The following is a 71,138-nucleotide window of genomic DNA, read 5'->3' as shown; positions in this document are numbered from 1 at the left end:
AGTAATGACCAAAAAAGAAGAGGGTGTATTAGGAGTGTGGGTTGTGGGATCTTGCTCGTGGGACTTATTTTGCCTGTAGGTCCTACAGAGGCTCAGTATCATAGGTGTCTTTCCAGCTGATGATGCACGGCTCTTGTGCACACCCAACTTGGTAGTCTGCTGGGTCAGACTACTTCTAATTTATCATGAGTAGGCAAGCCATATATAACTTGGGGGTCCCTGGGCAAGCACTCAGTCTCTACTGGAGCCCCAGAAAAGCTAGACACGGTTCCTCATAGGAGAAAGTAATTTGCAGGGGATGTATAGCTGTGTTTTAAGATCCTAAAGCTGTGTTCTGTGATTCTCCTGGCAGAGGCCCTGCAGAGCACCCCTACCTGCCCTAGACACCTCGGGCACCATTTAATCTGCTGAGTCACCTGGCAAAAGTCCCGGAGCAGCTCGCCTGCAGCTCAGACCGGTTGCAGATCCTTCTCTTTTGCGGGCCCACTCAAAACTGGCAGCCTTTAGGGTAATTCAGAAAATGGGTCAAAAGAGCAGGTGCGAATGAGGTACATGTCGTCTCCAAACTCCAAGGAGCCCTGCTAGGCTCGGTGCCTCTTTCTCCGTGGTCAGGGGGAACACTGGAAACCACTGTCGACATGCCTCAGACACTGGACTCCTAGAAACGTCATTAAGGTGGCAGACCTCTAAAATTTTAAGGGGCTCATTTCCCATCTGCTGATACAGAGGTGTCCTACCCAGGAGTCTAGAATGGTTGCAACTCCTGCTTTCCACGTCCACATCAGCATAGTAGTGCCAACACAGTGGGCCAGCATGATGTCTTGTCAAATGGAAGAATGATTGGTCTCTGCAGGGGCAGTAGTGACAGAGGACTGGAGAATTCTATATCCCTGAGCTTGGGCAGGGAAGGTGGATTTCTTGTCCTACCAGCTCAAAGAATACTGTTTTTGTGGGTGTTTACCAACACAAATAGATAATGCAGCATTGACCAGATACCCAGCTACATAGCACATGACAGAGAGCATGTCGACTTGCTCTAAAAACAAAAAGACATCTGGAACAGCAGCCAAATTGGAGTGGCCACCTGAGTCAGCTGATAACAGACTGTCACCAAAATTCACCTGCCTTTTGTACAGACACAATTGAGCAATTCTTTCAAAAGGAAGACATCGGCATTATGATTGCACAATAGGGGTGCCTGGGTGGCTCAGTTGGTTAAGTATATAACTTCAGCTCAGGTCATGGTGTCATGGTTGGTGATTCTAAGCCACGCATTGGGCTCTGTGCTAACAGCTCAGAGCCTGGAACCTGTTTCGGATTCTGGGTCTCCTCTCTGCTCCTCCCCCCTTGCACTCTGTCTCTCTTTCTCTCAAAAATAAATAAGCATAAAAAAAAGATTGCACAATAAATGACCAGAATTCAAATCCATCTGTCTGGTTCCAAACTTTAAGGCCCGCCCCCACCGCCAACATTAGACCTCAGAGGCTTTCTGGTCACATTCCACCCTCCCCCACAGCCCCCCCCCCCCCCAAGTCTAGACCTGAAGATTCATGACCAGGAATAGTCTCATTTTTTGGTAAACAAATTAAAAAAAAAAAAAGATTCATCTTCTTACAAATATTAAGTAGACTGCGAAGTAGTTACCCCAAATAAGACCCAACCCTTCCGCAAACATTGCATAGTTTCTGATGGACATCCAAATGGTAACTGGCTGTCTTGATGGCCGTTTGGTACCTTTATCCTCAGCGGCCGCGCTGGGCGCGAGCAGTGGGAGCGGGGACCTTCGGGGGCCAAGTGTCCGCCACCCACCGGCCTCGCCCCAGTGACTTCTCCGTCTCCTCTCGCGCCCAGCCCCGGGGCCTGGGCGGCAGCGTTCGCCAAAGCTGCGGGATGCGCGCAAGCCCCAGCGGAGACCCTGCACAACGAAAAATTCATTTTCAAGCTGCCCACCAAGGATAAAAAGACCTTAGGCTCCGTGGCCAACCTGCAAACGGCCATCGCAGACCGTGAAGGGCTTGGAGGAAAAAGCGAAGGGGTTCACGGTGCTGGGGTACAGCCCGGGCGAGAAGCCACGGGCGAGAAGCGCGGGGGGGTGTGCACACAGAGGAGGCCCAGAATGCTGAAACTCACATGTAACGTGCCATGCCTGGTAGGTAACAGCAGGCCTTCTAAAACAGCCTAGCCCAAACAGGATTGCGCACTCCTTCACCAGGGAACAGAGGCTTCCCAGGGGTGAGGGCGGCGCGCGGGGGCGCGGGAGCGCTCCGCACGCACCCGAGGCCGGTGCGCGCCTTCCTCCGCGGCCACTTTGGAGCCCAGCACATTACTCCAGCTCTGACAACCTGCTAACTGATCGTTTGAAAGGATCACAAGGGCACGCGGTTGCAACCGAGGTGAACACCACTCGGAAGAAAATACAAGTACTGTCACCTGACTGGCTTCATGTCGGAAGTCAGCGCGCAGAAGAAGCCTCATCCATGAAAGTGCTAGGGACTCGGTGCCCTCACTGTACCAGTTGAAGACAGAGACATTGGCCTTCCCAACAGAATGATTCATCTTCGGGGGAAGGGGGTCCCGTTTCCCCAGGAGAAAGAGGGCGCAGGGGTAAGAAATGCCTGGATGACATCACAGCAACCAGGCCCCTACCCATTCCCCGTGTGCCTACGCAGCCTTCCCTAGAAAGAGCGCTTCAGGACCGGCGGAAACAGTCATGAGGAGATGCAAAGCAAGCGCACAGAACAAGAATTAGCTCAGAGACGGAGTTCAAACGCAGAAGAGCTACAGTCCAGAGGGGGCAGGACAGAGAAGGGATGGAGAGCATTACCACGTACTGTGAGGACAGGAATTGGGCTCCTCTGACTCCCTCCCTACTGAACTGTGGTCATCCTATGGGCTTTGTAACAGCCTTAAGGTCAGTGTCAGATGATGTTGAGGGCAGGAACTTCAGGAAGTTACACCGAGGAACCTACAAAAAATGCCCAGTTATCTGTCAAAAGATGACTTTCAGGTGTTTGAAAAGTGTAATGTTCGAATATTGTGTTTAATCATACCATATTGAACTTAAAAAATTTTTAAACGTTTATTTATCTTAGAGAGAGGGCGGGGGCACGAGCGGGGGAGGGCCAGAGAGCGAGGACGACACAGAATCTGAAGCAGGCTCCAGGCTCCGAGCTGTCAGCACAGAGCCCCACACAGGCTCCAACCCTCCGACTGGGGGGACATCATGCCCTTAACCGACTGAGCCACTCAGGCACCCCTGCGCTGTGTTGAGCTTTGGTACCATGGCAAGGGTTGCTCTGAGTACCGCTTATGGTAGAGCACTTTCTTTTTTTTCTTTGAGCCAAATGAAAGCAGGTGACTGCTGTTTGCCTTATTCTCATCTTTGTCCTAGTCTTTATTACATTTCTTCCAGTGAAAGACTTCGTTGTGCCAGGTGTTATGTAAAACGAATTAGGAGGACGTAGCTCTTTTTTTTTTCAATAAAGAAGGGAACAGTCTGGAGAATTTTAGGCATATTTTCATAAGGTTATTGAGCTATTGGATGTGAAGAAGCTCATAGAAAATGCTTACAAAAGTTTATTTCCCTCTCTGCCTTCCCTTAGGAAGAATGTTCTCTTTCTTCTGGTTGGACATAAGGGGTATTTCTACTGAAAGCTGGAGCATGAAGGGTCTGTCTAGGTGACTGGATTTTCCTGGAGGACACTGGGATCTGGGAAACGTCTAAGGTGAAGGAAGTACCTGAGTTCATGCTCTTCCTGTGTTGAGTACATTGACGTAACAGATAAGTTCATTTACCCGACGTTAATATTGGGAAAGGAAATCCATATCTTCAAAAGCTAGAGTTGAATTGCTCTTGCCAATACAGCGCTTTAAATTTCCCCCAGAGGGACACACATAACATACAGTAATAATGACATAGTATCTTCCCTGATTTCTCAGTCCCTTCCCCATTAACAGCTGAACTATTTTACAAGTCTGAGCACAACAGACATTTGAGAACTGGCAACTTAAGAGAAGCCAGCAGAAAAGGTTTGTCTATAGTCAAGCACCCAGGTACGTGACCCAGTCACTGGCCCACTCCCTTGGGACACCTACTTTCTTACTTTGTACCAACATGATTTATGGTGATGATGGACAAAAGTCATCTTTTCTTTCTTTCTTTCTTTCTTTCTTTCTTTCTTTCTTTCTTTCTTTCCTTCCTTCCTTCCTTCCTTCCTTCCTTCTTTATTTCTTTCCTTTCCTTTCCTTTCCTTCCTTCCTTTCCTTTTTCTTTTCTTTTCTCTTTCTTTCTTTCTTTCTTTCTTTCCTTCCCTTCCTTCCTTTCTTTTCTCTTTCTTTCTTTCTTTCTTTCTTTCCTTTCCTTTCCTTTCCTTTCCTTCCTTCCTTTCCTTTTTCTTTTCTTTTTCTCTTTCTTTCTTTCTTTCTTTCCTTCCTTCCTTCCTTCCTTCCTCCCTCCCTCCCTCCCTCTTTCTTTCTTCTTTCTTTCTTTCTTTCTTTCTTTCTTTCTTTCTTTCTTTCCTTCCTTCCTTCCTTCCTTCCTTCCTCCCTCCCTCCCTCCCTCCCTCCCTCTTTCTTTCTTCTTTCTTTCTTTCTTTCTTTCTTTCTTTCTTTCTTTCTTTCTTTCCTTCCTTCCTTCCATTTGGACCAGGAAGAGATGCCTCCCCTACTCTCTACAAGTAGTGTTACAAAGTAGTAAGTGTGCAAAAACTATCATGGCATAATGCAAGACCAGAGACAATTCTTTGCCCTGTTCTATTATTGCGTTAATATTTACTTAAATTATGACTCACAAAATGGTACTCTCACAGATGAAGGAAGCATTGGTAAGACTTAAAATTTTTTTTTAATGTTTATTTATTCTTGAGAGGGAGAGACAGAGCATGAGCGGGAGAGGGAGGGATAGAGAAGGAGACACAGAATCCAAAGCAGGCTCCAGGCTCTGAGCTGTCTGCACAGAGCCGGACACAGGGCTTGAACCCACAAATCATGAGATCATGACCTGAGCTGAAGTCAGAGGCTTAACCAACTGAGCCACCCAGGTGCCCCAGTAACACTTTACATGGCAGAGGAAGTACCTTATTGGCTTCTACAGGATTGTGCAGGTATACCCAACACAATGACTCTAGCAGCATCTCATGAAGGGGAGAAGCCATAAGAATCCCCTGAGATTTATACACGGTAGAAACTGAGGCTCCCTGGACCTGCGTTTTTCATGCTCATTAAGAGCATCTTGAGGGAACAAGCCACTGCAGTAATGTGATTTGTTTTATGCTATCAATCCAGTGCTAATCATGAAATGGTCTTTCATTAAAGAGCTTCTAATTTTATCTAAGGGTCAAATATATAAAGCTCTCTGCTCTAAGGACTGGAAACTGCCTGGAAGGTTCAGCTAATTTTATCCCAGCTCTTGCCTTCTCATTAATAGCATTTGGGGAAATAGCAGTCAGTTTCTCTGATCGCACTGCATACACAGCAAAGAGTCAAAATAAGAATATGTGTAACAATTTTGAGAAAAATCAGCCAATTTTGCAAAATATTATCAGTTGTCTATTGTATGTTCTGAGGGACACTGAAGTCATATGCCGTAATGAGTGAGATGCCTAATAAGGTATCGTTTATTTGACCGCTTAATGCTGAGTCCTATATTTTGGCCACAATAATACTAAGCAGCTGTCCATCTGAACGTCAAGTCACATCTGGCAAACTTGCATTGGTGAACACTTTTTATTTTTTATTTTTATTCTTATATATTTTTAATTTTTGACCTTTTTTGCTGTTTACTTTTAATTTTTAAAGTTTTTATTTTAAGTACAGTTAGTCAACATACAGTGTTCTATTAGTTTCAGGTGTACAACATAGTAATTCAACACTTCCGTACGTCACCCAGTACTCATCAGGACAAGTGCATTCCTCAATCCTCATCACCTGTTTCACTCATCCCCCCAGCTACCTCCCCTCTGGTAACCGTCAGTTTGTTCTCTATAGTTAAAAGTTTGTTTCTTGGTTTGCCTCTCTTATTTTTTCCCCTTTGCTTCTTTGTTTTCCTTCTTAAATTCCACATATGAGTGAAATCAGATGTTATTTGTCTTTCTCTGACTTATTTCACTTAGCATAATACTCCCTAGCTCCATCCAGGTCATTGCAAATGGCAAGATTTCTTTCAAAAAAGAATCCTAACCCTAATTTTTTTTGCATTCAACAAATATTTGTTGAGTACCCACTAGGCATACTTAAACAAAACAGAGATCACTGTCTTTGTTTTAATATAACTTATTGTCAAGTTAGCTAACATACAGAGTGTAATGTGTGCTCTTGGCTTCGGGAGTAGAGTCCCATGATTCACTGCTTATGTACATCACCCAGTGCTCTCCCAACAAGTGCCGTCCTCAGTGCCCATCATCCATTTTCCCCTCCCCCCTGCTCCCCATCAACCCTCAGTTTTCTGTATTTAAGAGTGTCTTATGGTTTGCCTCCCGCTGACCCTAACTTTTTATGGCTGAATAATATTCCATTGTGTAACACACACACACACACACACACACACACACACACACACACACACACACACACTCATCTTCTTTATCCATTCGTCAGTCTATGGACGTTTAGGCTGCCTTCATAATTTGGCTATTGTAAATCATGCTGCTATAAACATAGGGGTGCCTGTATCCCATTGAATTGGTGTTCTTGTATTCTTTGGGTAAATACCCAGTAGTGCAATTGCTGAATCATAGGGTAGTTCTATTTTTAACTTTCTAAGGACCCTCCATATTGTTTTCCACAGTGGCTGTGCCAGTTTGCATTCCCACCAACAGTGCACGAGGGTTCCCTTTTCTCTTTCTCTTTCCCTTTCCCTTTCTCTTTCCCTTCTCTTTCCTTTCCCTTTCTCTCCACATCCTCTTCAGCATCTCTTGTTTCTTGTGTTGTTGTAGCCATTCTGACAGGTGTGAGGTGATATCTCATTGTGATTTTGATTTGCATTTCCCTAATGATGAGTGATGTTGAGCATCTTTTCATGTATCTGTTGGCCATCTGGATATTTTCTTTGGAGAAATGCCTGTTCATGTCTTCTGCCCATTTATTAATTGGATTATTTGTTTTTTGGGTGTTGAGTTTTATAAGTTCTTTATATATTTTGGATACTAAATCTTTATCGGATATATCATTTGCAAATATCTTCTCCCATTCTGTAGGTTTCCATTTAGTTTTGTCATTGTTTCCTTCACTATGCAGAAACTTTTCATTTTGATGGAGTCCCAGTAGTTTATTTTTGCTTTTGTTTCCCTTGCCTCAGGAGACGTATCTAGGAAAAAATTTGCCATGGCCAATGTCAAAGAAGTTCCTGCCTCTGTTCTTTTCTAGGATTTTTATTGTTTCAGGTCTTACATTTAGGTCTTTAATCCATTTTGAATTTATTTTTGTGTGTTTTTGGTGTAAGAAAGTGGTTCAGTTTCTTTCTTTTACATGTTGCTGTCCAGTTTTCCCAGCACCATTTGTTGAAGAGAAATTCTTTTTCCCATTGGAAATTCTTTCCTGCTTTGTCCAAGATTAATTGGCCATATAGTTGTCGGTTCATTTCTGAGTTTTCTATTCTGTTCTATTGTCTATGTGTCTATTTTTGTGCCAATACCATACAGTTTTGATTACTACAGCTTTGTGATATAACTTGAGGTCCAGAATTGTGATGCCTCCAGTTTTCTTTTTCTTTAAAAATTTTTTTAAATATTTATTTATTTTTGAGAGAGAGAGAGAGAGACAGAGACACAGTGCGAGTGGGGGAGGAACAGAGCCGGGGGGGGGGGGGGACACAGATTCCAAAGCAGGCTCCAGGCTCCAAGCTGTCAGCACAGAGCCTGATGCAGGGCTCAAACCCACAAATTGTGAGATTATGACCTGAGCTGAAGTCAGACGCTTAACCAACTGAGCCACCCAGGCACCCCTCCAGTTTTGCTTTCCTTTTGGAAGATTGCTTTGGCTATTTGAGGTCTTTTGTGGTTCCGTACAAATTTTAGGATTGTTCATTCTAGCTCTGTGAAAAATGCTGGTGGTATTTTGATAGGGACTGCATTAAATGTATAGATTGCTTTGGGTAGTATAGATGTTTTAACAATACCTATTATTCCAATCCATGGTGAACATTTTTAAGTTGTGACAGCTTGTTGTATTTACCTAGACCTGTAGGCACCATCTTTTGAGTTGGCAAACTTTCCTAATGTTTAACACTAGCCCTTGCATATAATGAATGCTCAATATGTGCTAATTGACTCAGTGAACACTTTTTAAAATGCAAGAGAAATTAAAATAATTCAAGTTCAAATCCTCAGCAACAAAAGTATTCTTTCTGTAGCTCTTGGTTATAAAGTTTAAGGTTACTTACACCTTATTAAAAATGCTTTTTCACAGAGGCACCTGGGTGGCTCCGTCAGTTGTCTGACTTTGGCTCAGGTCATGATCTTGTGGTTCATGAGTTCAAGCCCCATGTCAGGCTCTGTGCTGACACCTCAGAGCCTAGAGCCTACTTCCTATTCTGTCTCCCTCTCTCCCTCCCTCTTCCCCCTCCCGTTTGTGCTCTGTCTCTCTCAAAAACAAATAAACATTTAAAAAAATTAAAATAAGTCTGTGCTCATCAAGTGATTTGTGGTGAATCATAACTTTCTTTCCATGTTTGTTTATTTCCTTTGGAGGGTTGAAGGACAGAAATAACTCCTGCCATGGTGAACAGAAAGAATCTCAGGGATTGGGTTGTTTTCCCGAACATAAAACTAACCAAGGATCCGAGAATATTAAACTTGATATCTCTAGTTATTTGGTAGCAATCCATTCAAAGATCTCTTATACAGTCTCTCACAAAATAGAACAGTGCATGGGTAAAGCCCAACACTGAGATCACAACCTCCTATTGCTTTTATGGTCTTTCTTTCTAAAGTTGGAAGAATATTTGGACACCTGTCAGGTTGGAACAAAAACAATGATCCTTACATGTAAAAAGCTTAATAAGTTTTTGTCAAGGTTTGAGAGTTCACAGGAAAAGTCACACCTGGGACAAGTATGGAGAAGTGGAGGAAAGCAGGTTATGAAACTGGAGTCTCAGACAGAAGAATTACTCCTAATTCAGTGCCCCTGAATGAACTTGGAGGAAGAAGGTGACCATTGGTGACCATGCCCATGAATTTAAAGAAATGCCACAGCTGGCCTCAGTTTCAGTACCCTCACTCTTGCTAGCAGACAGGACTTAGATTCAGAGCTTCAAACTTTATTTTTTTATTTATTGAAAATTTTTTTAACATTTATATATTTTTGAGAGAGCGAGACAGAGCATGAGTGGGGGAGGGGCAGAGAGAGGTGAGTACACAGAATCCAAAGCAGGCTCACAACTGTGCTGACAGCTCAGAGCCTGACGTGGGGCTCGAATCCACAAACCACGAGATCATGACCTGATCCGAAGTCGGACGCCCAACTGACTGAGCCACCCAGGAGCCCCTGGAGCTTCAAACTTCAGATCAGCTTCCGTCTACCATCACGACCTTTCCCACCTTTGATTCTGAGAGAAAACAAGCTGAATTGGACCTCCCTCTTATGGTATGAATTGTTTCTGACAACCTGATCAGGAAAGTTTCTTTGGGGCTTGTCCAAACAATAGCATCATGGGCCAGAATAGGGCCTATTACTTGTCCCTTCCTTCAGTTGTGTGAGGGAGAACTCCTGGAATGGTGGATTTTCAGGCTGTTCACAGCTTGTGTCAAGGCAGAAAATTGGAACAAGATCACCAACCTTGTGGCGAGACTAAGTCTGTGCCATCTAGCACTGGGGACCAGGCTACACCATCACATATCCATGGATTACTGCTGGATCTAATAGGCTTGCTTTTCACTCTGGACACTTGGGCAAGGGAGTCTTAGAGGTGGCGGAGGACAATTAGGTGGAGGAGAAGGGAAAGTGAAAGCCAGATTGGTCCCAATATCCTGACAGTGATCTCGCTTGGGAAGAACAGTTCCAGAAAGAAATGAGATAAGAACTTGTAAAGACCTGTAGGAGTCTCTTGCCTTAGCTGCCAACGGTGACGGGTCAGCCTTCTTCTGTAAAGTGCAAATGTTCTTGGACTTGTCGCTGTCCCCCCGAAAGAGATGGTCATCGGGAAGAGAAGACACACTGGGCAAGAGCCCCCTAGAATTTGTAGTGAAGTGTGAGTCAAGGCTTTGGAATTGTTTTCATGAAATTTACCAGAGTAATATGGAAAGTATTTTTGATATACAAATGAATTTCTGAATTGGAATCTTATAAAGTGTGCTTCTCAAACACTCATCGTATGAGTCACCTGAGAATCTTGTGGGTATACAGATGAATCAGTAGGTCTGGGGTGGGGTCTCAGATTCTGCATTTCTAACACTCCTAGGGGATGTCAGCGTTCTGCCCTTGGGACTGCACTTTGTATGTAACAATGTCATAAAGGTTGGGACAGGCTGGTAACACCAGCAAAATGGAGATAGGAGAAAATCAAGGTGCATTTAGAAAAGGTGGGACTCAGACAGGAAGAAAAGAACTGAGATGCTGCCACGCTTCCATCATCATGGTGCCAGATAGGGGCCTTAGACTCCTGCAGACGGGGACCAGGACAGAGAGCCTGTAGCGGATGCTGAATGGGGAATGGAGGGACCGAAAGAACTGCTGTGAACAGAGTGCAGACCCAGACCGAGGCCACTGAGGAAAGGGCCACCAGAGACCCAGTCCCATTTAATTCACACCTTGTGGCCTGCATGGTGGTATGCATGAATTTTTGTTTTGAAGAGCTCATCCAGTGGTGTGTGCTAAATGAGAGCTCACGACGGAATGCCTGCCCGCGGAGGACACCGAGGGCCTACAAGTCCTCGGCACAGTTGTGTGAAAAAAAAAAAAAATCTCCTCTTTCTGTGATTTCATCTGATTCTAGCTTGGAGGGGCCACAGCAGGGATGGGGGTAAGTGATAGAAAGAGCAGAAGGGGAAAGAGCAGAGCACCGCCCCCTTCCTGAGGCTGGGTTCCATCTCCAGGCAGGTCTGAGATGAAGGAGTGGGGGATTGACATTGGAATTGACATTGGAATTGGACTGGTCGGTCGTGGCAAGGGTCAGCCCAGGGGACTTTTGAGGGACGGGGAGGTGGATTTCAAACCCAGCCCCTTGGAGCGCAGTAATGTGTTTCCCCCTGTCCCCTCCCAGGCTCGGCCCATCAGACATGAACTAGTACCAATGCACAGGTTTGAACAAGGACAACTAAGAACAGACTGGAAAAGGTGAAGGGCGGGGAAGGCAGAGGCCTTTTCTCTGCACTGCAGGGTGGCTGAAATTGAACCCAACCCTGGGGATCTCTTGCAGCTCCAACAGATTTATTCCTTTGCGGTGGAGAGCCAGCTTTCTCCCTGCACTCACTGAAGCCTTAAAGTCCCGAGGGCTTAAATTTTCTGGAAGCGTTACGTTCTGACTCACACAGGAAGGAATGGGTTGCAGGAAGGGGTGGAGGGTAAGGAGAGATTCTAGAACACAAATAAGGAGCAAGCCAGCAGATGTAAAGGTGCAGAACATCTTTTAAAGCTAATGTTGCGTCTGCTGGTTCCATCTGTAGTTGCTTCCTGAACTGTGTGTAGATCTGTGCTCTCTAGAAAAGTGCACATGAATTCTGCAACACCTGCAAAGACATGATCTTATGCAGCATCATTGTGAGTTTGGCCCTGGATCCTGGAACTGGCTGGAATTTCGAATTGGCTCTGCCTTCCATGCTACCAGCGTTCGTAATGTAACCAGGATCCTGTGGGAGAACCTGGCACGACTCGCCACTGGGCCCACTGTGGCCTTTCCTGGGGCTCAGCCTGCCCCTTTCTCTTCTCCTGAAGGTCCCAGGGATTTGGCCTAGTCCTTGCCTTCTCTAGAAGATTCCTTCTCTGTATTGAAATGAATGGTACAGACTAAAAGCCTAATGCTTACCCTTTCTCTAATAGCTCTCCTGAGGTGTTTTTTTTTTTTAATTTGCCTTGTTTTATAACCACAAATCACTTTTTAAATGATAATATATTTTTTGTTTATTTTTTAATATTTTTGAGACAGAGAGAGCAAGTGAGTGTGCAAGCAGGGGAGAATCAGAGAGAGAGAGAGAGAGAGAGAGAGAGAGAGAGAGAGAATCTCAAGCAGACTCCACACTCAGCATGGAACCCCACATAGGGCTTGATCTCACAACCCTGGGATCATGACCTGAGCTGAAATCAAAGTCAGACACCCAACCAAGTGAGACATCCAGGTGCCCCTAAATTACAATATATTATAGAGCTCCAACAGAAATTTGTGGATTATAACGTGACACGGGATAGAAGACCCTTAGACAAATAGGTGAAAGACATAAGCACAATTTTGTTGTTTCAAAATACTGTGTGAGTGTATAATAGAATGACCACCAACTCCTCAATCATAACCAATATTAAAATAAGACAATGAAAACATTTTCTTTTAAGATTTTTTTCTGTTTTTCTTTTTTAATTTTCTTTTTTCTTTTTTAAAATTTACATCCAAATTAGTTAGCATATAGTGAAACAATGATTTCAGGAGTAGATTCCTTAGTGCCCCTTACCCATTTAGCCCATCCCCCCTCCCACAACCCCTCCCGTAACCTTCAGTTTGTCCTCCATATTTATGTGTTGTCCCCCTCCCTGTTTTTATATTATTTTTGTTTCCCTTCCCTTATGTTCATCTGTTTTGTGTCTTAAATTCCTCATATGAGTGAAATCATATGATTTTTGTCTTTCTCTGACTAATTCACTTAGCACAATACCCTCCAGTTCCATCCACGTAGTTGCAAATGGCAAGATTTCATTCTTTTTGATTGCCGAGTAATACTCCATTGTGTGTGTGTGTGTGTGTGTGTGTGTGTGTGTGTGTGTGTGTGTGTATACACATACCACATCTTCTTTATCCATTCATCCATCGATGGATATTTGGGCTCTTTCCATACTTTGGCTATTGTTGATAGTGGTGCAATAAACATGGGGGTGCATGTGTCCCTTCGAAACAGCACACCTGTATCCCATGGAGAAATGCCTAGTTGTGCAATTGCTGGGTTGTAGGGTAGTTCCATTTTTAGTTTTTTGAGTAACCTCCATACTGTTTTCCAGAGTGGCTGCACCAGCTTGCATTCCCACCAACAATGAAAAACAGATCCTCTTTCTCCGCATCCTCGCTAACATCCGTTGTTGCCTGAGTTGTTAATGTGAGCCATTCTTACAGGAGTAAGGTGGTATCTCATTGTGGTTTTGATTTGCATTTCCCTGATGATGAGTGATGTTGAGCATTTTTCATGTGTCGGTTGGACATCTGGATGTCTTCTTTGCAGAAATGTCTATTCATATCTTTTGCCCATGTCTTCACTGGATTATTTGTTTTTTGGGTGTTGAGTTTGATAAGTTCTTTATAGACGTTGGAAACTAACCCTTTATCTGATGTCATTTGCAAATATCTTCTCCCATTCTGTCAGTTGCCTTTTAGTTTTGCTGATTGTTTCCTTTGCTATGCAGAAGCTTTTTATTTTGATGAGGTCCCAGTTGTTCATTTTTGCTTTTGTTTCCCTTGCCTCCAGAGACGTGTTGAGAAGAAGTTGCTGTGGCCAAGATCAAAGAGGTTTTTGCCTGCTTTCTCTGCGAGGATTTTGATGGCTTCCTGTCTTACATTTAGGTCTTTCATCCATTTTGAGTTTATTTTTGTGTGTGGTGTAAGAAAGTGGTCCAGGTTCATTCTTCTGCATGTTGCTGTTCAGTTTTCCCAGCACCACTTGCTGAAGAGACTGTCTTTATTTCATTGGATATTCTTTCCTGCTTTGTCAAAGATGAGTTGGCCATACGTTTGTGGGCCCATTTCTGGGTTCTCTATTCTGTCCCATTGATCTGAGTGTCTGTTCTTGTGCCAGTACCATACTGTCTTGATGGTTACAGCTTTGTAGTATAGCTTGAAGTCTGGGATTGTGATGCCTCCTGCTTTGGTTTTCTTTTTCAAGATCACTTTGGCTATTTGGGGTCTTTTCTGGTTCCATACAAATTTTAGGATTATTTGTTCTAGCTCTGTGAAGAATGCTGGTGTTATTTTGATAGGGATTGCATTGAATATGTAGATTGCTTTGGGTAGTATCAACATTTTAACAATATTTGTTCTTCCTATCCAGGAGCATGGAATCTTTTTCCATTTTTTTTGTGTCTTCAATTTCTTTCATAAGTTTTCTATAGTTTTCAGTGTATAGATTTTTCACCTCTTTGGTTAGATTTATTCCTAGGTATTTTATGGTTTTTTGTGCAACTGTAAATGGGATCGATTCCTTGATTTCTCTTTGTGTTGCTTCATTGTTGGTGTATAGGAATGCAACTGATTTCCGTGTGTTGATTTTATATCCTGAAACTTTGCTGAATTCATGAATCAACGCTAGCAGTTTTTGGTGGAATCTTTTGGGTTTTCCATATAGAGTATCATGTCATCTATGAAGAGGGAAAGTTTGACTTCCTCCTGGGCAATTTGGATGCCTTTTATTTCTTTGTGTTGTCTGATTGCAGAGGCTAAGGCTTCCAATACTATGTTGAATAACAGTGGCGAGAGTGGACATCCCTGTCTTGTTCCTGACCTTAGGGGGAAAGCTGTCAGTTTTTCCCCATTGAGGATGATATTACCGTTGGGTCTTTCTTATATGGCTTTTATGATCTCGAGGTATGCTCCTTCTATCCCTACTTTCTTGAGGGTTTTTTATCAAGAAAGGATGCTGTATTTTGTCAAATGCTTTCTCTGCATCTATTGAGAGGATCATATGGTTCTTGTCCTTTCTTTTATTGGTGTGATGAATCATGTTAATTGTTTTGTGAATATTGAACCAGCCCTGCATCCCAGGTATAAATCCCACTTGGTCGTGGTGAATAATTTTTTTTAATGTATTGTTGGATCCGGTTGGCTAATATCTTGTTGAGGATTTTGCATCCATGTTCATCAGGGAAATTGGTCTATAGTTCTCCTTTTTAGTGGGGTCTCTGTCTGGTTTTGGAATCAAGGTAATGCTGACTTCATAGAAAGAGTTTGGAAGTTTTCCTGCCATTTCTATTTTTTGGAACACCTTGAAGAGAATAGGTGCTAACTCTTCCTTAAATGTTTGGTAGAATTCCCCTGGAAAGCCATCTGGCCCTGGACTCTTGTTTTTTGGCAGATTTTTGATTACTAATTTGAGTTCCTTACTGGTTATGGGTCTGTTAAAATTTTCTATTTCTTCCTGTTTCAGTTTTGGTAGTGTATATGTTTCTAGGAATTTGTCTATTTCTTCCAGATTGCCCACTTTATTGGCATATAATTGCTCATAATAGTCTCTTATTGTTTTTATTTGTGCTGTGTTAGTTGTGATCTCTCCTCTTTCATTCTTGATTTTATTTATTTGGGTCCTTTCCTTTTTCTTTTTGATCAAACTGGCTAGTGGTTTATCAATTTTGTTAATTCTTTCAAAGAACCAACTTCTGGTTTCATTGATCTGTTCTGTTTTTTTTTTTGTTGTTGTTGTTGCTGTTTCAATAGCATTAATTTCTGCTCTAATCTTTATTATTTCCTGTCTTCTGCTGTTTTTGGGTTTTATTTGCTGTTCTTTTTCCAGCTCCTTAAGGTGTAAGTTAAGGTTGTGTATCTGAGGTCTTTCTTCCTTCTTTAGGAAGGCCTGGATTGCTATATACTTTCCTCTTATGACTGCCTTTTCTGCATCCCAGAGGTTTTGGGTTGTGGTGTTATCCTTTTCATTGACTGCCATATACTTTTTCTTTTCTTTAAAAGAAAAACTTTTTTTAATGTTTATTTATTAGTGAGTGAGAGACAGACAGACAGAGTGTGAGCAGGGGAGGGGCAGAGACAGAGGGAGACACAGAATCCAAAGCAGGCTCCAGGCTCTGAGCTGTCAGCATAGAGACTGACGTGGGGCTCGAACTCACAAACCGTGAGATCATGACCTGAGCCAAAGTCGGACGCTTAACCAACTGAGCCACCCAGGCACCCTGACTTCCATATACTTTTTAATTTCCTCTTTAACTTCTTGGTTAGCCCATTCATTCTTTAGTAGGATGTTCTTCAGTCTCCAAGTATTTGTTACCTTTCCAAATTTTTTCTTGTGGTTGATTTCGAGTTTCACAGCGTTGTGGTCTGAAAATATGCACGGTATGATCTCGATCTTTTTGTACTTACTTAGGGCTGATTTGTGTCCCAGTATATGGTCTATTCTGGAGAACGTTCCATGTGCCCTGGAGAAGAATGTATATTCTGCTGCTTTAGGATGAAATGTTCTGAATATATCTGTTAAGTCCATGTGGTCCAGTGTATCATTCAAAGCCATTGTTTCCTTGTTGATTTTTTTATTAGATGATCTGTCCATTGTTGTGAGTGGGATGTTGAAGTCTCCTACTGTTATGGTATTACTATCAGTGAGTTTATGCTTGTGATTAATTGATTTATATATGTGGGTGTTCTCACATTTGGTGCATAAATGTTTACAATTGCTAGGTCTTCTTGGTGGATAGACCCCTTGATTATGATATAATGCCCTTCTGCATCTCTTGATACAGTCTTTATTTTAAAGTCTAGATTGTCTGATATAAGTAAGGCTACTCTCTTTCTTTGGCAACCATTATCATGATAGATGGTTCTCCATCCCCTTACTTTCAATCTGAAGGTGGCTTTAGGTCTAAAGTGGGTCTCTTGTAAACAGCATATACATAGATCTTGTTTCCTTGTCCATTCTGTTACCCTATGTCTTTTGATTGGAGCATTGAGTCCATTGATGTTTAGAGTGAGCACTGAAAGATATGAATTTATTGCCATTATGTTGTGTGTAGAGTTGGAGTTTCTGGTGGTGTTCTCTTGTCCTTTCTAATCTTTGTTGCTTTTGGTATTTATTTATTTATTTCTACACACACACACACACACACACACACACACACATATATATATATATATATATATATATATATATATATATTTTTTTTTTTTTTTTTCATCTTGTCTCTCCTCAGATAGTCCCCCTTAAAATTTCTTGCAGGGCTGGGTTAGTGGTCACAAACTCCTTTCATTTTTATTTGTCTGGGAAACTTTTTATCTCTCCTTGTATTTTGAATGACAGCCTTGCTGGATAAAGAATTCTTGGCTGCATATTTTTCTGATTCAGCACACTGAATATATCCTGCCACTCTTTTCTGGCATGCCAAGTTTCTGTGGATAGGTCTGCTGCAAACGTGATCTGTCTTCCCTTGTCGGTTAGGGACTTTTTTCCCTTGCTGCTTTCATGATTCTCTCCTTGCCTGAGTATTTTGTGAATTTGACTATGATATGCCTTGTTGATGGTCGGTTTTTGTTGAATCTAATGGGGGTCCTCTGTGCTTCCTGGATTTTGATATCTGTGTCTTTCCACAGGTTAGGAAAGTTTTCTGCTATGATTTGCTCACATAGCCCTTCTACCCCTATTTCTCTCTCTTCCTCTTCTGGGACCCCTATGATTCTGATGTTGTTTCCTTTTAATGAGTCACTGATTTCTCTAATTCTTAAATCATGAATTCTTAAATTAATTCTAAGTTAATTCGAAATTAATTCTTAAATTAATTCTAATTCTTAAATTAAGAATTCTTAAATCTAAATCTTAAATCATAAGTTTGTCCTCTATATCGCTGATTCTCTGTTCTGCCTCGTCCATCCTTGCTGCCGCTGCATCCATCCGTGATTGCAGCTCAGTTATAGCATTTTGAATTTCATTCTGGCTATTTTTTACTTCTTTTATCTCTGCGGAAAGGGATTTTAATCTATTTTCGACTCCAGCTCGTATTCTTATTATCGTGATTCTAAATTCTAGTTCAGACATGTTGCTTTTATCTGTGTTAGTTAAATCCCTGGATGTCGTTTCTTCATGCTTTTTCTTTTGGGGTGAATTCCTTCATTTTGCCATTTTGAAGGGAGAAAAGGAATTAATGAGGTAGAAAAATTTAAATAAAAAAAGTAAAATTAAAAAATATTGAAATTAAAAAATTAAACACACATAGCAATCGAATAAATGATGCTAGATCTTAGGTGTGTTTGGTCTGGGTGTTGAAAGTGGTTTGACAGATTAGAGAAAAAAAGTGGCGGAAAAGAAAAAAAAGAAAATCGTTTGAGAATTTGAAAAAATGAATACACTGAAGTAGACTACAATGAGATGATGGAAGTAAAATAGAATTTGAAAAAATATACACAAAAGTAAAGAATATAGTAGCAAAAAATTAAAGAAAAATATTTTTAATAAAAATTAAAAATAAAAATGATTTTTTTCTATATTCAAGAAAAAAAGAAATGAAAAAGAGAAAAAAGAAAAAAGAAAAAAGGAAATCATTTGAAAATATGAAAATGTGAATACACTGTAGTTGGCTAAAATAAACTGATGGAAGTAAAATAGAATTTGAAAAAATTTACATAAAAGCAAAAAGTATAGTAAAAAAATTAAAGAAAAATATTTTTTAATAGAATTTGAAAGTAAAAATGAAATTTTTCTTTCTGCAATCAAGAAAAAGAAAAGAAACAAAAAAGAAAAAGAAAAAAAAGGAAATTGTTTGAAAATTTGAGAAGGTGAATACACTGAAGGAGACTAAAATAAAATGATGGAAGTAAAATAGAATTTGAAAAAATTTACACAAAATTAAAAAATATAGTCATAAAAATTAAAGAAAAATATTTTTAATAAAAATTAAAAATAAAAATGAAATTTTCTCTTTCTGTATTCAAGAAAAAGAAGTGTAAAAGAAAAAAAAGAAAGAAAATTGAATACATGGACCTGCTAAGAGACTGAAGTAGGACTGAAATTATTTCGTTTTCCCCTAGAAGTCAGACTCTGAAGGGCTTTATAGTCCATAAACTAAGCCGGTGGTGAGACTTGTGTTCAAGGAGGGAGGTTGGCCCAGTTGGGCAGGGCTCAGTGTAACCACTCCGCCCTCCACTAGATGGCGCTGCTCGCCTCCTGGGGTGGAGTGTTGCGGCGCTCTTGGGTGTGTATGCGCATGCGCGGCAGAAGTGCAAATGGCGTCAGCCACCTACCCAGTCTGTTCTCCCTCTTCAGCCCTCGGCCACGACCCGCTTTCTCACTGTCCGTGACCAGGCCCCGGGGCAGCACTTCTCTCCCGAGTTCTGTCTCAGACGTGGCTGTTTTCCCGGCCCCTTACTTCTGAAGGACCGAGGCTTTGACCCGTTCCGCCCTCTGCGGGAGGGTCTCACCCAGCAATGGCCCAAGGAGCAATGGCCGAGTGTCGGCCGCACCCAGGAACGCTTGCTGGACCCTGCTGCTGCCAGTGCCCGAGACTGTGGCTGGGTGCCGGCCCCCCCCAGAAAAAGTTCGCGAGATGGTGTAGCAGGTGTTTTTCAGGGATTATGGAAAATTACAACACACATCTGGCACCAGGCTTCACCCTTAACGAGGGTGCTTGTTCCAGCCCCAGCGAATGTGGCGGTTTTCTGGGTTCTGCTGGGACCAGGTGGCTTCAACCGTCTCCACCAAGTGTCCTTCCAGCAGTGGAACCGCTTTTCCCCGTGTGGCCCGAGCACCTCCCGGACCCCACCCTGCTCCTGGGGATTCGCCATTCTCACCAGAGCACCACCAGGTAGGGAGCTGCGGAGTTGCAGCCTTTGCGTCCCCCTTGTTTACAGTCTTAATGGAATCGAAACCCTCTCCTTTCTCCTTTTTCCCTTTTTAGTTTAGTCCCTGCGGCTGTTTCCAATTTTCCACTTTCTCTCCAGCTGCTTTTGAGGAGGGGTGCTTTTCCCGTATTCTCACCCCCCTCCCCCCCCAGTCTCTGTCCTCTCTCTCTTGCGAAAGCACCTTCATTCCTGTGCCTTCTCACTCCCCAAGTTCACTTCTCCGCACCGCATACCTGCTGAATTCTGTGGTTCAGGTTGTGCAGATTGTTGTGTGACTCCTCCAATCAGTTTTCTAGGTGTGTCGGATGGGTTAGTGTTGGTCTGCCTGTGTTTCATGGATGCAAGATGCACAAAAAACTTCCATGCTCTTCCGCCATCTTGGCTCCTCCCCTGAAAACATTTTCAAATTAGTTAAAGCCTAAGTTCTCACAAGGATTTATGAGGTCATGCACGGTGGCCTCCCCATGTCCTTACCTTCCTCCTCCACCTCATTGGCCCCCTGGATGGAACATGCTTGGGGCAGTCAGGCCTCTGCACCTGCCAGGTCTCCGCCTGGAATGCCCCCACCCCCACCCCAATGTCTACAGGGCTAGCTCACCCATTTCCTTTAGGGCTTGGCTCTATTGTCCCTTCTCTGTGATGAAGTAAACAACAAAAAAAAGTTTCAAACAGAGAGGGAGGCAAACAATAAGAGACTCTTAAATACAGAGAACAAACTGAGAGTTGATGGGGGGCGGGGGAGAGAGGGAAATGGGGGATGGGCCTTGAGGAGGGCGCTTGTTGGGATGAGCACTGGGTGTTGTATGTAAGTGATGAATCAAGGGAATCTACCCTCAAAACCAAGAGCACGCTATACACACTGTATATTAGCCAACTCGACAATAAATTATATTAAAAAATAAAAAGATCTGCTGGTGGCTAAACTACTAAGGAGGAATGGAAAATTGTAATAGAAACCACAAACTTAGAGTCCCCAGATTCGTAAAAGTGATAAACCGCCAGGCTACACCCTGATGTGTATCACAGCTCAAATTTTTCTTTGGTGAAGCAAACACCAGTTTGCTTCAACTCACACATGGTTTTTAGCAGCTTTATTGAGATGTAATTCACAGACCGTAACATTCACCCCTTTCAAGTGCACAGTTCAGTGGTTTGGCATAGAGTCACTAAATGCTATGGGGTAAAACAGTCCCACTATCTGATTTGTTGAATTCCAGAGCAGTTTCGTCATCCCCCAAAGAAATCCCGTACCCATGACCCCTCGCTGCCCATATCCTCCTTGCCTTTGCGCCTGCCAGCTGGGAATCTTTCTCTTTCTATAAATGGAATTAGACAATATGTGTAACTGTGAACGGCTTCTTCCACTTAGCATATTTTCAAGGTTTGTCCACACTGTAGATGGATATATTACCCGATGTCTGTCTATTGTATGGATACATCCCATTTTTATCTACCCATTCGTCAGTTGAAGGACATTTAGGTCATTGCTACTTTTTGGCTACTCTTGTAACTAAAGCAAGCGAGAGCTGTCCAGCCGATGAGCAGCTAGCTAATGGAAAAACTGACACAGTGCTTTGGTGGTGAAGCAAGATAGGCTCCTGATGTGGCTCCAGCGAGGAGAACTGGGAGCTAATGCTCAAAGCTCTGAACTCCCGGAAGGCTAACAAACAGGTGATTTTAAAGGGTGAAAGTTCAGGGTAAGGGTCGCGGCCTTGGATCATGCTGACTGATGAGAGGTTAGGTCAGCTGTAATATTTTCTTTCTCTGGTCATCTTGTTCCTTTGGGTGTGAGGGTAGTGAGGTAGTGAAGGTTGTCCTGCTTCGGGGCCCTGGACCTGCAAAACTTTCTTGGCCGACTGCACCAGTGATGTCATCTGTGGGCACAAGGGCCGAAGTGCTACATCCTGTGACTCTTACTAACCTGCAAACTGCTATTATGCTTTTCTTGCAAACTGCACATTGTGTTAACTTCAGGCGGAACAGCAGTCCACAGATTCTTGGGGAGGCAACTTTATATTATTTCCTGAGGCAATTTTACACGGTTCTTTAACCGTAACTAAGGCTGCATGACTCTGGCTAGAGGCAACACTGTAAACTTGTATTTTCCCTAAGTTTACTTTTAGACAGGACGCTAGAAATAAATCATACTTAAATCTCAGAGATATGTCCAGAAAAATATGTCCAGAAAAATCAGATGACCTGATTAAGTCAAAATAAATTAGAACTAACACACACTCTCACACACACACATACACTCACACACACACAATCCCCAAAAGTTAGGGTATAAAATGTTATATATAAAGTATTTCATTCTGGGAAAATATAATCATGTATGCAGGAAATAGATCTGGAGAGATAGATAGTAAATGTTACCAACGTTTTTCTCTTAGTGAGATTATTGTAGATTTGTTTGTTTTACTTATTCTCATTTTCTGTTTTTTGCTTCAATTAACTTGGGTTACTTGTGGAATTACAAGAATAGTACTTGTGTAATAGAAAGACAGAAATAACAACTGATAACGAATGATTACTTACTATTTTCCAGACAAAGTTTAAACACTTCCTATGTATTTTAAAATATGACACATGGGAATGTATAACTCCTTTAAAAATTCTTAAGAGCCCCAGTAGATGAGGACTCTGATAATCCCCCATTTTACAGCCGAAGAAATTGAGGCAAGGAAAGGCTCCAGAAACAGCTGAAAAGTGAACAAAAATTACTAAAAGATGCACGGTGTCCACCAAGTTACTAAAGCATGAGAAAAATATCAGTTACTCAAAATATTGATTTTGACCAGTGTTTTAACAATTTGTTGTTGACAGACTCATCTGGAACTGGTGTATCTGGGGTGAGATAAGGAGCATGTGAAGTGGAGAAACAGATTTTCTTGAGAAGGGATTGCTTGAACCAAATCTTCGAAGATGGCTAGATGCTCACCAAGTTGGCAGGCTGGGGGTACAGGATATGGGACCGGCGAAGGCACATCATAGATGAGATATAGAAGATATAAGGTTTTTTACATTTTTTAAGAGAAGCCAGAGCGATAGATTTTTACGCAAGCTCCTTTGATTTTTCATTGGCATCCACTAATTCAAATTTCTAGAACATTCTGTGTTCTATACCAGCTATGTTGGCAGATGAAACATATCTGCAGGCTTTTGGATCTGACCTCTGGACTAGGCATCATGCCAAGTTACTGAGGCACCTCATTCATTTTAGTGCCCTCAGCTGGGGATGGTCTTTAGTAGGTATCTACAAATGTCACTAATTGGAATCAAAGGCAGTTGTGTGCTGGGAATCAATGGCTCCTTGTACATTCATTTCCAGAAATTCTTCTGGTGCTGGAATGTGCCACTGCCAGCCACCATTTGCTTTTTGTGCTGGAACTAACTGGAAAGCCCAAATGAGGAAAAGGAAGAGGCAGAGCTCGATTCTGCCCTCTCAGGTCAAAGCCTGGGGTGTCCCGGATTCCTAAACTCCATCGATTCTCCGTGACAGCTCCTTCCCCTCACCCCCAAACCTACTTCATTTGGTAGTATCCATTGCCTACCAATAAGCATCGTCTCAGAGACAGAACAAAACAAGATATGTTTAAACGCCCTCCTAGAATTTATTGAGCACAGAGAAGTGGAGTCCCCTGGAACCTTCAGCCCTGAAACTTGTGTAGGGATAAAAGGTGGAGAAAACAGGGCCAAAGGCCTGTGAGACCCTAAGGCCCTAAGCACCGGATGGGACAGGACCTCCCTGTGTGAGTCCCAAATGTAGAACCACTTTTCTGGGGAAACTTCTGCCACCTATTGTCCATGAAGGGAGAGACACCATTCTGAGTTCTAAGGGCTGAAGACTCAGCCTATCTTTCTCCATATGTTACCTAGACTCTTGACCACAGGCTAGGAGAGCTGGGCTAGGAGAGTTGGGCCTTCCTGCTCTGAGGTTCCAGTTCCCCACCTCCTCGCCTCCTGCACTCTACTCTGAGGGAAGGGGCAGGTGTTGTCTACTTCTGAATCCTGGACGCCCGGGAGGGCACCTGGCCTTCAGAAAGACAACGAGAACGGGTTACCGTTAAGTGCTAAGTGGTTAATGATTCAAGAAGTTAGTTTCTGTAAACTGTTTAGTATATGGCACATAGCAAGAGCTCAGTGAATCGACATTATTCAGTTTTTTAAAAAAAATTTTTTTTTCAACGTTTATTTATTTTTGGGACAGAGAGAGACACAGCATGAACGGGGGAGGGGCAGAGAGAGAGGGAGACACAGAATCGGAAACAGGCTCCAGGCTCTGAGCCATCAGCCCAGAGCCCGACGCGGGGCTTCGAACTCACGGACCGCGAGATCGTGACCAGGCTGAAGTCGGACGCTTAACCGACTGCGCCACCCAGGCGCCCCGACATTATTCAGTTTTTTAAACAGGTCCAGTTGAGGTACAACTGATGAAGGTTAGGCTGCACACATTTAAAGTGTACATTTTGATGAGTTTTGACATATGTGCATGGCTGTGAAACCCTCACCACAATCAAAATAATAAATACATCCATTCCCTCTAAAAGTTTGCTTGTGCCCTTTTGGAATCCAACCTCTTCTCTTCTCCAAAAGATACTCCCCTGTCAAGCAACCAGTAATAGTCTTTCTGTCACTGTGGATTAATTCACATTTTCTAGAATTTTCTACAAAGGAAATCATACAGTGTGTACTGTTTTTGTCTTCTTTCCCTCAACATAATCATTTTAAGAGCCATACATGTTGCTATGTGTATCAATATTTCATTGTTTTTTAATGTTTATTTATTTTGAGAGAGAGAGAGAGAGGGAGGGAAAGAGAGAGAATGAGCAGGGGAGGGGCAGAGAGAGACAGAGAGAGAGAGGATCCCAAGCAGGCCCCGAGCCGTTAGCTCAGAGCCTGACTCGTGCTTGAACTCATGATATGTGAGATCATGACCTGAGCCAAAACCAAAAGTTGGATGTCTACACTTTTTAATTTTAGCCATTCTGGTGGGTAGAATAGTGGTGTCTCATCATGACTATAATTTGCATTTCCCTGATGACTAATGATAGCATATTTTCACGTGTTTATTTGCCATCTACCTATCTACTTTGGTGGCACGTCCCAACCTTTTGCCCATTTTTGACTGGGTTTTTAGTCCTGTTACTAAATTGTAACAAGTATACCTTATCATTTTTATAAAGTCTTAAAAACAGTGTATTGAGGTGTAATTCATGTACCACACAAGTCACTCTTTGAAATGTACAATTAAATGACTTTCAGTTTATCCACAGAGTTGTGCAGCGAGCACCACAATTAATTTTAGAACCCTTTCATCACAGCAAAAAGAAAGCCACAACCTTTAGCCATCAACCCACATTCTCCCCATCCCTGCCCCCACCAGCCCGAGGCAACCACTAATCTGCTTCCTGTTGGGATAGACTTGCCGATTCTGGACATTTCATGTAAACGGAGTTATTTTCCCTTTTTGGTGCGTGTGACTGGCTTTAATCCCTCAGCATGTGTACAGGGTTCATCCATGTCATAGCATGCATTAGCCATTCATTTTTTTTTTATTATGCAATAATATTCCAGCGTAGAGATAGCTCACATTTACCCATTCATCAGCTGGTAGGCATTGCGCTGTCTCTACCTTTTGGCTGCTCTGAGAGATACTTCTGTGAACACTTGTGGACGGTTTTTACGTGAGCACGAGTTTGCATTTCCCTCGGGTGTATACACGGGATGGGAATTGCTAGGTCATATGGCAACTGTATGTTTATTGAGCCTTTTGAAGAACTACAGGCTGTTTTCTGAGGCAGCTGTCCATCTTATATCCCAGCCTGCTTTGCGTTCTCCACCTCCTCTTCCACGTGTATTATTATCTTTCTTTCTTTAAGTTTCTTTTAAGGTTATTTGTATTTATCTTGAGAGAGAGAGTGAGCATGAGCGGGAGAGGGCCTGAGAGAGAGGGGGAGAGAGAATCCCAAGAAGCTCCACACTGTCAGCAAGAAGTCTGATGTGGGGCTCGATCCCATGAATCGCGAGATCGTGACCTGAGTTGAAATCCAGAGGTGGTCACTTAACCAACTGAGCCACCCAGGTACCCCTCTGTCTTTTTTATTATAGTCATCCTAGTGGATATGAAGCAGAATCTCACTGCGGTTATAAAGTATTTTTTGAAATAGAAGAAGTTTTTATTTTGAAGAAGTCCAATTTGTTAATTTTTTTTTCCTTCATGGGTTGTGCTTTTTATGTTCTGTTTAAGACATCCTTTTGGCAAACCCAATATTTTCTCTGATCTCCCCATAAATTTCAAATTTATGGCGATGGTTCATTTTGAGTTAATTTTTTAAAAGTTTATTTATGTTGAGAAAGAGAGAGAGAGCATGAGCAGGAGGGGCAGAGAGAGGGAGGGAGAGAGAATCCCAAGCAGGCTCTGCACTGCCAGCATCGCCCAAGTGGGGCTCAAACTCACGAACTGTCATATCGTGACCTGAGCCAAAACCGAAAGTCAGACGTTTAACCAACTGAGCCACCCAGGTGCCCCAAGTTAATTTTTGTATACTCTGTGAGGTAAGGGTGGAGGTTAGCTGCTGTGTGTGGAGCCATCCAGTTGTTCCCACACCATTTGTCAAAAAGATGATTCCTTCCCCACCGTACTGTCTTGTGAAAATCAACCGAGGGTCTCTTTCAGGACTCTTACTTTTAAGCAGGCTTACTTAGGGGTAATTTTGCCCCATGCCGAGGCAATAATACCCTTCTGAGTTTACTACCAAGTGTCTTTTATATTATAAGGTTTTCCCCTTCTGGTCCGGTATCGCCTGAACTAGTCTCAATCCTTTGTAAACTTGGGGGATTTTCCCATTTGTTCCTCTCAGGTGTATTTTCCCTGGTCTAGTGTAGTTTCTTCACATACAGACTCTGGGTAATACTCAGCCCAGGACTTGAGAGGAACCCTTGGTAGATTACTGGATTGCGCTCGCTCGCTCTCTCTCTCTCTCTCTCTCACACACACACACACACACACACACACACACACACATACCCACACACCACCTTGCACCTGCTGTCTTCTGTAAAGCTTTCTCTTTATACTAAACGTATGGGTCATCTGCCAGTCACTGTGGCTTACAATGGCCCAAAGCAGAAAGTGGGGAAAATCCTCCCTTACTTGGATGAAGGGGCTTTGTGGTTGGATATTTGTTTGTTTGTTTGTTTATGAATGAAAAACCTGGACCCAATTTGCCTGGGCTGCGTCTTGGACCGCTTTACCCTCTACTTTGTGACTTGAGGCAATATATTGAACCTTTCTAACCCTCCATTTACCCACTTGTAAAATGGAGTTATGAGGTCGTTTTGACGGTTGAAGGAGATACTCTGCGTAAAGGGCCTAGCACGACGTCTGACACAGAAATATTGCGAAATGTGATGCTCATTCTTCAGTGCTCAAGTGTGGGCCAGTCATCTCTCTCTCGACTCGGTTTCACATCCAACGTGATTCTCCGACCTCACTGTCTTCTCAGTTTTTTCTAAAAAAGTTTATTTATTTATTTGGAGAGAGACAGAGTGCAAGTGGAGGAGGGGGAGCAGAGGAGGGAGAGAGGATCTGGAGCAGGCTCTACGTTGACGGCATAGAGCACAATACGGGTCTCGAACTCGTGAACCGTGAGACCATGACCTGAGGTGAAATGAGACGCTTACCCGACTGAGCCACCCAGGTGCCCTCTTTTCAGCTTTCGTATCTTCTGAGTCTCTATGTTATTTTTTGTTATTTATGCTTCCTCTCTGGGAGACCTCATACAGCCTCGGGGCTTTAAACACCATTATAAGCAGATTATTCCCACGTTAAATCTCCAGCCTGGAACTCGACTTTGAACACTGGATGTGTACATGCCAGTGCTGATCTTTGCCAGTTTGTCTCTGGAACTGTTCTCCGTCCGTCCTCTGCTCTGTGTCTTGGAGGGTGAGGGGTCTGATCCCTGCAGCCTGCATTTCTTAGGGTCCTCGGTCAGCCAGCGTCAGGTTGCATTTGAGCCTAAGGAGGGACTGGTGGGAGACCGGAGGGCGGGAGCCAGGGAAAGCCACAGGATGTGTGGTTCTTTCTCCTCTCTCGGCCTTGGAAGTATCTCTGGCAGAGACTACTGCTCGACGCAGGAACCTCCGGTCTCTGGCGACACCGTCTTCCCCCGATAATGCCTCAGCCTTGCCTGCTGTCGCTGGTCTCTGCGGGGCTTGTGCAAACCCTGTTTGGCTTCCTGGAAATTCCGCCACCTGTGTAACCATTTCTTCTGTTTGGGATCCCTAGAGTGAGTTCCGGTTGCCGGCAGAGCCTTGGCGGAGAGAATTCTCTAACGAGTGTCTCAAAATCAACACATCTAGAACAAACACTCGATTTTCCTCCCAAGCTGCTCTTCTCGGTGCTCACTCCATTTGAATTCATGGTACTTTCTCCATTTGAATCTGAGTATTTTCCTCCACCTCCACTGCTCCCACTGCCCCAGTCCAAGCCATCATTAACTCTCGCTTGGACGATTGCAGTAGCCTTCCAATTTGTCTCCCTGTTTTCATAGTTGACCCTAGCCGACAGGGTGGTCTTTCTGAACTATAAACCAGAGTATATTGCCTTTCTTTGGAAAACCTTCCACTGGCTTCTTCTCTAAAATTGTCCTGCAGGGCACCCAGCTACTTCTAAGACTTCGTGTTCTACCACTCTCTACTACCACATTTGTTCTTCCTAGAACCCATCAGGATATTCTGCCTCAGGGCCTTTGCACGTGCTATTCTCTCACCCCAGAATGGTCTTTCTCCAATATCCACATGGTTCTTAGTCACCTTCCTGTTTGTGTTCAGTGGTCACTTCATCAGAGTCCTTTTCTGATTACCTTACATATAACATAGCATCTTCCTTTATTGTCTCTTTACTGTTTTATTGTTCTTTGTAGAACTTTCTAGTACTTTATATTATATATTTATTTATGGTGTGTCTCTTTCCGTTGGAATGTAAGCAGGAGAACAGGGACCTTATTTGGTTGGCGGCTACACTGCAGTGTCTTAATGGTTGGCAGTTTAGAAATAAAAATAAAATGTACAGCAAGATTGCTTTGCATCAGACACATTGCTTAGCGCTTTATACTGAACATATTATTTCTTTTCACTTAGAGAGCCCATAGCCTTATGGCAGGTGCAGAGGGTGCCAACCCTGCAGGAGCTCCTTTGGCAGGGCGCAGGCAGCCTCCGCTGCCTGTTGATGTCCCTGGGCTACTGCTGGGTCTGGGAGGCGGAGCCTCCGCCCCGCTGGGGCCCGCCCAGAGCGCATGCTCTGCGGGGTCTGACGGCTCGGAAGCACAGGGCAGGGCGGGGTCTCTGCCGCACTTCCCGAAGGCCCGCGGCTCCGATTGGCTGTGCACAAAGCTTAAGCTGGGGAGAGGGGGGAGCGCCTGCCCTCGCGTCTGGCCCTCCAGGTGCCCGGCTTCGCGTGCGGGCACTGCGGCTCTGGACAGCTGCAGGGGAGGATCAGTGCAGGTGAGTGGGGCTCTGGCTGCGCCGCCAGGTGAGGTGCGGCAGCCCCTGCCTCCATGTGCGCCGCCCCCCCCCCCCCCCCCCCCCCTCGCCGTGAGCCTCTGCAGGCTGGCGGGACCCCCTGCGCTTGGCGCCTGGAGCATCCCACCTGGAGCACCTTGTCTGGAGCATCTGCGGGCGCCCCTTCTACGGGCGGCGCGGTCCAGGTTTCAGGGTGGGGGGTCCCCCTGAAGTTGCCCGCCCTTCTCCGGGAGCCCTTCGATTTCCTGGACGGGAGCGGCCGCCGATCAGCGAAGCCGCCCGGAGCCCGCGGACTGCGGTGACAATCGGGACTCCTGATTCCCAGCTACCCCCTTTCCCCTGGTCAAGCTTCCCTCTAAACGCGTTGCCACTTTGCTTCCGGTACAGAACCTAGGTGCAATCTCAGCCTCTCTCGAAAGAAGATTTAACGGTACCCCCCAGATTTGCGCAGAGTAGTTCACACAGCTCGGCAGCGCTGCCGGCGGTGTCTGGCGCGTAGCGCAAGTTTAAATGGGAACCGAAATTATTGGTGGTGGTGGTGTCATTATTAGAAAGCAAAATGGAAGGCTGCTTTGCGGTTTTTCTTTTCTCCAGCCACTGAACTTTTGGACCGCTCCCTATCCCGTATTCCAATCTGAACTGTGCATCCAATATTTCCTGGCATCTCTTCAGGCCCTAGGGGTTCAAAGTTGAGTCAGACGCCCGCTTTGCACATGGGCTGGGGTGAAATGAGGGCCAGCCGAGCACATACTTGGATTGTTACAATGTAGAAGGACCCGAGATCAAAGTTGCTAAGAAAACCCAGGAAAGCACACAGAATCCAGCCTGGATGGGGGCTTTTTCTCCATTTAAGCTTCTCAATCATCAGCCTTCTGGGAATCCCTTGACTCCTAGGTTGAGAAGCTTGCTTAATGTTGTGTCGGAAGGAAAAATTACCGGGGTGATAGATCCTGTCGCCCTCCTGGAGCCTCTCCGTGGACACCTGGCCCAGGTTCTGTAGGGCAGGACTGAGTGCAAACAGTCTGCTGCCAGATGATTCTTTGTTTTAAATTGTGGGCACAACTTTTCCGTTTCCTTTTCAATCTACACCTCATTCCCTAGTAAAAATGGACTTTGGGGAGGTTGAATTTATTGCTCGGGGCGAGGCAGCCCTTTCCAACCACCACAAAGAAGTCTACACTTGTGAGTAAAGGCCAGTGAGTTTGCTTTGGCGGTGCAGATTCAAGGTAACATGACTTTCTTTGTAGATGTTCACGGTTCACTGCTGGTTGGATACTAAGTGCAGTGCTTGCTTTTGCAGAATTCACTATTTGTAATCTCCTGAGAACCAATGCCCTAAGATTTGTGGATTACTCAGTTAAGCACAAGTCTCAAAAACAGCCGTATTATTGACATACAATAACAAGACTTTTTTAAGTGAACAATTTAGAAATTTTGACATATGCATACACCTGCAAAACCATCGGTAAATTCAGTATAGTGAACCTGTCCATCACCCTTTTCGTGCATACCCCTTTGCAGTCTTTTCCTCCTTTCCCTTTTCTTCTCAGGCAGCCAGCCCTAGATCTGCTTGTAGAGTTTTCTATAAATAGACTCAGATGTATTTATTCTTCTTGTGTTTTGGTCTTGCTTTCATTCACCATAATTAGTTTGAGATTCATCCCTGTTACTGTGTGTTCATTCCTTTTTATTGCTGAGTAGTATGTATATATCATGTTCATGTCCTATCCACAACCATTCACCCATTTTGGACATTTGCGCTTTTCCAGTTTTTGTTTATTACACACAAAGCTGTTTTAAACATTTTTATACAAGTCTTTGAATAGGTATACATGCATGCATCTTTTTTTTTAAGTGATTATATTTTTAAAAATGTAGGATGCCTAGGCTGTAGTTCCTGCTTTGCTTCTAATCATCCAGGTTCCTTGGGGAGACTCACTTTGCTTTGCCTTTAACATCCATCCCCGAGGTCTTTGCTGTGCTGTGATTTTGTACCATCCCTGGCAGAAGCTAGATCATCTTTGTTGGTGTTCTGGAGGGTCTCAGAAGGAGAAAGGGATATTCTTCTATCCTGTTTCTCTTGCAGGCTTTCTTTCATTTCAGCTTTTTCCTTGGATGACCTATTTGTTTTATTTATTTTTTATAAAATTTATTGTTACTTTTTAACTGAAGTATGGTTGACACAATGGGACATTCATTTCAGGTGTACAACATAGTGTTTCAACATCGTTGTGTGTTATGTAGCTACCGTCTGTCACCATGTAACTCTATTCCAGTACCCTTGAGGACATTCCCTACCCTGTACGTTTCATCCCTGTAATGTATTCATTCCATAACTGGAAGCTGGTATCTCCCTCACCCATTTTGCCGGACCTCCCACCTGACAGCCACTCTGTATTTATGTAGGTCTCTATATTTATGGGTTTGTTTCTGCTTTTTGTTTGTTTATTCATTTGTTTTTTAGATTGCCCTTATACGTGGAATCATGTGGTTTTTGTCTTTCTCAATCTGGCTTATTTCACTTAGCAGAACATTTGGGTGACAAATTCGAATCCTGATGTGTAATTTTGGGCAAGAACGGAAATAAGTAGACAGTGGGAGGCAAGCACTAATACTGCACTTAAAAATGAGAACTTAAAAATGTTAAATCATTATTAGAAGGGAAAAGGTGGGAGGTTAACCAGTTCAGAAATTTTGTGGATCTTCCCTTTTTTTCCAGCCTATTATCCTCTAAGTCCTCTTCTCTGTTATTTCTCTGGAACAATTTGTTGAACCTTGTGGTGAGAGGGTGAGTGGGTGTGCTGGGCTCCAAAGGTCACATGGTAACCTTGTGGAGGATGGCAGGTAGAGAGGTTTCTTAGTAAAAAAAAAAAATAATAATAATTCCTCACTTTTTTCTGTTTCCAGATAGGGCCGGAGTCCTTTGTCTCATGTTTGCCCCTGAACCTGACTTTGACTTGCCCCTAAGCCTGGTTCAGAACTTTTTATGGGAGCACTAATCTACCGGCATAATTTGTGCAGTGAAATTCAGACAAATAACAATAGACTACTTTATACAGAATGAAAATGCAGCTCCTGGGGTTGGTGTTCTGTTTGGTCCTCGGGACCTTGCAGTGCGAGGCGTTCAAAGGGAAGCTGGCAGCTGTGGATCCCGAAACAAATATGAACGTGGTAAGTTTCTCAAAATCTCAAAGATGCTTCAACATTTTTTTAAAAGTTTTATTTATTTATTTTGAGCGAGGGACTGGGTGGCGCAGTCGGTTAAGCGTCCGACTTCAGCCAGGTCACGATCTCGCGGTCCGTGAGTTCGAGCCCCGCGTCGGGCTCTGGGCTGATGGCTCAGAGCCTGGAGCCTGTTTCCGATTCTGTGTCTCCCTCTCTCTCTGCCCCTCCCCCGTTCATGCTCTGTCTCTCTCTCTGTCCCAAAAATAAATAAAACGTTGAAAAAAAAATATTTATTTTGAGCGAGACAGAGACAGCATGAGTAGGAGAGGGGCAGAGAGAGACGGAGAGAGAGAATCGCGAGCAGGCTCCACACTGTCAGCGCAGAGCCTGATGCAGGGCTCAAACTCATGAAACTGTGAGATCGTGACCTGTGCCGAAACCAAGAGTCCGACACTTAACTGACTGAGCCACCCAGGCGCCCCTGAAAGATGCTTTTAAAATGCATGTGACGGGGGGGGGGGGGGGGGGGGGGGGGGGGGCGCCTGGGTGGCTCAGTCGGTTAAGCGTCCAACTTCAGCTCAGGTCACGATCTCACGGTCCGTGAGTTCGAGCCCCGCGTCGGGCTCTGGGCTGATGGCTCGGAGCCTGGAGCCTGTTTCCGATTCTGTGTCTCCCTCTCTCTCTGGCCCTCCCCCATTCATGCTCTGTCTCTCTTTGTCTCAAAAATAAAAATAAAACGTTAAAAAAAAATTAAAAAAAAAATAAAATGCATGTGACAAAGGTCAGTTATTTTCTGAGATTCGGTTAAGTGGGCCACATGAAGCCACCAACTCACCTCTTTGAAGGATAAAAACGTATCAAAACTTTGCAAGAATGCTACTCCCGAGTGCTGCTGTTACAACACAGTGAACAAGAAGTGTGATTAGCAATGTCCAGGGAGCACAGTTCGATATAAAAATCAAAATATCTGAAAAAAAAGTTTTGTTAGAACAAATAAGCAAAAACAATTTGTGGAGTAATTAATATTTCAAATTTGAAATTAACGTTTCAAGGTTATTAATCTTAAGGAAACAATAAAACCTGGAACTATCTCATTTAGGCCTAAAACATTGGGAAAATACAAATGACTAGAGACAGTAGCTACTTTAAAATAGATGAAGCAGTGACCCAGCTGAAGAATCAAGACACCACGGTTAGAAGCTGATAAATCCAAAGTGAGTCAAGAGAATGTAACTTGATCAGGGTCTTAGGGTCAAGTTTTAGTTCTTGTCCCCAATTTTTTCTTATTCCTCCCCTCCTTTAATTTTTTTTTCTGTAAAAATGAAAGAATTAAATTCTTTCAGATACTTGCAGAGGAAAGGATAGTGAGCATTTACTTACATTAAATCTAGATAATTGAATTATCCATATTCTACTGAGCTCCTGGTTAAGAGTTTCTCCATGGACTGCTCCTTATGGAGAAGTGAATTTGATCAGTCTCCTGCTTTTCATCTTTTCTTATCCTCCAGCTCCACCTTGCCGTTCTGTATTTTACTAGTGTAATTTCGTTAGTTCATTGATAAAAACAGATTGATGCTACGCTTTGTTTCCCAGGAAGGGACCTCTGAAAATAAGGATATTTTATGCGTGCAGATCACAATATTAGCTGGCATATTTCGAAAAGAAATAAAGAAGAATGTTTCCTTGTACCTGGGAGCCAGGATGGAAACAAAGAGGCCCAACGTGGCGGTGAAATCAGACACGCGTGGTGTAGAACATGTTAGAATGTTGAAACCAAGGTTAATCAAACACCTGTGAGTAGAAGATATGGATGAAACCAGTAGAGGGTTTACTCTTGCGTTGGGGGTGCTACTAGGTTGAGCACACGAAAATGTCACTAACAACGGATTTCTTAAAGCCTGGAGAATGCCTGCTGACATGTTGTCTTCTTTGCCTGTTAATGTGGGAGATCTTGTCAGATTCTGTGCACAGAAACTCCATTATTCTTTTTCTCTGTAGACCGAAATTATCTCCTACTGGGGATTCCCTAGTGAGGAACACTACGTTGAGACAAAAGACGGCTATATTCTCTGCCTTCACCGAATCCCTCATGGGAGGAAGAATCGTGCTGACAAAGGTATGGGTGTCTTCTGTGGTGAGGCAGGAAAGCTCTGGAAAGTACCTACACTGCTGGACTTTGGCTGGTTTTTGTGTCAGTAATCAAGTTGAGATTTAACCTGAAAACATTGAAATGGGGTTATTTTTAGGCTAGAGTACTAAACATGTTACATTTATGCAAGGCATATGAAAATACTGTTTTTGAAGAAGTGAAGACAGGTTATGGAATTTCACATTTTGCTTAACGATTTGAAGGTCAGTTTTGTTTGATGATATGTGAAATCTTTGCTTTCCTTGTTATAAGGAGGCATCTCATTAGTGAAATGTCTTAAGCATTAAGTAAATCGCTTTTGCTGTTTGAATATTGATTTTTTTGAATGGGCAATATGTTCACATAGTTCAAAACTAAGAGTAAAAAGACATATAGTGAAATACCTCCCTCCCTTCTCATCCTTCACCTCCCTAGTTTTGTATGTATTCTTCCAAAATCTCTTTAATTTCTTTAGCTCTAAAAAAAAATTTCTTTAGAAATGGATACAGACATAGGTGATTATTTTTCCCTGCTTCCGATTTAATACAAAAGGTGGTATATAGTGTCAATTCTTTCGTTACTTGAATTTTTTACTTAATATCATGCAGATAGTTCCATACAATACGTAGAATACTTCACCACTCAGGGCACCTGGGGGGCTCAGTCGGTTAAACATCCAACTCTTGGTTTCGGCTCAGGTCATGATCCCATGGTTCGTGAGTCTGAGCCCTGCGTCTGGCTCTGCACTGACAGTGTGGAGTCTGCTTGGGATTCTGTCTTTCCCTCTCTCTCTGCCCTCCCTTGCTCGTGCTCTCCCTCCCTCCCCCCCACAAATAAATAAATAAACTTAAAAAAAGAGAATACTTCACAGACACTTGGTGTTCCGCAGAGTTGTTCCATGATTTATTTTACAGGTGTCCTAGTAATGGGCATTGGGGTATTTCTAGTCCTTTTGGTAGAAGGAAGATACTGCTGCTTAACACAACCTTGTACGTGTGCAAGTTTGTTTATAAGATACATTTCCAGAGATAGAATTTTTGAGTCAGAGGATATGTACATTTATGATTTTGATAGATACTGTTAAATCTCTTTTCAGGCAATCTTGTTCCGGTAATTACTCTCACTAGCAAGATGTGAAAGTTCTTATAGTTTTGGAGATACGTATGTCTATATCTTCCCATAGCGAAAGTGCCGCTTCCAGGAGATGAATGAATTTCTTTCTAGGCAGGCTATTTGAAATTGTGAAACATATGTCAGAATGAAGATCGATCCCAATGCAATCATCTCTCCAGATGTACCTTATTCTTTAATGTTTTGTTTCTAAAGATTTTCCTTGGGGGCGCCTGGGTGGCTTGGTCGGTTAAGCGTCCGACTTTGGCTCAGGTCATGATCTCACGGTCCGTGAGTTCAAGCCCCACGTCGGGCTCTGTGCTGACAGCTCAGAGCCTGGAGCCTGTTTCAGATTCTGTGTCTCCCTCTCTCTCTGCTTCTCCCCTGTTCATGCTCTGTCTCTCTCTGTCTCAAAAATAAATAAACGTTAAAAAAAAAGATTTTCCTTGGTCAACTAAGGTTGAGATTAAGGTAATTTGATGACTCAGTGTTCTTCAATTACAATTTTATATGAGCAGAAGGGCCTTTTTGCCTCAATTCCTTCCCAAATTATTCAAAGCAAACTTAAAAACCTGTGTTACATGACCTTTGTATCATTGTTTGTTTTTGTTTTTTTTCTTAATATAATCTGGTCTATTTCCCCCTGCCCCCCAGATTGTAACTATAATAAGGAATTTTATAATACTTAAGTGGCTGAGACAGCCAGTGCTGTTTTTGAAATTTCATTTCTCATTTTTTTTTAAATGTTTATTTATTTTGAGAGAGAGTCGGGGAGGGGCAGAGAGAGAGAGAAAGAGGGAGAATCTCAAGCAGACTCTGTGTTGCCAGGGCAGATCCTGACACGGGGCTCAGTTCCATGAACTGTGAGATCATGACCTGAGCTGAAATCAAGAGTCAATAAATCAAGATGACGTCAAGATGCTTAACTACCTGAGCCACCTAGGTGCCCCTCCTTTCTCATTCTTGAGGTTTTTATGATTTATAGATTCATGTTCGTACTATTAAGCTTCCTTCTTATAAGTACGTTAAAAAAATGAGTAGTGAGCTGAAGTGAGGGCTTACATTTCTTTTTCTGCTCAAAACACACAAAATGTATATTTTATTCCGGAACAAACATATGATCTTAGTTTCCTTGTTTTTTTTTTTTTTTCTTTTTCTTTTTTGGTAAACCCTTTGATTTCAGATCCCATATAAAGAAGAATATGTACTGATCATTACTCTTAAAAGTGATTGGGTAACTAGTATAATTAATAATGCGAATCCTTGTTAGAGCACCTGGGTGGCCCGTTTGTTGAGTGTCTTGACTTCAGCTCAGGCCATGATCTTGTGGTTCATGGGTTCGAGCCCTGCATGGGGCTCTGTGCTGACAGCTCAGAGCCTGGATCCTGTTTCGGATACTGTGTCTCCCTCTCTCTCTGCCCCTCCCCAACTCTCACTCTGTCTCTCAAAAATAAATAAGCATTAAAAAAAATGTGAATCATCATTAAAAGATGCAGGGAACCTCAGTGAAAACATGCTTGGGGAATGCTTCTCATCTTTTCTCCGTCGCCCACCCCTGGAATTCACGCCACAGTTAGAACAGATGGTGCCCCCACCCAGGTGTGTGAGCACCAGCACTGTGGTGCGGGGCTGTGCCCTGCCAGGTGAGGAAGCGAACAGGAGCCTAGATGTGCTCCCCGGTGGCAGGAAGGAGTCAGGGCAGCTGAGCGTGAGATCTCCGTCAGCGGCGAGGTCCGTGTGGGCGTCCGCCTCTGTGTGCCTTGGAATCTCCGTCCGCAGGAACAGTTGATTGACTGTGATGGTCCCAGTGTTCCTCTTTGTCACTCTGGTTCCGTGGGTTATAGTCCACACTCTTTTTTTTTTGTCAGGGGTGCATGGTGTGCGGCAGTGGGTGGGTACTCGTGGACTTTGGAATGGGGAACACAGAGGGAAAGCATTCTCAGTGTGGCCACACCGCTAGGTCTGCACCCTCTTCCTCTGTAGGCGTCAGTGAGGGCTGCGTAGACCCTTCTCGGACGGTGTGCACACCCATGGTCCAGAGCAGGGACTCCTCATTGTCCCCTCAGCATCCTCAGGAGCAGTCTTGTCAGTGGTGTTACTTCAGCTCATTTAAGCCAAATAGACAAAAAAAGAATTCCTAAGAGCCCTTCCCACCCAGCGTGGAACTTATCCTCTTATTCAGGCCACCCCCCTCCTGACCTCCTCCCCTATTCATAAGACCATCGTCCTCCTGCCCTGGAAATGCAGAATCCTTCTTGAGTCCGGTGCTCCGGTGGCCGAGCCCACGTTACCTGGCTTCAGTCCATCCCTGTCTTCTCTTGGCCAGGCCACCACCCTCCGTATGCTCTCGTGACCATTCAGCTGGGTGCCTGAGAGAAGCTCAGAACCCGAGGGAGGCTTTGCTTTCATTTTTGAGGCTTCCTGTGTATTAGAGGAAGGAAGAATTTCAAAACCGGTCTATGGAAACTGCTGATCTTTTAAGAAATTAATACTTTTAATACGTACAAAAATAACGCCTGGCATCTGTACCAATTACAGGGCGTTGCAAGATACATTAAAGCATCTCTTCATTTATTGGGGATGAAGTGAGACCGTCCCTCTTACCCTTTTCAGTGTGGTTTTTCTCCGTTCTTGTGCTGTCCGGAGGTGCTGCACAAGTTGAGTGAGAGCTGTATGGGCAGCGTGTTCGGGTCCTGTTGGAGTGGCCCACTTGCAGATTTGGGGGGGGGGGGCTGTGTGATCACGTGGCCTGGCCACAACGCTCCTCTTCCTGCTAGCTGTGCTTGTCCATCTTGTGTAGTTTTGCAGGGTAAGAACCCAGGGGTTGTTGTATGGTATCGGCCATTCAGCAGTCTTCAGGGACCTAATAAATGAAGCTATGTACCTTTCCTTGATATTCTGTGTCTCTGTTGTCTGTACCGCTCATACAGCAGAGGAAATTGGAAGCTTCCCACGGGTATGTGCAGAGACCTTCGTGATTTGGCACATCAGTGATTACAGTTCTGAACTGTGGTGTCTGTGGTGTCAATGTCTACTTAGAATGGGGTGGCACACCTCTTTCAGGACATTTATGAGGAGTGCTTAAGCACCATCCGGGTTCATTCGTTATCTAAGAAAAACATCCATCATTTTTTTTAAGTTGACTTATTTATTTTAAGAGAGAGAGAGAGTGTATGCACGTGTGCGGAGGAGGGGCAGAGAGAGAGAGGGAAGGAGAGAATCCCAAGCAGGCTCTGCACTGTCAGCACAGAGCCCTACATGGAACTCAGTCTCATGAACCGTGAGATCATGACCTGAGCCAAAGTCAGGAGCCAGAGGCTTAACTGACTGAGTCACCCAGGTGCATCAGGGACATTTATCACTTATTAGCTGCCCAGGTTTAACTTGGCACCTTAGCCAAATTATGAGTAATTGAAGTCATGCCTCGGTGGTATTAATTAATTAAGACTACTTTCTGACCCTCTGACATCCAAGGGAATAATTTTCCTTTCTGCTGAGCTCACCCTGGACTTCAGCTGGTGAAAACAGCCTCTAGAATAGTTCTCAACCTGCCTGCCATCTTCATTTCTATATATTTTAATTTAATTTAATTTAATTTAATTTAATTTAATTTAATTTAATTTTTTTTAATGTTTATTTATTATTGAGAGACAGACAGACACAGAGCGTGAGCAGGGGAGGGGTAGAGAGAGGGGGAGACACAGGATGCGAAGCAGCTCCAGGCTCTGAGCTGTCAGCACAGAGCCTGACGCGGGGCTTGAACTCACCAACTGTGAGATCATGACCTGAGCCGAAGTCAGTCGTCCAACCAACTGAGCCACCCAGGTGCCCCAATTATTTTTAAAAATAAATCTTTCCCCCAGCTCCAGGCCCAGCCTAAGTGGCGGGTGTCCTTGATTACATGAGCGGGAAGGAGACGTACTTCTTCTGAGCTCCCAGACACCTTTTTAACACCCTTCTTGAGGTGCCTTTCTTATTCTGCTTTGGGACTGACTTATTTGTGTACTTCTTCCTCCCCTCCCCGCCCCATGCCCCTTTGCTCTCTGCAGCCGCTCCTTGAAGGCAGGGGCTGTGTCTCTGTCATCGTTGTATCCCTCAGCACGGTGGATGGCACCATGTTCCCTGCATGGTCAGCCTGAGTGAGGGTTATATGAGGGCAGTCTTCAGAATTGGGGTTCTTAACTGGACTATGCAGACAAGGCACCTTCTGTGTAGTGACATAAAATAGAGCCCTGTGCACACACACATACTACATACATTTGTAGAGAGTTGATGGACCCACTAAAGATGACCCTGCTTACACATTTACCTGTGTCATCAAACTCCTACTAACTAGTCAGCTTGGAACACACATTTAGAGACAGACTGAGGGTTTTGAACAAACTGAGGGTTGACGGGTGTGGGAGGTCGGGGGGTGGGGTGGGGAAAATGGGTGATGGGCACTGAGGAGGGCACCTATTGGGATGAACACTGGGTGTTCTCTGTAGTGATGAATCACAGGAATCTACTCCCAAAGCCAAGAGCACACTATACACACTGTATGTGAGCTAAGTTGATAATAAATTGTGTATATAAAAAAATAAAACTCTCATACAATCCAAAACAAAAACAAAATGAAAGAAAGCTCTTAGTGGCCTGGTGAGCATGTGTGTGATGCTTCCCAGTGTTAAGCAAACTTCTCCATCAAGTGTTGCACTTCCCCTGCTTTGCACTAACTCCAAAAAGGAATTGAAAGTCATCCTGAATAGGGAAGTGATTCTGGTTTCGTGTGCTCAGCCATATCTCCGACAGTCATGGGATGTTAGCACTAGAAGGATCTCAGAGTCCTTTCTGAGCCAGAGATTTGGAGAGTTTGCATGTGTAACATACTCCCTGGTGGATTCCAAAGTAAAGTCCTTGAGTTCTGGAACCTGTGTCTAGATGAGCACCCTCATTTTACTGGGTGAGACAGCCAGCTTGAGAGAGAAAGGGAAAGAGGTTGGCTTTAAGGCAAAAACTAGTGGCCTAGCCAGTCTGACTCCAGAGTCTGTGCGATTTGAACTAGAAGATGCAGTCTTATGTAATAAGCATTGAGCAAGTTGTTCCCATGATATTGATTTTATTTGACTAAAACAAGGAAATACATATTGTCTTGCCTAAAATACATCCAACAGCAACGGCTACAAGGCAGACTTCTTGCCAAATTGGGAAATAAATTGTTCAGTAAATCAATTGTCAAATAAAGCAACAATAGTGGGTTATTTGTGTCCAATATACATGCATGTATATCCGTAAATACACACATACACATACATGTATATGATATATAGGTATCTGTTGGCCTAATGAGGGCAGTGGTGTTCTGGGATCTGAGTAATGGTCTTCAGGCATTTTGAACTTCACCTTGGCAAAGACTCCAGGGCTTTCCCTTAAGCTTTTTAAGTCATAATTGAAAATTCACAACCTGGCTTGGGAAGTAGGTCTTTGGACAGAAAGGCCGCTGGCCTGTGTTTTCCTTTGCTTATTTTAGGATTCTGATCATTTCTGGATTTTCCATTCTTTCCTTCTCTGCAGTTCCTAGAGGAGCTGTCTTTTTGAATAAATGCTGTGCTCTGACATGTCCCCAGAGGTCCCGTCGGGCCCAGATGCAGCTCCTTGCCTCCTGGTGGCATGGAGCAGGGCCAGGGTCATTCCTGGGTGCCGGAATTGATGGCACTGGCTGGCTGAACTCATGGCCAGGTTCATTTGGCTCTGATGGTGCATCAGGTGCAGGACTGTGTTCGGACCCTTCACCTAATGGAGAAGTACAAGCCAGTGTCAGCTGCACGCTGACTCCTGTGTGCAGGGTGGGGCTGGAGCCAAGAGTCAGGGCGGAAAGGACTAGGGTGTGCTGCCAGAACCTCTGTCTCCTGCGGTGCTCCCCGTTGTCCTCCCGGCTAACCCATCTTACCTGCTGTCCGTCGTCATCCTCAGTGTCAGTTCTTCAGGGAGCGTCCCCGGCCACTCACCCTGGGCCAGTTCCTGCTGCATGTTCTCTTTGCTCTCTAGGTGTTTCCTTCCTAGCACTTAGGACGGTAAGGCTGAAGCTCCTCTTGGTTATTTGATCATCACTCCAGCCAACTCTCTCCAGGAGCTCCTCTGGGCCTGGGCCCTCCTGGGACGGGGTTGACCCACACTGGTGAGGGATTCTGTACTCCTGAGCTCAGACAGCCGCAGACACGAGTGTAGGCCTTCCGGTGGTGGGTAGAGTTAGGGGGATCTTGGGCAGAACCAGTGGAGCTGTGGCTTCTGTTTTCAATGAAAAAAAAAAAAAATCCTTCTGGATTCGACGGTAGTCTCTGATGTCTGCTTCCTCCGTATCCAGTCCTCCCTGATGGGGAAGGTGCTGTAGCCCGAATGTTTATGTTCCCCCGGAATGCAGGTGTTGAGTCCTAACCCCTAATTTTTTGTTTTAATGTTTATTTTTGAGACAGAGAGAGACAGAGCATGAACAGGGGAGGGTCAGAGAGAGGGAGACACAGAATCTGAAGCAGGTTCCAGGCTCTGAGCTGTCAGCACAGAGCCCGATGTGGGGCTTGAACTCACGAACTGGGAGATCAGGACCTGAGCCGAAGTCGGATGCTTAACTGACTGGGCCACCCAGGCGCCCTGAAAGGGAATACTTTCAAGCACATCTCTTCTCCCCTACCTCTTTAGTTTTTAATGATTTTTTTTGGAGTAGTGGTTAAAAGCAGGGGCTTTGGAATGAGACCAGGAAAGCCGCCCAACCTGGAGGGATGTGCCCCCTACAAAGCCCTTCATGTCTGGGTCAGACAAGGCATTGACCTTCACCTGCTTTGTGTCTGCCTCCTGAGGGAGCCACCTGTGTGTGCCCCATGGTCCTGTCTGGCTGCGGCCTGGGGCAGTGTCACTTCTACAAAGCCAGGGTCCCTTTTCTTCTCCAGAACCCTCTGTGGGGCGGTCTGTGTCTCACTCGGGAGCTGGCAAACACGTTCCTGCCCCTGGCCACGTCACTCTCTTTCCTGTGGGCTTCCCTGGGTGCTGATCAGGCTTTTTCACACTGGCCTAGAAGGTAACTGTGGGACTGTCTCCTGGGCTGGACTGGAGCCCCTTGGGGGCAGGGAGCGGGGCTTACCCTCCTTTGTGTCCCCCACAGCTGGCGCAGTGGCTGAAATATCACAGGTGCCAGGAAGGGTTTATACAAGATGTGGGGCCTGAGCACACGTTTCAGCGGGCTGTCGGCCTTTTTGGCTTCGAGCTCACCTCCTGAGAGAGTGCTAGCGGCTTCTTGTTGCCCCTGGGAATGCAGGAGTTATTTACCGGTAGTGTTTAAAGAGTTTTCTGGTATGCCTTCAGTCTGCCATTCCCACATTTCTCCTCCAAAGCTCCTATAGGTTAGGGAGGGAAATACAATGCACAGAGACTTCAGGGGGATTTTAAACGCTCCCCACTTAAATGTTCCCCAGGGATGCCTGGCTGGCTCAGTCAGTTAAACGTACGGCTCTTGATATAAGCTCAGGTCATATAAGCTCACAGTTTGTGGGTCTGAGCCCTGCATCCGGCTCTGTGCTGACAGCTCAGAGCCTGCATGGGATTCTCTCTCCCCCTCTCTCTGCCCCTCCCCTGTTAGCTATGTCTCTCTCAAAAATAAATAAAAATATTAAAAAAAATGTTCCCCAGTGTAGAAAACCTGCCTGGTCCCCGCAGGCTGACCCCTGCCACCCCTTCCAGCCTCAGTCCTGGCTGCCCCCACTCCCCACCCCCCCCACCCCCGCCCCCCAGCTCTGCCTTCCCATCTAGATCATTCCTGCCTTTCTCAGTGCTGGGCCCTGAGGAGTCAGCTAAGCAGACACAGGTTTTCCACCAGGTGTCTGAAGAGGCACAGGTTGGAGGAAACAGCAGGAGTTTAGCCACCTGCCATGCTTCTGGCCCCACCGGACCCTCGTTCCCAGGGGAGACCGCTCCAGTGGCAGACCATGGTTATGTGTAATTGCCTCTCGGAGCACAGTGGTCCTGCCCGGCTCGTGCCCGTGTGCTGTCAGACTCTTGCCTCCGTCAGCCTGACTTGCTGACTTCGCTTAAGGCCAAAAAGTCTTATTCCTCACAGCCCAGCCCCAAAGCACCTTCGATGGGAGAGAAGTGACCTAACGTGCGGAAGGGACTCGTCAGCACCCTGGTGTGGCTCCTGGGGGTCCCTCACACAGAGACTCACAGTCACCATGGAGCGATGACGCCTCTTGTCACCGTCTCCGCAAGGCAGCCTGCTTAGGAGCGGGTGTCATTTAAAACACATTTCATCAGCTACAACTTAATGATGAGTTGATCTCAGTAATCCCTATCACATCCCTGAGATTTATGTGAACTTTTTATTTTTACGACGACTCTTATTTCCGCAAATGGATTCTGATCTCCTTCACCAAAGTCGGGGAGCCAGTTCCGCAGATTCTGTACGTACCACACTGCCTTGTCCGAAGCACTTTCACAGTCAGTTAGCGTTGGTCACATAGCACTAAAATGAACATTCGCAGGCAAGGAAGTACTCATAAGGCTGCCCCAATCCTGATCTGTTTCGCTCTTTTGTCTCCCCTCTGGTAGAAGGTCACCGATGTGGCCCTGGCAGTTCAGAGGGCTACTGTGTGTGATTAGAAAGTCATAGGAGTCATTTTGGACCTTCACTAGATGGCTGTCCCACTGTCTTTACAAATAAGGGGAGCAGCACCCACCTGGCATGGCTCCGGGGGTACTGTTCATGCTGTAGAGAATTTGGACGGTGCCTCCTGGAGTTGTCTATACAGCTCACCTTGCATCATCAGACGGACAGCCACTTCAATTAAAAAAAAATGTTTAATGTTTATCTTTGAGACAGAGAGAGACAGAGACTGAGCGTGAGTGGGGGAGGGGCAGAGGGAGAGGGAGACACAGAATCCGCAGCAGGCTCCGGGCTCCGAGCTGTCATTGCAGAGCCTGACACGGGGCTCCAACCCACGAGTCGTGAGATCATGAGCTGTGCTGAAGTGGGATGCTTTACTGTCTGAGCCACCCAGGAGCTCTGGGACAGCCATCTAAAAAGCAATTAGTTACCAAATCCGCATTAGGACATAAACAGAAGAAAAATTTGTCAGTTCACTTCCCATCTGTTTGGACGAATCTTACTTCCCATTTTTCCTTGATGTTTTACACGCCTTCTCATTTGCCTGCATCATTGCTGCCTAGCTATGGTCTAGTGTAGGTTATTGTCTTGTACTTTGCTTTCTTTCCACCCTTCAAGGCTGGGTTATAAATTTTTCTGGGATGCCACAGTCCTTGTCATTGGTGATGGTTTAATTACTGCAATCAATTATTTGACGTCTCAACAGTTAGCTCTTTCCCTTAGCACTTCACTTTCTTTCTTTTTTTTTACTCAATTAAAAAAATTTCTTTTTTGAGGGAGAGTGCGAGTGAGTGAAGGGCAGAGAGAGAGGGAGAGAGAGTGTGGAGCCTGAAGCAGGGCTCGAACTCATGTACTGTGAGATCATAACCTGAGCCAAAGTCAGATGCTTAACCCACTGAGCCACCCAGGCACCCCCACGTTTCACTCTCATAGCGAACGAGCAGAAGGCCAAAGGAGCTCTTACTTGTTCGTTGTGATCTATGTGTCTGTCACTATGCCAGACACTTAATTGCCTCATTTATTTCTAATAACAGTTATTGATGGAGCAGAGGCCCAGACTGGGTTAATGTTTATTGAACTCTCGCTGTGCTGGGAAGCACTTTGCAAAGAACTTTTCACGCAGTGTCTCCCAGTCATTGCTCTTTATAAAGTGCCTGTTACATTTCCCTGCTGCAGGTGATGATTCAGGTTGAAGGGATATTGGAGGGATGTTGAAATATTTTTGCACCCAGTGGCACATTCGAGGTTGGAGAGGACAGACTCGAGCCCAAGTTCGTCTGTCTCTGACACTCGCGGTCAGTCTGACATCAGCTCCGTGAGGGTGAACCGTCTTCCTCCTGGTTCTGTTCTCTGCTGTGTCACCAGTGCCGAGAATGCCAGCACACAGTCGGTGTTCAATAAATGCTTGTTTAATGAATGACTAAGTGGTCTTAACATGATGCAAGCAGCCAGAGGTTATGTTTCTTTGTCTCCTGAGTCTTTGTTTTTCCACAGCATCACCGTCCCAGGTATAGGTGAGTAGAAAATTTATTTGCATGTGTATACATAAAAGTAGAAATATACATGTAAATAAAGGAATATGTGTATATATATTTATAAATTTGTGTACATGTAATCTTTTCCCGTCTTTTGGTTTATCTTGTTAGGATACATTGTAAGAAATTCGATTATGGGAGCAAACACAGTATAGAAACATTTCATACCGTCTTAAGAATACGGTAAAAAGTTTTTTATGGTCAAATCTACACGTCTTGTTATTAGATACACGAGATAGCCTAGTTTTGCTGCTACTTTGCCAGCACTGTTTAAACAGATACTTTTCACTGATGTTCTGTTGGAGGGCATTGCTGCCTCGCTGTTCTTGCATCTGCTTTATGGCTGGGTGCTACTGAGTCCTAAACATGGATGTTTTCCAGGTCCTAAGCCAGTTGTGTTCCTGCAGCATGGCCTGCTGGCCGATTCCAGTAACTGGGTCACGAACCTTCCCAACAACAGCCTGGGCTTCTTCCTGGCAGACACGGGTTTTGACGTGTGGATGGGGAACAGCAGGGGAAACACCTGGTCTCGGAGACACAAGACTTTATCCCCTTCTCAGGACGAGTTCTGGGCTTTCAGGTAGATTGGAATTGACGATGACGGGGGCCTACTTCCTTAGTACCCTTACCACAGACACACGGGGAGGCAGGTGGATGGGTAGCTCAAGGTTATCAGAGAGGGGAGACGGATACCTGGGGAAAGGTTTTAAACCTTATGAGGAATTTGGTAAATCACAGTGAAGTACATCATAAGTAATGATTACATTTAAGAATTAGATTCAACTATGGACTTTTAGTTCCTTGGGCATTCCGGGTCCTGTGGGAGGTGGTGGGCAAATTGCGTCCTGGAAACTTCTTTCCCCCATAAACATGCACACCGAATGTCTGCTTTTCCATTTCCAGAAATTGTCCTTTTTCTATCAATCCTGGCTGTACGTAAATCCCCGCGTGACACTGGGCATGCTGCATAAGCCTTCTGTGTCTCAGTTTCCTTGTTGTAAAATGGGGTAATAACCGCCTATCTCCCGAGGCCATTGGGGGATCAAAGGAGAGGATACGAGGAGAGAGCCTGGCATGCTGCAGGCAGTGGTGACAGTCCGCTTACCCATCTCCTGATGACGAATGGCACACACACGTAACGTGTCCAGGGCTGTGTCCTGCTATCTGGCATGAGGGAAGGTCAGAGCTCTGGACTCCTTCAGGCTTGTGTCCCGTTTGTGAAACCACAGCTTACCTACATGCATGAAACGCAAGAATGACAAATTTTACCAAAGGAATATACTTGTCGGGCCGCCACTGGTAATAGTGAAAAGCCAGAAACTACCAAATGCCCATCAGCCGCAAATGGACAGACGAAGTGCCGTGTATCTATACAATGAACATCCCACGGCTCTGTGACAGCGTGAATGTAGCCGGAAGAACACATACTATTTGATTTCATTTATAGAAAGGTTCAAAAATGGGTATAACATAACTTATGGCATAAAAAATGAGGACAGGACCTTTGGGAGGGAGGCAGAATTAGAAAGGGGCCCGCGCAATCCTGTTGATGTTTTCTGCGCTTAGTTCTGTGCTGCTCTACGCAGCTGCGCTCAGCTTATGGTTATTCATCCCCCCGCACCCTTCTTGTTAGCGTGCGGTTATGTTTGCGTGCAGCGTCTTAATGAAAGGGTTCCTTTTCTGGATTACAGTTATGATGAGATGGCAAATTATGACCTATCAGCTTCCATTAACTTCGTTCTGAATAAAACTGGCCAAGAACAAGTGTATTACGTGGGTCATTCTCAAGGCACCACAATAGGTACGTATGTCATAAAGCCTGGTGGTGGATACAGTGTCTTCTTACAGAGTTTGTGCCTGTTCTTAAAAGGGAAATAGTAACAAATCATGTTAGTGCAAACAGAGGTGTTTGTTTTTTGCTTTAATGCCCAGCAGAAGTGATGAATAGGGGAAGGGCAGGAAATTTGGGGTAATATTTCACGTTCTCTGAAAATTCAGACTTTCATGTAAATGGATACACATGGTCTATGGTTCTCTTGACCCAGAAGGAATTAAAGTAAGCCTCAGCCTGGTGCCTAGTTTCCTGGTTACAGCAGTATGGGCATGTGAGAAGGTAGAAAACAAGAGGTATTATAAGGGCAGAGACTTTTAAACAGAAAACAAGAAAATACACTTTTTTTTTTAAGTTTTTTTTCTTTTTTAAAAAAAATTATTTATTTTTGAGAGAGAGTGGGAGGGAGGGAGGGAGGGAGGGAGAGAGAGAGAGAGAGAGAGAGAGAGAATGAATGAATCCCAAGCAGGGACGCTCGATGCAGGGCTCAAACTCACGACTGTGAGATCATGACCTGAGCTGAAATCAAGAGTCAGATGCTCAATCGACTGAGCCATCCAGGAACCCCAAAAATACAGTGAGTCTTAAAAGTTAAGTGGAATAAAACTAACTACAAAGATGGCATGTTATGCTTCATTTCTGAATAGTTTCTAAAAGCTCTACGCATTTTTTATTTATGCCGATTATAAAAAGAACGTGTGTTCATTGTATACAAAAGTAGAAAATTTGGCAGAGTTGAAGGAAAATAAAAATTGCCTGTAATTGTAGCGAACAAGAGTTCCTCTGATGAGGAACTAGGGACCTGTCCCATAATTTATGCAGTTCCTCCTTTTTGTGTGTGCTCTCATCAGTAGCTGTGTGTTTAAGTCACACGGTCTCCTTAGAATACATTCCTAAGGAGGAGAATCACTCCTGAGCGATTCTTAAGTGTCTGGATGTACTATAGTTAAATGTCTGCGCTCTGCCTACTGCCAAACACTCTTAGCCAGTTTGAGAGACGACACACAGAAAGTAACATGTGACACAGATGCGTGTGCCATTCTCACGCGTCAAGAGAAGTGTTTTCCTTCGTTTTTGGTCCTTCTCTCATGACTTGCCTGCTTGTGTCCTTTGCCCCAGTGCCTTCTAATGTGACACTTGGGGGCCGAGTTCAAAGCAAGAAGTAACCTGAGAGAAAGCTAAAAGGTATTTTAAAGCTAGAACATTCTGCATGTGCAGGTTCCTCTGGAGCCCTTGGCGACTGATCTGAATGCCCCTGTAAACTGCTCCCAGGGGCTGGTGGACGGGCGCTGGGGCTGGGTGCTAATGTGGGGCTGTGAGGGAGAGTCCTTCCTTTGCTCAGCTTCCAGGATAAGAGGAACAGGGGCATCTTCTGATTTCTGTAGGTTAAAAACTGAATCAAGCACTTAACAAGCACTTGACTGACTAGTTTAATCAGACTCCGTTTGGAGTAGCTCAGAGGCCCCCCCCATGTGGTTGCCTCCTGGTGGTGGCGTTGCCTGCATGGCTCTCAGATCGCCACTAGAGGGTGTGATGTGCCACCACCTTTGGTTTTTCAGAGAAAGTCCTAGAAGATGGAAACTCCTGTTAATCTTCTTTGTGTTTCTCCAGGTTTTATAGCATTTTCACGGATTCCCGAGCTGGCCAGAAAGATTAAACTGTTTCTTGCCCTGGCTCCTGTGGCTTCAATCAAGTTCTCTACTAGCCCTCTAAAAAAATTAGGAGACTTTCCAGATTTTCTCTTCAAGGTACTTGAACTCTCCCCAACCCCCCTGGAGCCCCACCAACAACATTTCAGACCTGAAGAACTGGCCTTTAGAGGAGCATCCGTGCCTTCCTCCTCTGTGTTTCACTGTCAGTGGAACAGTGGCTCTTCTCCCCACAGTGTTTCCTTCCCCCTTCCAGATCCTGGGGAGTCAGGGAAGGTGAATCACTAATTCTACCCGAGAACACCAACTTCTGATGGTCGGCATGTCAGTGCAGCTATCCCCACACCACACAGAGGGAGCACAGGCGGTCCAGAGTTGCCCTGTACCCCACGCGGTAGCCTGTGCTTGGGCGTAGGCAGGAGACGGGATGCGGGAAGTGCGTCGCTCCCACACGCCTGACCGTGGCCATACCGAGGGCCACCGAAAGACACCGTTCCTATGACATTTTATAATGTGGCCAGTAATATGGTTACAAGCCAGTAACCTCCCTGAGGCTCAACCCTAGAACTGTGTGACCCCCGCGGCCCTGGCTCTGTTCACAGAGGAAGCAGTTTTCATGAGGAGGAGTTGAGAGCCAGCTGAGGCCGGATGGCCCATTATGTGTGCTCTGTACGCGTTCCACGTGTGATACGTGTATATGCACACACGTTTCCACACAGGACGTATACTTAAAATGAGGTGTAACATATCAGCCACCTCAGAGACGTGCACAGGAGGTACAGATGGTGTATCTCAGAATCCTGACCCACACCTCAGATGGATTCTCGGTACCAGTGACCAGACATGCAGACAAGACGTGGCCCCCTCTAAGCAATTTTAGCTCTAATGCCTTGGGTCATAGAAGCCTCCGTTCTCACTATAAACAGTTCAGAGATTCCAAATAAAGTATCCTTCAGTTACCAAGGCCTCTCTTACTCCTTCCTCAGAATTAAAACAGTGCTCAGTGTGAGGTTTTCCTATACACATTGTGTGTGAATTTAAATACGTACAAACGTCCTGAGAGAAATTTAGTGTTTCGTGTTAACGTAGACGGTACCCCGCTATGTATCTTGTTCTCCAGATGACACGTTTCACTCTTGGTGAGCTGTCACGTTAATACATACAACTCCCTCTTGTTCTAAACTGCTGTGTAGTAAGTATTCTGTTATCAGGAGCTACTACCTGGTAGACGTTTAAGGTTGTTGCTAATTTGCCATTGCTGCCTCACTGTGTCCTTAAAAAAAATTTTTTTTTATGTTTATTTATTTTTGAGACAGAGAGAGACAGAGCGTGAGCGGGGGAGGGGCAGAGAGAGAGGGAGACCCAGAATCCGAAGCAGGCTCCGGGCTCCAGGCTCCAAGCTGCGAGCACAGAGCCCGATGAAGGGCTCGAACCCACAAACCGCGAGTCTGTTTGGACCTGAGCCAAAGTCGGATGCTTAACCGACCGAGTCACCTAGGCACCGCTCCTTGTGTCCTTTTTCATAAAGAACTGAAATGGCCATCATAGGGATGTTTTGGATTTAATTTAACCCTTGGAGATTGTGATCTGGTAGCTTTGTAAGGATACCAACTCCCACTCCCCACCTTGGAGATGGTGTCCTTTAAATCTGGAGTGGGGGGGCGCCTGGGTGGCACAGTCGGTTAAGCGTCCGACTTCAGCCAGGTCACGATCTCGCCGTCTGTGACTTCGAGCCCCGCGTCAGGCTCTGGGCTGATGGCTCAGAGCCTGGAGCCTGTTTCCGATTCTGTGTCTCTCTCTCTCTGCCCCTCCCCCGTTCATGCTCTGTCTCTCTCTGTCCCAAAAATAAATAAACGTTGAAAAAAAAAAAATTTAAATCTGGAGTGGGGCCAGGAGCTGCGTTTCACAGAGTACCCTGTGGGATTCTAAAGTAACTAAACAGACCGGTAGTTGAGAACCACTGTCCCAGACAGCGGTGTTTCCTAATATCCTGGGAGAATGACAAAGTGAAAAAATAAATGTCCATAAAGCCTTTGGATTAGCTGCCCTGGGAAATCAGTGCTGCTGCCACGAAAGTTTAGTACCCTCTCAGCCTGCAAAGATATAAATTCTAAAGTCATCAAGATTGATCTGGGCAGGCCTGTAAATGTGTAAGGTGAGTTTTTCTTTCTCCCTACGCGCTCTCCTGCTTTTACATGCTCTCGGTGAGCACGCAGCTCTGAGGGACAAGGTCAACTTCACGTTCTTTGTCAGCCAAAAGGAAAGCTTGGCTTCTCATGCTACAAGTCAGTGATACATTGTCCTCTTGTTTTTAGTAGAGAACCTCAGAAGTATATGCATTTATCTATCAATCACGTGTGACCATTATGTAGACTCAAAGCCAGGAGCCTCTTCCTGCCCTGCGACCTTGTCTGCACGTGATACTTCTTGATTCTCCCCAGCTAATCTTAATGTGCTTCGTCTGCAGAAGAGGAGCATTTGAGGATACCCGGTATCTGTCCGTAGGTATTGGTTGGCTGTCTTGTGGTAGGCAGATTTGATAGAGGTCCCAGGCTGTGTGTAAGTGGACAGCATTTGCCTGAAGAAGTGCCGAGTATGGCCCATACAGTTTTATGACTTCAAATTAGTTGCAGCCTTTAAGCAGCATATGTAATGTTGGAATCTTGATCACTGGTTGTTTGGAGGGGGTGGGGAGGGGGTGGGAAGGGGTGGGAAGGGAGTGAGAAGGGCGCCGTGCACCACAAAGCAGTCGCACCCGTAGGCTGAGCGTAAGCTTTCCAGTTCATCACGGTTCTTCACGCTCCCTAAACATCCCTGTGGGCAGGGTGGCATTTAACACTTGCCACTTTAGGGTGTGCCTGGGGGGCTCAGTCGGTTGAATGTTCGACTCTTGGTTTCGGCTCAGGTCATGATCTCACGGTTGGTGAGTTCGAGCCCCGAGTCGGGTTCTGCGCTGACAGTGTGGAGCCTGCCTGGGATCCTCTCCCCCCCCCACTGTTTCTCTGCCCCTCCCTCCCTTTATTTTATTTTATTTTATTTTATTTTTATTTTTTATTTTTTTATTTAATTTATTTTATTTTATTTTATTTTATTTATTTTATTTTATTTATTTTATTGTATTTTATTTTTTATTTTATTTTTTATTTTATTTTATTTTATTTATTTATTTTTATTTTATTTTATTTATTTTATTTTATTTTTTTAAATTTTATTTTATTTTTTTAATTTATTTTATCTTATTTTATTTTATTTTATTTTATTTTATTTTTATTTTTTATTTATTTATTTTATTTATTTATTTTATTTTATTTATTTTATTTTATTTATTTTATTGTATTTTATTATTTTATTTTATTTTATTTTATTTTATTTTATTTTATTTATTTATTTTTATTTTATTTTATTTATTTTATTTTATTTTTTTAAATTTTATTTTATTTTTTTAATTTATTTTATTTTATTTTTTTAATTTATTTTATCTTATTTTATTTTATTTTATTTTATTTTATTTTATTTTATTTCCCTCCCTCCCTTTAAAAAACCCCAAAAGCGTTTGCCACTTTACACATTGGCATTTTCGTGCTGCCTATGTTAGTTTGCTCCTATATTAGTTTGCTCCTCCTGTGAGGAGGAGGCTGCCCCCTGCCCTGCCCTGGCTTGTGGGGGCTTGCCTGCCATTCCTGGGTTGAGAGGAGCATCCCTCCTGTTTCGGCCTTCACCTCCACATGTGTGCGTTCTCCCTGTGTGTGTCTATCTCTGCTCACATTTCCCCATTTCTAGAAGGACCTCGGTCCTGCAGAGCACCCACCCTGCCCACCACATCCTCACTTGATTGCCTCTGAGAAGACCCTGTCCCCAAATGAGGGCACCTGCTGAGATAACTGGGAATTAAGACCCACCCCCGAGGTCTTGGGAGGCATTTGAATTTTTTCACTCCTGCTTGTCCCTCCAGAGGGTAGGCATCAGCAAAACTGTAAGTTATCGGCGGACAAATTTGGGTTCAATATAAGGAAGGTTGTTTTTCTATTTCCCATTGCACAGGTGTGTGAATATCTTTGAGGGTGTAGTGACAGCCCCGGAAACACGTGCGCACGGCTTCAGTGTCCGTTGGTCAGGGCTTGCGTAGATCAGGAGTCGGCAAGTTTTCTCTAAAGGTCCGTATGGTAAATCTCATTGTCTTTGCGGATCATATGGTCTCTGTTGCAACTGCTGAACCCTGCCGTTGTAGTGTGAAAACAGCCTGAGAGACAGCATAGAAAAATGAGCATGCCCGTGTTCCAATAAAACTTTATTTATAAGCATAGGTAGTGCTGGTGGAAGGAATGAGGAGTTACCATTTAAGGGGGAGAGTTTCAGCTTGAGATGTTGTAACAGCTCTGCAGATGGATAATGGTGCGGGTTGCACAATAATGTGAGTGTACTAATGCCACTGAGCTGAATACTTAAAAATGGTTAAAATGGTAAGTTTTGTGTTATGTGTGATCTATCACAGTAAAAAAGTATTAGAAGAAAAAAGACAACGGGCTGGAACTGGCTCACCGACAGTAGAATTGGATTGGACGTATGTGCCCTACATGGACGCATTGTTGACCAGTCTTGGTTTAGACTCTTTCTTGGAAGTCACTACCAATCTTCCAGCCAATGAAACTCTTTGGGGATGGTCCTGGGGCGAGTGATCATTAATTGCCCCTTCTTGCTGTGAAAAGTCTGCTGTGAACTTACTTGGTTTTCTGCCCTTTTCTTCACTGGAGACTTAACAAAATTTTTTTTATTTAAATTCAATTTAGTTAATGTACAATGTAGTATTGGTTTCAGGAGTAGAACCCAGTGATTCATCTCTTACACAGGACGCCCAATGCTCATCCCGACAAGTGCCATCCTCAATGACCATCACCCATTTAGCCCATCCCCCAGCCAACACCCCTCCAGCAGCTCTCAGTTTGTTCTGTGTTTAAGAGTCTCTTATGGTTTGCCTCCCTCTCTGTTTTTATCTTATTCTTCCTTCCCTTCCCCTATGTTCATCTGTTGTGTTTCTTAAATTCCACATATGAGTGAAGTCACATGATATCTTTCTCTGCCTGACAATTTTGCTTAGCATAATACATTTTAGTTCCATCAATGTTGTTGCAAATGGCAAGGTTTCATTCTTTTTGATTGCTGAGTAGTATTCCATTGCATATATATACCACATCTTTATCCATTCATCAGTTGGTGGACATCTGGGCTCTTTCCATACTTTGGCTATTGTTGATCGTGCTGCTATAAACATGGGGGTGCATGTGTCCCTTCGAATCAGCACTCTTGTATCCTTTGGATAAATTCCTAGTAGTGCTATTGCTGGGTCATAGAGTAGTTCTATTTTTAATTTTTTGAGGACCCTCCATACTGTTTTCCAGAGTGGCTGCACCAGCTTGCGTTCCCACCAACAATGCAAAAGAGATCCTCTCTCTCCACATCCTCGCCGACATCTGTTGTTGCCTCAGTTGTTAATGTTTGACATTCTGACAGGTGTCCGGTGGTTTCTCATTATGGTTTTGATTTGCATTTCCCTGATGATGAGTGATGTTGAGCATTTTTCATGTGTCGGTTGGCCATCTGGATGTCTTCTTTGGAGAAGTGTCTATTTATGTCTTTTGCCCATTTCTTCACTGGGTTTTTTGTCTTTCGGGTGTTGAGTTTGATAAGTTCTTTGTAGATTTTGGATAGTAACCCTTTATCCAATATGTCTTTTGCAAATATCTTCTCATTGCCTCAATTGCCCTTCCCTGGAGACTAAGTACACATCTGTAACATCTGCTTTTGCCTTAGTAAACATATCGTATAAATATCCTCGCGTGAACGTCCACTGGTTCCCATTTCTTTTGAGTCGTATGTGGAGACACTGGGCATGTGTCTCTTCTTCTGACGCGGGTCATGGAGTCTCATATTCCAGAATAAATGCTGAGATATTCTTGGTTTTCTTCTTCTTCTTTTTTTTTTTATAGCACTTATTTGGAGTCAGACAATTTCTTCCCCAAAATGTGGTTTTGAAGTGGCTGAGCACAAGTGTTTGCAGTCGTGTCATTCTGAAGGAACTCTGTGGAAATGCTCTTTTTGTTCTATGTGGATTTAATGAGAGAAACTTAAATATGGTATGTATGTTCATAATAAAACTTGCTTTAACTTTTAGCGAGTTTATTTTATCTGTGAATATGCTTATTTGTGCTGAAGGATGTGAGAAAAGCAGGAACGACCTCATCCGAGTGCTAACGGGTCTGACATTGAAGAGGTTCAATGTGGGCAAGTGCCTAGAATGTTCTCTGCTGCTGTCCTCAGGCTAGCAGCTTCCCACAGGGTGCCCGTGAGGAACTACTGAGTGAGGACATCTGTCATAATTTATGTCCCAATATTTATATTTATTCTAGTGATCTATTTCTTTTAAAAAACTACTGCGTGTGTATTTAAATTTGGAACAGCAATTTCCGTGTGTGTGTGTGTTTGTGTGTACATACACATTTATTTACTTATTTTTATTTCGTAAAATGTAAACCCTTGGCCAGCAAAATGCTGGTGTTTCTATGTATATTTGTAGTTTGTAATGTTGCGTCATGTGAAAACGGATTTTGAGATTCTCGAATGAAGGCTCTGGTTTCTCGTTCCTGATGATAGAAAAAGGTCTGATTATTATATGAAATTTTGGAAATTCAGAAAAGCTTGTAGCAGAAAATAAAAATGGCTAGTAACCTCAACCCATGCAGCCCTATGGCTGCCATGTTGCTCTGTTTCCTCCATACGTATTCTGTGTGTGTGTGGCTGTGCAGTTTTTCTAGAACATATCTGTAGTTAGAGAATTTTTTTTCTTGTTCTTAATCTCCTATATATGAGATTATGGCTTTGAAGTGCAGAACTGATTTATTATCAATGCTTCCTTAACGCTGTATCCATCATTTATGTCAATTTATCTCTTTCGCAGTCTAGAGTGTCGGTGTATATAACACACTCTCCTGCTGGAACTTCTGTGCAAAACATATTACACTGGGGCCAGGTAGGCATTCTGGAGGAGCTGCTGGGGTTTGTATAAAATCAATGTCAGAGGGACCTGTGCCTTCCATGAAGGACTTGTCTGCGAGCCCTTCCCTTCTTGTCGCAGACCAGGCTGGTCGCTTACACATCAGAGCTGGTTTCCTTCCCCTGAGTCCTGGGTTCCTGTCATTGTGTCATTGTACCCTGTGTGCGTTCACCAAACAGGCTATTGGGCTTGACTTTTTTCTCTCCCCTCCTGCCCCACTCCATCAGTTTCTCACCAAGTCCTATTTTATTTCTGTGATGCTTCATCAAGCCAGATTTTTGAGCAGCTTTGAGATGGAAGCTAATGTCAGCGTTAACCCGTGAACACAGTAGGACTGAAGACACCAGTGCATAAACCAGAGCAAACCAGTCAGGGGTGTAAATGGGAGCCACTCACTTTTAAAATGCAGCTCTCATTGTTTTAGCACATACCACAAAAGCAATGCATGCCCATTCTAGAACATTTAGAGATCATGTACTATAGGAAAAGGATAATAAAAAGTGTCTTAGGGATAAAAAAACAAAACTCTGCAATTGTCCGCAGAGATAGAAGATGTGTACCAGGAGATAGGAAATGTCTTTGCAGCCTACTGTATACCTCTTACTGCAGATCATTCCAGGAGGAAGTGGTTAAGGATGCAGATAGAAATATAGTTGCAAAAATAGATTAATTAATCAGGTGACTTAATTTATTTTCTTCTACTTACTCTTTTATAACTTGCCCCCCCCCCCCCCCCCCCCCCCCCACCTAACAATATATCGGGGGCTTAGATCTACCTCAGGACATATTTCTGTAGAAATTTCCTTCCTAACTTCTTTTTGAACATGAAATAACTCACCATTTAAGCTCCAAACCAAGATGCTGTGGTCTTGGATAGCAGTTGCCAGGCACTGGGCAGTCACTGCCTGCAGCAGAATCACATGAGCTGCCTTTAACATTCCACCTTTTTTTTTTTTTTTTTTAATTTTTTTTTTTCAACGTTTATTTATATTTTTTGGGACAGAGAGAGACAGAGCATGAACGGTGGAGGGGCCGAGAGAGAGGGAGACACAGAATCGGAAACAGGCTCCAGGCTCTGAGCCATCAGCCCAGAGCCTGACGCAGGGCTCGAACTCACGGACCGCGAGATCGTGACCTGGCTGAAGTCGGACGCTCAACCGACTGCGCCACCCAGGCGCCCCTAACATTCCACCTTTTAATAAAATATTGTTCTAAAAAATGAGGGGAGTTGGATTCATAGTAGAGCTGTTGGATTGGCTACAATCTGGCTTCTAAAATACATATATTTTTAATGTTTTATGTATTTATTTTTGAGAGAGAGAGAGAGAGAGAGAGAGAGGCAGAGCACAGGGAGGGACAGAGAGAGGGAGACACAGAACCTGAAGCAGGCTCCAGGCTCCGAGCTGTCTGCACAGAGCCTGACACGGGGCTCAAACTCACAAACTATGAGATCATGACCTGAGCTGAAGTCGGACGCTTAACCGACTGAGCCACCCAGGCGCTCCTCCATTACCTAAAATTTTAAATTACCATTTTTTGCCTTTTCTTTTCCATAGTAAAGCATCCTGGGACAGATGTTCTTGAATTAGAAGTGTATCCTTATACCCGAGGCACATTACTTTCTTAGGATACAGTCGTGGGAGTAGACTTCATGGTCAGAGAGATTGGCATAACTTGAAGACTTGCAATACATATCGTACTTTAGCGAGATTGAAACTGTACGTTTTCATTACCATTCAAGACCTAAGAATAACCTTCTGTCACTTAAAAAACCATCCATCCTAATACTTTAACCTTCTCCTCTGCCTCGTTATCCATATACCATTATCACGGGAGTGTAACCACAGTGCGTGTTCCATTTCATTTTCTGCCTGCTTCCCACTTAATAGTATTTATGAACAGTTTTCTCTTTCTGTTGTATTATGTTTATTTGTGACGGGGCCACGCTGTTGTACATATGGATGTAGCATAATGTATTTAACCAGATCCCTATCCCTGGACTTCAGCTGATTTCCGGGTTGTGAGTGCGGTGTCCTTCACATCGTCCTCCTGCTGAAATGCCCTTTCCAGTGCGTGGCGTGAAGTCCTATGCCTCTTGAGCACAAAAGTCAACTTTGGAGTTCAGTCTGAGTTCCAGGCAGATTTTTCCTTTGTACCCCATACTGTCTCCCAGTGCTTTATACAAATGTTAAAAGACACATGTGAGAGAGTGAGAAACTGATGTCTGTCTACAGTGGTGGATATTCACTGATAATTTGAGCTGAGAACAGGTGCCCTGATGGGTGCGGTGAGTCCAAATTTTATTCCGCTTGTTAAATTTGCTTCAGGTACCGGTGTCTGTCCTTTGCAAGGGCAAAGGCAGACGCTGAACATTTCTCCTGTAGAAGCAGCATTTTATGCCATTGCTAAGAACTGAAGCTTCGCACAAATTGAAAGCAGTCGAGATGAAGCAAGTCTAGGTTTTTGCTCTTTACTGGGCACCACCGACTGGCCTGTGCTGAACAGTTTCCGATTCATTCAGCTGGTCAATTTTGGATTTGATTCTTGGCAGTTTTTAATCTGGGGATATAGAGGAGGTACGGATTGGTGTCATTTCAAAATTTTTGAAACAGTGACTTTTTAAATGTTTTAATGTCACTATTCTAAATATGCATCCATTACAGTTTCACATACAGTATTATTCCATGGTTGTAGGTAGAATTGTGCTGGCGTGTGGTACGATTTGGTGATTATACTGGCTATACTCAAGAATAAGTGTTAAATAAAATCATTAAAGTATTGAGAAAACAATAAAAACAAGGGGCGCCCGGGTGGCTCAGTTGGTTAAGCAGCCTATTCTTGATTTCAGCTCAGGTCATGATCCCAGGGTCGTGAGATTGAGCCCCGCATCAGGCTCCGCACTGAGCATGGACCCTGCCTTGGATTCTGTCTCCCTCCCCCTGTCCTTCCCCCCTGCTCACGTGCTCTCTCTCTAAAATAAAAAATAAAATAAAATAAAATATTGAATAGTTGAGTGGAGTGGATAGCTAGAAAACATGGGGATTATAAATAAATATATTAACTCATAGATTAATATAAGGATAATACAGGGGCACCTGGGTGGCTCAGTTGATTGGGCAACTGACTTCAGCTCAGGTCACCATCTCACAGCTCTTGAGTTTGAGCCCCGTGTGGGGCTCTATTCTCATAGCTCAGAGCCTTGAGCCTGCTTCAGATTCTGTGTCTCCCTCTCTCCTTGACCCTCCTCTGCTCATGCTCTGTGTCTCTCTCTCTAAAATAAACACTAAATTTTTTTTAAATATAAGTATAATATAGTGTTTATATTATCCCACAGAGGTATGTTCATACATATTCAATATTTTTACATACTAATCTGAATATATTATTCCACATACATATGAATCCACCCATTAGCATTAATCCGTATATTGTACGTAATACGCATTTCTTTCCCAAATAAGAGTGTTAACTCTTTGAAAAAGTTTAGGCTTCAGATCTCAGTAAAAAGTCATCATGAAGCTTATCTAACAAGTACAGTTGTCAGCCCAGTGTCCTTCACGGCATGTGTGCAAAGCTGCTTTATTGGGTCGGATGGTAACTCTATTCCGATCAGAATAACGTAACTTTATCGTTTAGATTCTCGGAGTACAGATGACACACAGTGTTGCACTGGTTTCAGGTGCACGACACAGTGTGCTTTCTGCCCACGTGGCCGCCATCAGTCGCCACACAACTCTGTTACACTACGAATGCCATTTTGTTTTTTCAAAAATTTTTTTGTGTTTACTTTTGAGAGAGAGACAGAGTGCAAATGGGGGAGGGGCAGAGAGAGAGGGAGACACAGAATCCGAAGCAGGCTCCAGACTCTGAGCTGTCAGCCCAGAGCCCGACGCGGGGCTCGAACTCATGAACTGCAAGATCATGACTTGAGTTGAAGTTGGACGCTCAACTGACTGAAGCCACCCAGGCGCCCCTGATGCCATTTTGTTTGAAATCACAGTTTGGAAATCAAGAGTCAAACTGCACACGATGTAAAATGGACTTCTGAGGATGTAGTTAACTCCTGCAGCCTGGGAGCCTTTCTTGAACTTCTGTGTCACTCAACTTTTTTCCCCCTTTTATCTTCTTTTTTAGGTTTTAAAATACCATAAGTTTCAAGCCTTTGACTGGGGAAGCCACGCCAAGAATTATTTCCATTACAATCAGGTAAAGGCTTCAAAAGTCTTTAGAATTAATGAACTGGGCTCTGAAAGCTCACCGGGGAAGCCACCTGAGTCACAGGGCTCTGGTGGGCTCGGTGCTCCCTGGCTCTGTCCCCATCACCGTCACACATCAGTCACAGTGACCAGGAACACAGACTTCAGAGTCAGACTAGCCTCGGCCTGTCACCTGGTCGCTGGTGGACCTCAGCCACATGACATGGCCAAGATACACACAGAAATGGACTGTGGTTTGAGTGCTACACGCTCTGCAGCCTGAGGCACTTTGCCCATGCTTGTCTTGCTTCGTTGTTTCTTACAACATCCGTGTGACGGGTGTGCCGGTTGTTATTATGGAAGGTGAGGAAACGGGCCTACGGAGGCCCCGTGGCACGTGTTACATGCGTGGGGGTACGACCCCAAAGCCAGTGCCCCACCACCTGGCTCCCGCGCTTTTCACATCCACTCCCCGGGAGCTCAGCGCCTTCGCGAGGGAACTTAACACTTGTTAGGGTACCCGGCGCGCGGTAACAGCCCGACCGCCGGCAGGTACCGTAGTTAGGATTCTGTCACTGCGGCTCAGGTTTCTTCTCGTTGTGGTCACGGTAACTTGAAGAGCAAACGGAGACCGCTTTTCACCACGTGATCCTCGCTGGTAAATCTCACCAGGATTTACGGAGGATCACGTCGACTGTGTGTGTTTTGTAAATTGAAACGACTCCTCCGGTTGCTTTTATCCTAGACTTACCCTCCCCTTTACAACGTGAGAGACATGCTTGTGCCCACCGCCGTCTGGATCGGGGGTCAGGACTCGCTGGCGGACGTCAACGACGTCAACATATTGTTGCCCCAGATCACCAACTTGGTGTACAACAAGCTCATCCCCGAATGGGAGCATCTGGACTTCATCTGGGGCTTGGACGCCCCCTGGCGGCTGTATGACGACATGGTGAAGCTGATGTCGAAACACCTGTGAGCCGCGTCGGCCAAGTTCACCGTCACGCCGGGGATCGGGCAGGTTAAAACGCGTTCGCTTAATTTCTCTAAAATAGTTGTCTGTCTTTCCCAGGCTTTTTATATTTTTGTGTGCAATCACATTATGCCATTGAAGGTGTTCGGGTCCAATCATGGTGTATTATTTTCCCGTTTTTTGTTTTTTTTTTTGCTTTTTTTGTCCAATCATGGTGTATTTGAGGCTAGTGCCTCTAACCTACCGTAGCCTTCTTAAGTTTTTTTCAAAATCCCACTGATTCATGAAAGATCCTAACCGTTGTGTAGAGCCTTACAATTTGAAACATACAAATACTGCTTTTTTTGCCTTCACACAGGACACACCGTGGGTGTGTCGGAGTTTCGAAGCCGGGTGGTTTGTTGGCAGATAACCTGACGCTGATTTGAAAAAGCTCAGTGTGTGAAGTATCTGGTTCTCGTCTCTTTGCCTTAAAGGGCTCTTCAGTCCGGTGGCTTTGCGGTCATTAGGGAGCCGAATGCCATATTCTTATGTCCTCATGCAGCAGGTGCAAAGTCAAATCCCGTGATGACCCTGTGATGCCAGGTGTGAAGATTCTATGGTGAATGTTATCGAATCTAAAAATGTTTAAATTGCTCAGGCCAAGCAGCATTGTTTGCTGGGGTCTGCAGACAATAGATGGCACTCATTAAAAAAAGACTGACTCCTGTATTTTAAATAGCTTGAAGACTCATGCCTGTAACCCTCTGTCTTCCCGAGTTCGTAATTGTGTGGCAGGCGATCCCTCCACTCGTTTGAGAACAAGAGTGCTGTGTAGAGGCAATACCGCTCTCTTCCGTGAAATTACTGTATTCTCTTGGCCAGCTGTCGTATCAGCGCTGATGACCAGACGCAGGAGCCCAGAGGCTGCCCGGGGGGAGCATCCTCACTCATTTTCCCACAAGAGAAACATGAGCGTGAATGTTTTGAGATCAGAGCTCAGGGAGTCTCTGTTTTCTAGTTTTCTGTGCGTCCATAGTTTTAATTCTGATTTGCGTGCCTGCTTCAGGACACCCGTATTCACCCGCTTTCCGCATTGCGCCGTTCCCTTGCAACACTGACAGATGGATGGAATGACAGTTGACGTGTTCTTCTGACACAGCTTCTTCAGCTGCAGTAATAAAGGATGTTTGGTGTTCACTGATAGATGCAGACAGCATCCTACTACTTTGTAACACTTAAAAAGCCTTGAACTTTTCAATAAAACTGAGTAGCCTCGTAGGCGTGAGGGATTGTGTGTGTCTGTGTGTTTTCTCCTTTACTTAATGGCCATCCTGTACTTCCCTTTCTCTTTTGGAGGGACTGACACTTTTCTTCCTCATCTTCTCCCCTCCTCCTTACTCTGAGTAAGCCTCACTGACCCTGCCCTTCAACCTTTGATCCCTCACCGTGGTGAGGAGGGAGCGGTCTCAAACCTAAGGGAGGGTGGGGCGTAGTTTGGAAACGCTGGCTGTCAACCTGATCTCACAGGGTTCACTGAGTGAAACTGAGTGGAAACTAAGGAGAGACCTGGGCACTGGCTGCGGTGGGACCAGGGGTTCAAGGACTGTCCATCCAGCACCCTCCTCGAGCAAATGAAGCAGCTGAAGCCGGCAGAGACGAGTCATGCTATAGGGTCCCTAAAACATAGATATGTCGGGGGAGGGGGGCTCCTAAGGCGAGTTCTCCCACTACTCTGTGAGCTTGAGGGCAGATCTGTCTTACTTGTTTCTATGTATCCAGAATCGAACACAAACCCTGGAATATGGTGAGTCAATAAATCCACGTGGATTTATTGTGTGAAAAACGATACTTTGCCAATCAGTCAAATGAATTTAGATGCACAAGTAACGTCTGAGAGGGTCGAAGGACTGGAGTGGAATCTGTGTTTTCCCATGGCACCCACAGAAAAGAGTCAGATTTGGGGCGCCAGACGTCCAGCTTCGGCTCAGGCTGTGATCTCATGGTTCGTGCGTTCAAGCCCCGTGCCTGCTTGGGATTCTCTCTTTCTGCCCCTCCCCCATGCTAGCTCGCTCTCTCTCTCTCTCTCTCTCTCTCTCTCTCAAAATAAGTGCACTTTAAAACAGAAAAGAAAAGAGATTGTCCTGGGTGCAAAGGCTATACATGCACAGGAGGATACCACTCTGCTGGCTGGCTTTATGTCCCCCCCCCCCCCCCCCCCCACTAAACCCCTTCTCTGTCCTTTGACCAAGGCAAACTGGTTTGGCCAACCAAGATTCTTGGGTAGGGCTGGAAAGAAAGGGACAGTGAATAAGTGTTTTATTTGTTGTTTTCCAGTGGGAGAGAGCTTACTGGAGCAGGAATGGCTTCAGTGCCATAGGTGACCTGGCTCTGCCCTGGGGGTTCCAGTAGAGTCCCTTGAGATAAGTAAGGCTTTCACACACCAGGTGATACAGATGATGAGCGGGGGGGGGGAGGGGGGAGGGTTGGGGGGACGAGGTGGGGGAAGGGGGGGTTGGTGCATTCCACAGAGTCCACTTCTTACTGGCATGTGTTTCTCTTCCCCTCTTTCCAGACTTTTCTCTGTGGGACTTTTCTTGGGTGTGTGGGACAGTCCAGAGGTGGAGATGTTGCCTAGCTGTTCCTGACACAGTCCTGTCACCTTGCACATTTGCCTTTGTTACTGGCCTCTTGTTCCTGACACTGGTGCCTAGGCCCTTTGTGTCCTTATAGCCCTGGCTGGATTAATGTTTCATCATTGTTTTATTCTACTGTTGCACGAAACAGTCTTGCTTTATCTTTGGCTGAGTGCAATGCAAGGTACGAGCTTGTGTCTCAAGACGTCCTGTAACAAGTTGGTAGGAGTTCTGACTCTCCTTTTCAAGTCGGTTTGACAAATATATTCTTTTGAGAAGGACACAAGGATGTCCACAGATCTCTAGGGCAAGAAGACTAGTTAATATTCTGCCAGCTTGGAACTCGACGATGCTGTGGTCGCCCCGGGGAAAGCCACCACCAAATGAAGCTACAATGGAGAACAAAGTCATTTTTTTCATTCGCCACAAGAGGGCACTCTTGGCTTTGCTTCCAAACCTTTTCGTTCCATAAGCAGGCGTTTTCTCCTGTCTCTTCCCCTGGGAAAGGCAGAGAATTTTGTTGATTCATGGGCCAGTTGGTAATTTGAGGACTGGTGAGATCAACCATATCTCAGGTCATTTCCATCCAGGATTATGATCAATTCTTGCCTAATTCATAATAACTGAAAAATGTTGTCAAAGAATAGCTGTGCCCCAATGCGACCCGAAGATAAAATTTTGCCCAATGGGTAAAAGAGTGGTCAGGACTTCAGACGTGGAAGAGGAGGTGGGGAAGGCTTTAACCTAGACCTCACGTTTATGAAGGACCACAATTTAGACTATTGACATTATCTCCAAATAATGACGGTTATTTTGTGTTTGTATTACAGATGTTCATGTGTTAAATGTGAACATTTAAAATATACTGTATTTGTAACCTTTTTCATTTTGTTTTTTAGAGAGGGAGATATTTTCAAAATGTGACCTCCCTGAAAGGCAACATTAGGTGACAGTAATTATTATAATTATTCTGATTTATTGATTTATAATTTTGAGAGTGACAAAGACGGCATGAGTGGGGCAGGGGCAGAGAGAGAGGAGAAAGAGAATCCCAAGCAGGCCCCACACTGTCAGCGCAGAGCCCGATGTGGGGCTCAGACTCACGAAACCACGAGATCATGACCTGAACTGAAAGCAAGAGTCAGACGCTTAACCGGTTGAGCCGCCCAGGGGCCCCAATAATTATTCTGATTTGGAAAAAGCATGTCACTAATTCATTCAAGGATATTTATTGAGTATCGTATCGTGCTAGGTACAGATTTCAATTCCAAATTAAGCAACTAACACTCTTTCTGCCAATTTGTTTTAGTAGCACTGAAAAATACTTTGCATTTGACATCATGCCTTCCAATTTTTAAAACCTCACAGGGCTTAATTCTTTTTTTTTTAATGTTTGTTTATTTATTTATTTATTTAATTTATTTTAACATTTATTTATTTTTGAGACAGAGAGAGACAGAGCATGAACGGGGAGGGTCAGAGAGAGGGAAACACAGAATCTGAAACAGGCTCCAGGCTGTGAGCTGTCAGCACAGAGCCCGAAGTGGGGCTCGAACTCACGGACCGCGAGATCATGACCTGAGCCGAAGTCGGCCGCTTAACCGACTGAGCTACCCAGGCGCCCCTCACAGGGCTTAATTCTTACGACTTTTCATGGAGATGATTTTATATGCTTAACATATTTTATTTTTTAATATTTATTCATTTATGAGAGAGCGTGAGCAGAGGAGGGGCAGGCAGAGGGAGAAATAGAATTTGAAACAGGCTCCACACTCTGAGCTGTCAGCATAGAGCCTGACGTGGGGCTCGAACTCATGAGCTGTGAGATCATGACCTGAACTGCAGTCGGACGCTTAACTGACTGAGCCACCCAGGCGCCCCTATGCTTTATGTATTTAAAGGGGTTGATGAGCATTCTGAAAATCTCAGTAGAAGCACACACTTATGTGGATGGATAAAAACAAAACATAAAGTGTTTAAAACTAAATATGCAGCAGCCTCGGTGTGAAATAGGGTGTCAGGGAGACTCTTGGGGGATCTAACATCTCCCATATTCTTCAGCAGCATTGTCTACTGTTTTGGGGTGGGTAAGTAATATTCTCTGCAGTTTTTTGTTTTTTTTTTTTTTTTAATTTTTTTTTTCAACGTTTATTTATTTTTGGGACAGAGAGAGACAGAGCATGAACGGGGGAGGGTGAGAGAGAGAGAGAGGGAGACACAGAATCGGAAACAGGCTCCAGGCTCTGAGCCATCATGAGCCATCAGCCCAGAACCTGACGCGGGGCTCGAACTCACGGACCGTGAGATCGTGACCTGGCTGAAGTCGGACGCTTAACCGACTGCGCCACCCAGGCGCCCCTCTCTGCAGTTTTTGTAAACTTCGCTATAAATGCAGCCCCAACACCAAAGTCCTTCTGTAGGACGACCTTGAAACTGACTCACGGTTCTGCTCTCACTTTGGCTAGGACTTTCTTTTTTTTAATTTTTTTTATTACAATTTTTTTTTCCCAATGTTCATTCATTTTTGAAAGACAGAGAGAGACAGCATGAGTCGGGGAGGGGCAGAGAGAGAGGGAGACACAGAATTCGAAGCAGGCTCCAGGCTCTGAGCTGTCAGCACAGAGCCCGACACGGAGCTCGAACCCACAAACCGTGAGATCACGACATGAAATGAAATCGGACGCTTAACCAACTGAGCCACCCAGGTGCCCCTGGCTGTGACTTTCTGTTCAACTCTAACTAGTCCTGACTTTTCTGAGAAGAAGCCTTCATTTAAGAATTTTTTTAAATGTTTACTCATTTTTTGAGAGAGAAACAGCATGCATTGGGGAAGGGCAGAGAGAGAGGGAGACACAGAATCCAAAGCAGGCTCTAGGCTCCGAGCCATCAGCACAGAGCCCGATGTGGGGGCTCGAACCATGAACCATGAGATCATGACCTGAGCTGAAGTCAGATGCTTAACCGAATGAGCCACCCAGGTGCCCCAAGCCTTCATTTTTACAACGAGTAAATTACATTTTAATCTTTGGGATTACTCTACTCTCTAGGAGTCTTACATGTTACGGCTGTTGTAACACAGTTCTTATCTCTGATATTCAGCAATATTTGGTTTGGTTAGCTAGAGCAAAGAACACCTTACCTAATTTGGGAAAGAAAAAAATCATAAAGGTCACATAGAAAAAGATGATGTCATTGGTAATAAATTTTGCCAACTATGTGTTCTATTTGTGGGGAGTGGGGGCAGTCTTTTGGTGCTGAATAACTTCGAGACTGTGCTTAAATATGCACAGACTTGATTGTTGCAGTCTGGTGAAAGTGATCTGATCTCTGGGGTAGCTGGAGAAGAAAGGAATCCTATCCTCTAACGCTGTCAGAAAGATGTTGCCAACATAAAAATGATATACAGGAACTCAAAATCAGCTGGAGAAGCGCAAGAAATAGTATGGCCAAAGTCCTAATACCGCCAGAAATCAGTTAAACCTCTCTCAGTACATAGGTTACCCTAAACCACACCAACCAGCGCTCTAGAAAAAAAAAATTCTATTTTTAAGCCTTGATTTAGAGCTTTAAAAATGAGCACTGAATCCACAAAAACATCTTGAACACTCACTATCGTGTAAGGTACAATGCTTGGCATTGTGGGAAAAATCCTAAAAGATAGAATCTGTGCCTAAAAAGATCTATTCACCTAGCAAGCCGTTCAGTGTATTTTGTGCAAATGAAGTGTTCAAAGGCACACATTTGCCAGTGTGAGAAATGATGCTGCTTTAGTCCAAACTAGTTACTGTTTGATTCTATTCGGGTCCAGCAAGTGATGCTGGTTTTGGTCACCCATAATGTGCTAACTTTTTTCCAGCACCCTCCATATGACATTGAGTGAACAGTGATGAGATTTTAACTGACTCCTTTTCCTGAGATGGTTGCATTTGTATATGGGACAAAAACTTCTGTCCTGGGCAGCTGATGGGCCGGAAAGGCAGACAAGACAGTGGCTATTTTTCAAAGTGCTGTGAGCAAGGAGGGGAGAGTCTGGGCCAAGCAGGGGGAAGCCGCGGCCTCTGGGTCTTGCTGCACAGGGCTTTACGCAACCAGCCCTTGGAGACTATTCTAACAGGCTTAGTAACAGAGGACAGAAAAACCAAAGAAGGCAAAGAAGGGGCTGGTTGGTCCTGGGGGCTCAAAGGAGGCAGTCCTGATGGCAATTTAATAGCTAAATCCAAATTAAAATAGCTAAGTCCAAATCTGTCAATGCCAGCCACTTCAAAAAAATCCACGAGAGCACCCAGAGCACCCGAGCATGATAGCCAAAATCACAGAGGACAGCATGTTCTGGATGGAAATTTGAAGGTTGACTTAATTTCTTTCGAAGGCAAATCTGAGTGATACTTTACCTCTGAACACAATTCATTCATAACTCTGAGAGAGTGAGCCCTGATGGTACCTTTGGAGCACTGAGGGGTCCAAGAGGGAAGGAGATCAAGCCCTTCCTCTCCCCGCCGCCCCCCCCCCCCACAGGTGCTGCTTGAGCCATACAAAGTTCAAGGGCAGGCCACGTCTACCAGGAATGGGAAAGAAGGAAGTCCCTGGGTTGCCCTCAAGGTGAATTAGAAATAGCATTGGAGGAGGGGAAGTTTGAAGAGAAGCCTGGATAGAACCCACAGGTTGTTAATGTGCAAGGAACTCCCCAGCAGGGGGCCGGGGGCCTGCATTGTACCCATCTCTGATACCATCTAGCTCTCCAAGCAATTAGAAAAGCCGCCTCTTTCGTCGTGCACTGGCGATCGTGAAGCTCAGAGCTGTTTCTGAACCTTTGTCTCATCAACACACAAGCAGAATATCATAATATTCTTGTGGCACATAGAAGTTTTAAAGAAAAAAGGCTGCAGGGCGCCTGGGTGGCTCAGTGGGTTGAGTGGCACACTCCTGATTGCGGCTCAGGTCATGATCTCATGGTTCCTGAGTTCGAGTCCCATGTCCGGCTCTGCTCACTGTGTGGAGCCTGCTTCGGATCTCTTCTCTCCTTCTTTCTGGCCCTTCCCCACTAGCGCTGTCTCTCAAAAATGAGTAAACGTTAAAAGAAAATAAAAGCTGCATTTTCTCTCCTTTCTGGCCCTTCCCCACTAGCGCTCTCTCTCAAAAATAAGTAAACGTTAAAAAAAATAAAAGCTGCACGCAGTATGGCTGGATGCCGCAGAGAATGGGCCGTCTAGGGAGTATGTGTTCCGTCTGTGACAGTGCAGGGACATACACCACTTCGGAGGTTGTGGATTATGAATTAGCTCATTATAGGGTGTGTGCATAACATCCAATATGTGATTAGATATTAACATATATATTACGAATTGGCTTATTCTGTATCATATGTATATATGCACACATCCTACATATTGCTGTATTTCTAGGTCGATATATTTATCTGTGTTTCTGTTGTGCTGATTCTCTCCTCCCAATATATGGCTTTCTGTCTCTCATTTCTCTTTATGTGGTTTTTTGTGAACTTAATTGTAAACTTCCTCAGTTCCTCTTTAGGTGAAGTGTGGAGTACAAATTTAAAATATCAAGTGTCTTACTTTGTTCGCGGTGTGGCGGGCACTCTTGCTTTTGCTTCTGTAAGGCTGGGATGGTTGTAGCATGATTCTTCCTGGCGGGGAGCCCAGCCCTTCTAAGGACTGGATGAAGTCACTTCAAGTGAAACACTTAGCTAATGCCTGGCAGACATTATATTATGGTTGTTTTCCCATTTTAATGCTTCAAATAACCTCATGAGATGGCTACTATTATTTTCCTTTGGCGGGGGGGGGGGTGGGGAGCGGGGTGGATAGGGATGGGTGGGGGGTGTGGATTAGAAAATGCAAAGCTTTAATGTTTATAGCAGCACTCTCAACAATAGCCAAATTATGGAAAGTGCCTAAATGTCCATCAACTGATGAAGGGATAAAGAAATTGTGGTTTATATACACAATGGAGTACTACGTGGCAATGAGAAAGAATGAAATATGGCCCTTTGTAGCAACATGGATGGAACTGGAGAGTGTTATGCTAAGTGAAATAAGCTATACAGAGAAAGACAGATACCATATGGTTTCACTCTTATGTGGATCCTGAGAAACTTAACAGAAACCCCTGGGGGAGGGGAAGGAAAAAAAAAAAAAAAAAAAAAGAGGTTAGAGTAGGAGAGAGCCAAAGCATAAGAGACTTAAAAACTGAGAACAAACTGAGGGTTGATGGGGAGGGTGGGTGATGGGCATTGAGGAGGGCACTTTTTGGGATGAGCACTGGGTGTTGTATGGAAACCAATTTGACAATAAATTTCATATATTGGAAAAAAGAAAAAGAAAATGCAAAGCTTTGGGGGCTCTGGGGTGGTTCAGTGGGTTAAGTCTCTGACTCTTGATTCTGCTATGGTCAGGATCTCCCACTTTGTGAGTTTGAGTCCCGCATGGGGCTCTACACTGGTGGTGTGGATTTTTCCTGTTTTCCCGTGGATTCACACTGTTTGGGATTTTTTCTTTCTCTCCCTCTAAATAAGTAAATGAAAGAGAGAAAGAAAGGAAGGAAGGAAGAGAGAGAAAGAAAGAAAGAGAGAGAGAAAGAGAGAGAGAAAGAGAAAGAGAGAAAGAGAAAGAGAGAGAGAGAAAGAGAAAGAGAGAGAGAGAAAGAGAAAGAGAGAGAGAGACAGAGAGAAAGAGAGAGAGAAAAAAAGAAAAGAAAAGAAAAAAGAAAAGAAAAGAAATGTAAAACTTGGGGAGGGAAGCGCCGGTCCCAACCTCATGGACCCTAGAAGAGGCAAAGCTAGCATTAGTTAGGAGTGGTCCCGCCTTCAAAGTGTTGGTCCCGAACTTCTGTCCTTTAGGGGTCTCGTGTGTCGCGCGCCGGCCACCCCGGGCAAGGCGGAGGTGGTCTCCTACGCAGGTCCCCCGGTGGCCCCAGAGCTCTCCGGGTGCCGACCCCCTCCCGCTCCGTCCCCGGCCTGCCCACCCGGTGGCCCGCCGACAGCCGCGGGGGTGGGGCCGGCCTCTGGGCGCCCGGGCCGGTCCGCGGAGCCCGGGTTGAGGTCGAGCGGCG

At 44.5% G+C, this 71,138-nt stretch overlaps 2 protein-coding genes and 1 long non-coding RNA gene across 4 annotated transcripts in view; all 3 read left to right on the top strand.

Moving 5' to 3' along the window:
- Positions 1 to 23,834, top strand: part of LOC123576396 — a 29,383-nt gene extending 5,549 nt beyond the window's left edge. Inside the window, exons 2-3 of the long non-coding RNA XR_006701362.1 lie at positions 3,603 to 3,725; positions 22,496 to 23,834. This is a non-coding gene — a long non-coding RNA (uncharacterized LOC123576396). The remainder of the gene's footprint in view (positions 1 to 3,602; positions 3,726 to 22,495) is intronic.
- Positions 23,835 to 28,955: 5,121 nt separating this feature from the next.
- On the top strand, positions 28,956 to 62,718 carry LIPA (lipase A, lysosomal acid type). 2 transcript variants are annotated; one of them, XM_045437181.1, is made up of 10 exons: positions 28,956 to 29,176; positions 32,254 to 32,365; positions 34,358 to 34,475; positions 46,143 to 46,341; positions 47,453 to 47,562; positions 49,204 to 49,340; positions 55,226 to 55,372; positions 56,194 to 56,265; positions 60,424 to 60,495; positions 61,231 to 62,718. In XM_045437181.1, the coding sequence occupies exons 2-10, from the start codon at positions 32,255 to 32,257 to the stop codon at positions 61,462 to 61,464; spliced, it is 1,200 nt and encodes a 399-aa protein (XP_045293137.1). In that variant the 5' UTR covers positions 28,956 to 29,176; position 32,254; the 3' UTR covers positions 61,465 to 62,718. The 2 variants fall into 2 exon arrangements, with proteins under 2 accessions (XP_045293137.1, XP_045293138.1); XM_045437182.1 differs by having other exon boundaries at positions 29,048 to 29,176; positions 32,102 to 32,365.
- Positions 62,719 to 70,736: 8,018 nt separating this feature from the next.
- The window catches only part of CH25H (cholesterol 25-hydroxylase), a 4,997-nt gene continuing 4,595 nt past the window's right edge, over positions 70,737 to 71,138 (top strand). Inside the window, exon 1 of the mRNA XM_045437180.1 lies at positions 70,737 to 71,138. This exon is cut by the window's right edge and continues 4,595 nt beyond it. The gene's annotated coding sequence lies outside the window, so the exon portion shown is untranslated.

The sequence above is a fragment of the Leopardus geoffroyi genome, chromosome D2 (assembly GCF_018350155.1).
Source record: "Leopardus geoffroyi isolate Oge1 chromosome D2, O.geoffroyi_Oge1_pat1.0, whole genome shotgun sequence".
Classification (NCBI taxonomy): Eukaryota; Metazoa; Chordata; class Mammalia; order Carnivora; family Felidae; genus Leopardus; species Leopardus geoffroyi.
This window is presented reverse-complemented; position numbering and strand designations above follow the sequence as displayed.

Bases quoted from the DNA above. Each gene is read 5' to 3' on its own strand.
- LIPA (XM_045437181.1), top strand. From the start codon at position 32,255: ATGAAAATGCAGCTCCTGGGGTTGGTGTTCTGTTTGGTCCTCGGGACC. The intron at 46,342-47,452 runs GTAGATTGGAAT...TCTGGATTACAG, and splicing joins GACGAGTTCTGGGCTTTCAG to TTATGATGAGATGGCAAATT. The intron at 49,341-55,225 runs GTACTTGAACTC...TTTTTTTTATAG, and splicing joins TTCCAGATTTTCTCTTCAAG to CACTTATTTGGAGTCAGACA.